The 72,089-nt window shown below is 39.5% G+C and overlaps 3 non-coding genes and 1 pseudogene across 3 annotated transcripts; all 4 read left to right on the top strand.

The window, feature by feature from the left end:
• The first annotated feature begins 33,725 nt into the window (after positions 1-33,725).
• LOC142165383 (U1 spliceosomal RNA) lies at positions 33,726-33,886 on the top strand. Its single transcript, XR_012696171.1, has one exon. It is a non-coding gene; the product is annotated as a U1 spliceosomal RNA (small nuclear RNA).
• Positions 33,887-34,526: 640 nt separating this feature from the next.
• On the top strand, positions 34,527-34,641 carry LOC142164947 (U5 spliceosomal RNA). Its single transcript, XR_012696036.1, has one exon. It is a non-coding gene; the product is annotated as a U5 spliceosomal RNA (small nuclear RNA).
• A 1,020-nt stretch (positions 34,642-35,661) lies between these two features.
• LOC142164994 (U1 spliceosomal RNA) lies at positions 35,662-35,822 on the top strand. Its single transcript, XR_012696054.1, has one exon. It is a non-coding gene; the product is annotated as a U1 spliceosomal RNA (small nuclear RNA).
• Positions 35,823-36,454: 632 nt separating this feature from the next.
• Positions 36,455-36,579, top strand: LOC142164991 (U5 spliceosomal RNA; annotated as a pseudogene).
• The last annotated feature ends 35,510 nt before the right edge of the window (positions 36,580-72,089 follow it).

Raw genomic sequence — 72,089 nt, 5'->3', positions numbered from 1 at the left:
TGACTAAAGTAAAAACTGACCCTATTCTCCAGGTGGGCCCCCTGATTTCAAGAGAACTAGATATTGATAACTAAAAATTGACCCCTCTTTTTTTTCAAATTCAGACCTCCCCCTTCTTCTTTTTTTAAATTATTATCCTAGGAGAAAATTCGTCAGACTAGGTTTTCTATCTTAGGAGAAAGATTCATCAGACTAAGACATTTATCCTAGGAGAAAATTCATCAGACTATGTCTTTTTTTTTTGCTTTTGGTATCTTAGGAGAAAGATTCATCCGACTAAGACGTTTATCCTAGGAGAAAATTCATCAGACTAGGTTTTCTATCTTAGGAGAAAGATTCATCAGACTAAGACATTTATCCTAGGAGAAAATTCATCAGACAAAGTCTTTTTTTCTTTTCTTTTCTTTTTTTGCTTTTGGTATCTTAGGAAAAAGATTCATCCGACTAAGACGTTTATCCTAGGAGAAAATTCATCAGACTAGGTTTTCTATATTAGGAGAAAGATTCATCAGACTAAGACATTTATCCTAGGAGAAAATTCATCAGACTAGGTCTTTTTTTCTTTTCTTTTTTTGCTTTTGGTATCTTAGGAGAAAGATTCATCCGACTAAGACATTTATCCTAGGAGAAAATTCATCATACTAGGTTTTCTATCTTAGGAGAAAGATTCATCGGACTAAGACATTTATCCTAGGAGAAAATTCATCAGACTAGGTCTTTTTTTCTTTTCTTTTTTTGCTTTTGGTATCTTAGGAGAAAGATTCAGACTAAGATTTCTATCTTAGGAGAAAATTCATTAGACTAGGTTTTCTATCATAGGAGAAAGATTCATCAGACTAAGACTTTTATCCTAGGAGAAAGTTCATCAGACTAGGTCTTCTATATTAGGAGAAAAATTCATCAGACTAAGACATCTATCCTAGGAGAAATTTCATCAGACTAGGTTTTACCTTAGGAGAAAATTCATCAGACTAAGATTTCTATTGGGGGGAAAATCCATCAGACTAGCACTTTTTATTCTAGGAGGCAAAATGTGACGACCAAATGACAAGATTGTATGCACATGAGCAAGATAGAAAAAGGCAAATATTTGAGAAACTTCCCTTTGTCGGCTCTTCTCTTCTTTTCATTTTCATTTTTTTTCTTCTTTTTTTTTCTATTTTTCTTTCTTTTTCTCTTTTCTTTTCCCTTCTTTTTTTTTCAACCACATTTCTTGCATTGCTTTGTTCCTGTTTCATACAAAGAAAAATTTGTCAGTTTTGAAAATGGTGGTCGGTTTGTGGCCTTGAGTCTTGAGCAGCTTGGCTTTTGCTCGATCATCTTGAGTCGGTCTCAAGAAACTTTTGTTCTGCACCAACTTTGACTGTTTCACACCCGGTACCATTTGTATTTATGGCTCAAACGACCTTATCCCAACTAGAGATCTTTGCTTAGGTGACCTTTTCTAATATCTTGAATGACTTCCTGCTTTTTTAGCAATTTGTCTGTCAGAGAGAATCACCAGTTATCTTTACTTGTGCCAAGTAGGCTGACAAGAGTTTTTAGGGGGAGCCTTTGCCTGAATCCTCAAGGCATGTTGACAGTAACAACTGAGTGGGCTGGCCAAATTCACTTTGTGCAACTGAAAAACTGGTAGCAGATTTTGAAATCTTTTCTTGCTTGTTTTGACAAGGACTGACTCGGAGTGAAGGATACAATAATGCAAAAAACAAGTATTAACAAGATATGGCCTCTATTAGAAGGACAGAAGGAAGAGTTTTTTTTATATAACTAGCCTTAACGATCATGACATGCATTTTGGATTTAACGGCCGATCTACCAAACTAATCCAATCTTTCCTTTTACCATTCTTATGATCTTTGAAGTCGGGCTTGTTTATGCCAATTCTTCGCATCAGCTTCATGACTCACTTTCGATAAGTAGTGCCCGAGGGGTTCTCACCAACAAGCCTCTCTCATTTATTCATCTCTACTTATCGTCGTCTTACTGTGCCCATGAGGGTTTTTACTAATAAGACTCTCTCATTTTTCTTTTCTTTTTCTTTCTGTTGCTTTCTTGTGTGGGAAACTTGACCGTATTTTATGTCGTGTGACAACTGTTGCTCATTGCGTGCGTCTCTTGCCATTCCTGAAGGCATATTAGGAGGTCTTTATTTGGAAGGTTTTTGGATAGGGTTGAAAAGAAAGGTCGGCATGAAGGCTCAAAATAAACTCAAAATGAGGGGTTGTAGACTTACAACTCTTGGAATCGATTCTTTCAAAAATGAAATAAAATCTTTGCCCCAGTTTCAGATGCTGGGGATTTTTGATTTTTCTATTTTTTCTTTTTCTTCTAAATTCTTATTTGGTCGGACCAAACCGTGAGGCTGCCTACATATCCTTTTTTTAAGGAATCAGGTCGAACGTAGTTCAAACATCTGACCTAGCTAAAAAAAAGTCATCTTTTTTTTTTCTTTTTTTTCTTTTTTTCTGTTTTCAAAACAAGTTGCTCCAGCTTCTATTTTTTGGGAGCATGGACCTTTTCCAGTTCTTTTCTTCTACATCATCTTTTTTTCACTTGAACTTCCTAAGAATTGTCTCAGTTTGTACTCTTGGGACATAGACTCTCTCTCTTTCTCTCTTTTTTTTTTCTTTTTTTTTCTTTTTTTTTTGTATATTTTTTTTGACTCTTGACTCTAAACTCGATTCCAAAAGAGGGTAGTCAAAGAAAATAACACAGGCTCAAAAGAGGTAGCGAAGGATATAAAGTGTTTGGATAGCAGAAAGAGGGCCTCCCAGCCTCGAGAATGCCAAACATAGTATCTTTCGTGATCACAGCATTGACGAACATGTCTGTCCTCTTGGTGTGTCATGGTAACAAGACACTTTCCATCCCTTAATGTCAAAATTTCTAACAAACTTCAATTGATTAAATATTCTCAAGCCCGATCTTCACGATGATTTGAAGGTGAATTTTACTCGACCTTAATTCCAAAGTATTTCAACTCTTTATTCCCTCAAAAATGCCTTTACCTCAGTTGTCCAATTCAAACTTAAATCAATTTTCTAAGATCTGGCCAAAAATTCCGCATGCATGTCATGTCATCAAAACTAGCGGAAAAAGAACTAAGCATGGAATGACACAAAAGGACAAATTGTATTTCATTGAGTAAACAACAAGATAAACAACCTAAAATTCGAGTTACAGCCCTAAATAACCCGGCTAATGAAAATAGAAACAAAACAGAAAGACAAGACTCATACATACAGAATGGAGGGATAGAAGGATTTGACTCAATAAAACAAATAAAATCTGGATCACAACACTGAAATAACCCAGATAATAGAAAAAACATCAAAACAAACTACCAAGATTCCTTCCTAGTGAGGAAGGAATGACTTTTCAATTGCTAAGCTTGACATTTAACCACTAATTTGTTCATCAGGATCAGCAGAGTCTTCTCCAATTTCAAAATTATTAACTTCAGTTAGCAAATTCCTGAGAGGATTCTCATACTCCCTGTCACCACACATCATCCCCATAAAGTGTGCATCATTATGTGCAGGTAAATGATTCTGCGCGATATTCTGGGTGTCACTATCTTGGATCACAATCAGGTTTTCCTGGATCATCCTTTCTATTTCTCTTTTCAAATCCCGACAGCTTTCAACATTGTGCCCCTAGGCATTGGAATGGTATTCACACCTTTTAGAAGGGTCAAAGCTTCTTGCACGTGGGTCCACATGATTTGGAGGAATATGTGCAATCATGTCATAATGCTTTAATTTCTCAAACAAGCTTGCATAGGACTCTCCTATTGGTGTAAAATTATCTTTCAACTTTTGTTCCCCTCTATACCTCTGGCCTGGATGTGGGTTATAGGGTACCTGAAAATTTTGTGGAAGCTGGTGGAGATTTTGTGATGCTCATGCTCTCCTTCTGGGGTGTTTTGGTGGCTGGACAACATACTGAGGTAGAGCGACAGAGTATTGAGGGTTCTGAGGTGGATAATACTACTCAGGGGGGTCATGGAAAACTTGAGGAGGCTACTCATACCTTCGAGATGTTCTCCTGGGACCTCTTCTCGACCCTGATGTCATCATGATTTCTTTAACCTTCTCATTTGTGTCGCTAAGATTATCAGATTCAACCCGGACAGCCTGAGTTGCGGCTTTAAAAACTGCTTGACTTATAATTTTGCCTGTCTTAAGACCATTCTCTACCATTTATCCCATTTTTATTGCTTCCGAGAAGGATTTGCCAACTGCGGACATCATGTTTTGAAAGTAATCTGGCTCTTGCGCTTGAAGGAAGACAGTGATTAGCTCGTGATCATCCATGGGTGGCTTAACTCGAGCTGCTTGCTCTCTCCATTTAATGGCATATTCCCTGAAACTTTCACTTGGTTCCTTCTTCAAGTTTGAAAGGGAAATGCGGTCTGGGGCAATGTCGATGTTGTATTGGAACTAATTGACAAAGGCCTGTGCCATATCATTCCAGATGTACCAGCAAGATGTGTCTTGATCCAAAAACCATTCGGAGGCTACTCCCGTAAGGCTTTCCCCAAAATAAGCCATCAACAATTCTTCATTTCTTCCCACACCTCTCAGTTGATTGCAATACCTTTTTCAGGTGGGCTATGGGATATCCATGTCCATCATACTTTTCAAATTTGGGAGTCTTGAAACCAGGCGGCAAGTGGACATCGGGGAACATACATAGTCTTTGAAGGCAACACTCTTTTGACCTGCCAACCCTTGCATGTTTTTCAACCGTTGTTCTAAGCTTTTCACTCTTTGGGTCATTTCTTCCTGTACCATCTTTCAGGCAGGCTTCTCTATGTTTGCAGGAAGATCAAACGAGTACGAGTGGTACTTAGGAGAGTGGTAATGCTCTTGTTGTGTAGCAAATTGTGACTCATGACGAGGCTATCCTTGACCACTGGCCCATGCTTGACACATTTTGGTCATTTGCTGTTTCAGTATTCTATTTTTCTCAAACACAGTAGACTCTTGTTGAACCCTCTGACCCTGAGTCTCTTGAGCACTTGTAACAGCTTCGATGTCAGTTATCATTTTTCTTGGATCTTGTGTTTCCAGCTTACCACAAACCGACCACCTCAACTTTCTTCACAATTCAAAACAAAACATGTTAGAATGGACTCAGTCGGTCCTTATTATTATCATCTTTTTTTCATTTTTTTCATTTTTTAATGGTGATCGAACCTAATGTGGGTTGCCTACGTATCATGTGGGAACATGAATCAGATCTTGCGTAGTTCAGGAAGATCAGGATATAGTAACTAAACTAACTTTTTCTTGAATTTTGAATTTTTATTTCATTTTTCGAAAGAAAGACTTATAAATAAGAAAGAGAATATTTTTGGATTTTGATTTTTCTTCAGCATTTTTGCAAAGAAAGACTTTTAAAGAAGAAATATTTTTTTCCCTTTTTTTTGAATTTTTCCTTTTTTCGGGAATTTCGAAAAAAAAAACTTCAAGAAGAAAGAAAATATTTTTGGAATTTTATTTTGAATTTATGAAAGAAATGCTTCTAAAAAAGAAATTTTTTTTGAATTTTGAATTTTCTTTTCAATTTTGAAGAAGAATGAAAATATTTTTGGATTTTTGGAAGAAATTAAAAGAAAATATTTTTGTATATTTTTTCTAAAACACTTAGGGTCTAAAAGAAAGGCTTTCTAAAGAATCAAGGAACGAAAAATATTTTTGGATTTTTTTGAAAATTGGGGTCTAAAAAAAAAGACTTTTCTAGAGAGGAAGTAAAGGAAAATATTTTTGAATTTTTTTGAAAATTATGGGCCGGAAACGATGAGGTTTGCCTACGTATCTCACATCCGGTGAGAATCAGACCCGCGTAGTTCGGCCAATTTTGACGGAACAAAAGAAAATATGACTTATTTTGAAATGACTTTTTTTTTTAGAATTTTGGCAGATTTTCAGAATTTTCAAAATACCTACCGCTCACTCTCTTTTTTTTTTTTCATTTTTTTCATTTTCTTTCTCTATTCTAGAAGCAAGTCAGCATGCAAGCCGAAATAGACAGATACGCAAGTAGCACGTAAGATGCATCAGGATGGTCTTTTCATTTCGGGTACACCTGTCCTAGACAGACCCAACCCCTATGTTGAGTCTCTAAAGTCAAAAGCACATGATTCAAACAAATGTTCCTACTAGGGATCCGGCATGAGGCTGAGTTATTCTAGGTTCAAAACCTGGGTATGTGTTATAGACTGTGTACCCGAGCGGACAACTCGGAGCCGAGGAGGGGGCTACGTACCGGGAACCAAAAGGTCATCCGGCTTAGTAACTTGTCCGAGCCTCTTTCTTATTTCAAGGTATGACACTAACAGAATAGGGAGTCACGACCAGCGTGCACATCCCCGAAGATGAGAAGAGAAGGGTTTCGTAGCAATTTATATACAGTTTAGATAATATCAAAGCGGTAAAAAGCAACATTTAGCACATTAGGCTCAAACATGTAATAAAATCAGATAATAGTTAAAACCAAATTTAACAATTCATCTAAGCTCGAATTATTGAACCATGAACCAGAGATTCTGGGTTCGATCCCCAGCAGAGTCGCTAGAGCTGTCACACCTCCTTTTTATTACCACCCATAAGGAGTGTATAAGGGAGTTTTTTCCAACTTAAAGTAACCATCGAAACGAGATTATTTTATTTAAAGATTCAGAGTCGCCACTTGGGATATTTTATGGTGTCCCAAGTCACCGGTTCAAATCCCGAATCGAGGAAATATTGACTCTGTATTACAGTCTGCGAACACAGAAATCCGGGTAAGGAATTTTGCTAACCCGGGAGAAGGTGCTAGGCATTCTCGGATTCCGTGGTTCTAGCACGGTCGCTCAACTGTTATAATTGGTCTATTATCTGATTTTAATACACTTTTAAATCTATGTGCATTTTTTTAACTTAACCGCTTTATTTAATTAATTTTTTAGGAAGATTTCAACGTTATTTAAAACACGTCTTGAACCACGTCACATAAATGCACCCGCGGTTCGCAACATATTTTATCTAACATTGTTGAGATTTGGATTTGGGTCACATAAATGCGCACCCAAATTTAGGATTACGTATCACAACTACGTCACGGGAACCGTACCCGTAGCTATGATAATTTTATTATAATGCGCCTAAGGCAACTAGCGCATCTAAATTACTTTCCTAATCTTTGAGATTGTTGGGGTGCCAAATTTATGAACAAGATATTATTGGAGCAGAGGGCTAGCTAACATGATCTATTACTTGGCCCAAATTTCTTATGGTTCAAGACCCACCTTATGGCCCATGTTTATTCCTTGCCAAGAAAGAAACAACTCCAATTTTTCCATCTATTCAATTAAAAGCATTTATTCAAGGACCAACACTACGTGCATCACAGTCGAAATAAAAACTAATTAAAATAATTTAAATGAAAACTAAGACTTGTTACTCAAACAATGTAGGATCACAAATCAACCAACACGCACACCGAGCTATCATTACACAATAAAAGTGAGAATGAAAATTGAGAAATGGACCTTTTATTGATGAACAAAGCTGAAAATTGCAAATCAATCGGGCTATGTTCATAGCAAACTCGAACAACCACTTCAAAATATGTGTTGGACCTTGGACCGGAAAACCTCGACAGAGGATATAATGCTTATTCCTTCAGTAATTCCATTTGAAAATTTAATTTTTTCTTTTCTGGATGAAATGACTTTACCGCACAACTCCCTAACATGGAGTAGTTTATTGCTTCTCAATTTCATGAATTTTACTTTGTCTTTATCTTATTTAGCTGGAGGAGAGTGACAACATCATCGTCTAATAACAGCTGCCAAATTTAAATCCTAGTATAATCAACAAAAGAAGACAAATACCAACAATTCCACCAAAAGCTTCTCTTCAAAAGTGAAACGTTAACAAGCACATGCCACCACTCCCAACTCTTCTTATCATAAACTGTTGTGTCCGAGAGAATAGCTTTAGTTGAATGCACAAACAATAAGGAATGACCTCATTCCGGACGCAGTTATTTGTTAATGAATGAATTTGGTCGAAGAAAGTCGAAGAAGGGAGGAGAAAGACGAGAATATCTGGAGGATCGACCTTTTCTTTTCTTTAAAAAGATGGTAGTTCTTTTTGCCCAAAAGCTGCCGTTCTCAGGAGTGTAGGGTCTAGGAAATTGAAAATTTAAGAGTAGGGTTTCTATAATTGGATATTTTATATAGAAGTGGGAAGGGATGATGGCCATTGGATTAGAAGGAAATAGATGGCTAGAATTAAATCTTGCACTTAAATCGGCTAATGAGTTGGGAAGAATGGGCTAAGGGTAAATGGATTGGACCATGTCTTTTTGTGTTTCAATTTTGGGCTAAGAAGGCTCCAAAAATTATTATTTAAAATCATAGCTAAATTCCCTTAATATAAGATAACTATACTACATGATGCAAAAATAAATTCTAATTAATTAAACTAAACTATATTAAAACATTAAACTATTACATATTTTTTTGTATTTTTCAAGATTATATAAAGATAAAAAGAAGGTACTATTTTTTGTATTTTTTTTTACTTTATGAAAGGTACATAAAATAAAAATATTTTTTGTAATTTTCATTTTCTTGTAATAAAATAAAGTAAAAGAGTAAAAATGAGTTGAAATAGCTATATTGGGCCTAAATTAAATATTTACGTGCTAAAATATGAAAAATCTTGGGGAGGGTAAAAAATCACATGTCTACACAGTGTATTGTGATGCTTCGAGAGTTGGTATTGGGTGTTTTTTGATGCAGGAGGGTAGATTGATTGTTTATGCTTTTCGTCAGTTGAAGTCCCATGAGAAGAACAACTCTGTTCATGATTTGGAGTTGGCTGCCATTGTTCACGCGTTAAAGATTTGGAGGCAGTATCTCTATGGTGTGTCTTGTGAGGTGTTTAGTGATCATCGTAGCTTCCAGCACAGGATCTTAATTTGAGGTAGCGGAGATGGTTGGAGCTACTAAAGGACTATGATATTACCATCTTGTACCATCCGGGGAAGGCCAATGTAGTGGCCGATGCCTTGAGTAGGAAGGCGGTGAGTATGGGTAGTTTGGCATATATTCCTGTTGGGGAGAGACCTCTTGCAGTTGATATGTAGGTTCCAGATCCAAGTGGTAGTATCAGGTTTCAGGCCTTGGCCAATCGGTTTGTGAGGTTGGATACTTTGGAGCCCAGTTGAGTTTTAGCTTGTGTGGTTTCTCGGTGTTCCTTGTTCGATCGCATCAGAGAGCACTGGTATGATGATCCTCATTTGCTTGTCCTCAAAGATAGAGTTCAGCACGACAATGACAGAGATGTGACTATTGGTGATGACAAAGTATTGAGGATGCAGTGCCGGATATGTGTGCCCAATATGGATGGGCTTCGGGAGTTGATTCTAGAGGAGGCTCATAGCTCGCAATATTCCATCCATCCGGGTGCCGCAAAGATGTATCAGGATTTGAGACAGCACTATTGGTAGAGGAGAATGAAGAAGGATATTGTGGGATTTGTAGCTCGGTGTCTCAATTGTCAGTAGGTGAAATATGAGCATTAGAGATTGGGTGGCTTGCTTCAGTGGTTAGATATTCCGGAGTGGAAGTGGGAGCGGATCACCATGGATTTCATAGTTGGGCTCCCACGGACTTTGAGGAAGTTCGATGTTATTTGGGTGATTGTGGATTGGCTGACCAAGTCCACGCACTTCATTCCTGTGTGTGATACCTATTCTTTGGAGCGGTTAGCTGGGATTTATATCCGAGAGATTGTTCACCTGCATGGGGTTCCAGTTTCCATCATTTCAGATAGGGGTACTCAGTTTACTTTACCGTTTTGGAGAGCCGTGCAGAAAGGGTTGGGTACTCAGGTTGAGTTGAACACAGCTTTTCACCCTCAGACGGACGGGTAATCCGAGCGCACTATTCAGATATTGGAGAACATTTTGCGCGCTTGTGTTATTGATTTTGGTGGGTCATGGGATAAGTTTCTACCGCTCGCGGAGTTTGCATATAACAACAGGAAGGTGCAGGATGCTTTAGACAAGGTGAAGGTGATTTAGGAGCATCTTCGTACAGCGTAGTCGAGACAAAAGAGTTATGCTGACAGGAAGGTTCGTGATCTGTCATACATGGTTGGGGAGAAGGTTCTATTGAAGGTATCACACCTCCTTTTTACCTACACCCGCAAGGGCATAGGGGAGTTTTTCCAATTAAAGGACAATCGAAACGAGATTTATTATTAAAGATTTAGAGTCGCCACTTGGGAGGTTTATGGTGTCCCAAGTCACCGGTTGAATCCCGAATCGAGGAAAAGATTGACTCTATATTAGAGTCCGCGAACCAGAAATTTGAGTAAGGAATTCTGTTAACCCGGGAGAAAGTGTTAGGCATTCTCGAGTTCTGTGGTTCGAACACGGTCACTCAACTGTTATATTTGGCTTAAATTATCTTTTTTTAACAATTATGAACCTATGTGCAAATTTTAACCTTAATCGCTTTTATTCATTTTTAAAGAAAACTGCAACGTCATTAAAACAAGTCTTGAACCACGTCACATAAATGCACCCATGATTTTTGGACATACTTTAATATCGTTGGGATTTGGATTTGGGTCACATAAATGCGCACCCGAGTTTAGGGAGGTAATGTTATTAAAATACGCGCCTAAAGAGAGTAACGCGTTATTATTTTGGGGAAGGCCGTGAAATTCGCTAAACGGCCCGTCCCGAAATCTAAGTATTTTACTATATACAATTATCGAGGGCCCCACAATTTATGTGTTTTGTTTAGCGAGGCTCATCCCGTTTTATTATTTTAAAGTGCAAACCTAGAGAGATCTATAGTTTTCTACTTAATTTGTCTCTAAAATAAAAGAAAGGCCCTAATTAATTTGTTACTGGACTGATGCAAACTAAGTAATATTTTTGCACCAACATCCGACCATTGGGCTCTGATGTGAGCCCAACAGAGGGAATTTAAAACCAGATATACACCATAAAATCGGCCAAAACAGACCTTGGCCCAGGCCTAAATGAGAAAGGGGCCAAAACTGGCCTGGGCCGTGCATCAATTATCCTGAGGCCCAAACGTTTAGGGACTAGCCTGTTAAGCCCTGTCTTTTACACTAAATGAAATTTCAATTTAATTAAGAACACAAATCTGATGAATCTACTACTAAAATTAACTAGCCAGTAAAATAAATTCAATGCAATATTAAACATGAGTTGGAAAGCAACTGATTTCAGATTTCATGACCCACGTAAACTGCCTATGATCACAATTTCAAACATGGTGCATACTAGTTCAAATTTCAAATTCCCTACTATGACTCATTTTTATTAAAATGTTGACTCATGAACTTTGATTAAACACTAACGTGACCACATATGAGAATTGAAACTCGAGAATTAAGGATGTTGGACGAAAATGGATTGCCTAAATTAACCTTACGAATGACATATCTCATATCTACTTTTAACTTTCTGATTTCGAACCCACACACAACCACTCAAACTCAGAATTATAGATTAACTCACATCATCACTACTAAATATAAAGCTCCCATGATCAGAAGAAGTATCACACTACTTTAACAGTCTACAACTTAATTAATCACAACTTGAAAATACCGTTTATACAAATCTAGGAAAACCGGAAATTAACTAAACTAATAGAAACTATTCTGTTAGTCCAACATGGAATTATTACAACGAATACTCAACTAAACTTATATGCATTTCTAAATATTTAACACACACTTAACGGTTCAAATGCACAAACTTATAATTAACAGTCCATCAGTACGGTTATTACAGTATAATGAAAGCAGTAAATCAACAATAGGCCTCCACTTCAACAACAATAGGCCTCCACTTTATTCATTTTCAACTGGATATTTACATACATCGAGTTTCAGGACATGTACCTGGTATGTAGAACAGAAAAATGGGGTAAGCAATCAGCAACAACAAACAACAAAATACAGCAGCAGAAAGCCCAACACAGTAGCTTCAACACCTCAATCCAGAAATTCCAGCAACACGGAGAAAACCAGTAAAAATGGAGAAGAAAAATAGTCCGGAAATCTCTCTTTGTTTTATCTTTATAGATTTGAAATCTCTCTGGTGTTCTTCCGCTCTCAATATTTCAGAAAATTTGGTTCTATCTTTTTTACTCTCTCCAAAATGAATTCTGCCCTTGTATATCCTGTGTGTCCAGAGTGTATATCGAGTGTATACCGCTCTCTCCGCCCCCTTCTTTTTTTCTTCTCCTTTTAAACTTCCAGCCTCTCTCCCTTTCCGACTCCTTTTTTCCTTTACAATTGTATTATTTCAGCCTTTTGAAATGTTCCTCCCATGTTGTCTTTCTTTCCAACTCTTAAAAGTATTGAACAGGGTGTCCTTCGCATTGCTGATCCCCTTTTTATTAACTTAATCCCTAGACTGATCCTACCATGTGCTAGCAACTTCTTAAGTAGGTGAGATACACCTTTTTATTAAACAATTCTTAGGCTATCTTAAAGGCTTCCTAATTAATTTCAAACACAGTTGGGATTTGAATTCTTTCAGACAAATAGATATCCCAAACTTAGTTCAAACCCTCTACACTCCTCTACACACTGTTATGCAGGTCCCAAAGAAAAGAACAGAACGATTAGGCGTCAACGAGAACCAAACCAGATTTTCCTCTTCTTAATTTCTTTTTCTTTTCAATTTTCTTTCTAATTAAAATAAAATACAAGCTTAAATTTAACCTTGGACAAATTATCCTATAAATATTAATTAACTCTAAGTAGTTATTATCACCAATAACTAAATACCAAATTAAAAGAAAATCACACAATCTTGACATTAAACACCAAAATGCGAAGTACATTATTTTGTGATTTTTTTTCATTTTTGTTTTTGTAAAACAAATATTTACTTGGCTAATCCTAATTGCAAAATTAAATCCTAGATGGAAAGGCGACATATTTTTTGTATTTTCATTAGTTTAACAAATAAACGTGCACAGAAAATGCAAACAATAACAAAAACACCACGACAATCAACAAAATTGCAAGCAACGGAAAAATTATTTTATTTGAATTTTTTGGGAGTGATTCTCCTAGGGCAAAAATCACGTGCTCACAGCTGCCCCTCTTTGCTCGAAAACACAAAGAGTTTTTGTGCAAAGATAAAGTGAGCGGATACGAGCGATTTTTGCCTGTTTGAACACTCCGTGGGAAGTATTTTTTGAAAGATTTGACCAAACCTCTGCTTCAAAGATTTCCTACATATCCTTGGCTATAAAGGAATCAGGTCAATGTAGTTCGGGAAGTTTCGATAGCTGGGACTACCCTGAGCTGTGGTTTCACTGTTACTGCTGCTGCTGCTGATACTGCTTACTGACCTCCTTATTACACCATGACAAAAATGAAGAAGCTAGACTAAGCTATAATCTATGCTTTACAATGATTTATTTTCAAACTTGGTCTTGTGACTGTTGTTGCCTTGTTGATTTGTATTTCCCTCAGTTGTTCCTTTGCTGCTGACTTAAATTGTACTCTTGAGATGCTTTCCCTCCCCTTCAGACGGATACCTGATTGCTGAACCTTTAAACGTCTTTCTTTGACTATTGCTGCCTATCCTCTATTCTACAGGCGGACTCCTGATTACTCGAACCTGAATTGCTTGTTCCCTTCATTCTCCATTTGGGTGCCTGGTTGCTGAACCTGAATTGTATTCCCTTGTTCTCCAGGTGGGTGCCTGGCTGCTGAACTTGAATTGTATTCCCTTGTTCTCCAGGTGGACGCCTGATTGCTGAATCTTCCACTACCTTTCCTTGTTCTCCAGGTGGACGCCTGATTGTTTGAACTTGAATTGCTTCTTCCTTTCGATTTTCAGGCGGGTTCCTGATTACTTGAAATTTGAATGGTATTCCCTTGTTCTCCAGGTGGGCTCCTGACTACTGCGCTTGAAAGTATTCCTTGCTCTCCAGGCGGGCTCCTGACTTCAAAATAGACAAACCAAGAATTTGAAAGCTAAAACTTAAATTATACTCCCTTGTTCTCCATGCGGGCTCCTGACTGCTGCGCTTGAATGTGTTCCCATGCTTTCCAGGCGGGCTCCTGATTGCTAAACTTGAATGTATTCCCATGCTCTCCAGGCGGGCTCCTGATTGCTAAACTTGAAATGTATTCCAATGCTCTCCAGGCGGGCTCCTGATTGCTGAACTTGAAATGTATTCCCTGCTCTCCAGGCGGGCTCCTGACTTCATCAAAATAGACAAAAACAAAGAAATTTTTCTGCCCCAGTTTGGTAGCTGGGCACATATGTAAGTGTAAAATGGATCACATTATCAAATATCAATAAGCATTTGAAAACTAAGTTTCGTTATCCCGGGGGTCCTGATAACTCTTGACAATTTTAAATCTAAGCTATATTTTTTAAAGGTGTGACTTCCGCTAAATCTCGTTATTTAATAAAAACTCTCAAAGCTAGGTCCCATTGTTCAGGAGGATCCTGAAAATTCCTAATTGAATCCTATCTAAAACATGCAAACTTTGAAATCAACTTATGTTCCTTTGGGGTACACTTATGCTAGATCTTGTTTTTCATGATTGTTTCGATTTATTTTTTTATTTTTATTTTTTAACTAGGTCCCATTTTCCAGGAGGGTCCTAAGAATTTCCGACTAAATTGGGAAAAGGTGGAAAAAGATGGCGTTTCTACTTGGGGAAAACGTTGAGGAAACAGAAAATCATAATCATTAATCTGGGAAAGAAGAGAAGTCAGAATCTTTGTTCTCATGGGGTAATGTCCAAAGTGTATCTCAAACATACAAACTTCAAAGTTCCACTTATAATCTTCTAGGTTGCATTCATGCCAAATTCCGCTACTCATGATTATTTTGAATTTTAAACTAAGTCCTTTTTTCCATGAGGGTTCTGAGAATTTCCGCGATCAAATCTGCCCAGTACTTACTCTCCCTACGGATGATTTCCCAAAACAAATGCCATTTTTGCCCCTGTTTCAAATCAAAGAAAATTTCGTCAGTTTAAAAACGTGGTGGTTCATCGTGGCATTCTTGCCGGAGGCGATTTTCTCTTTGCCATTCTTTGCTTCGTCCAACTGCCTTGAACTGATCGAAAAGATTGTTTTGACCTTCTGACTGATCCTTAACTGCAAGATCCCTAACTGCTATTCTCCCCTCCTGATCTTTCTGCATGAAGCCGTACATCTCCCATGACATTACTGAACCATTCCACAGTTTTAACTTTTGCTTACACCATAGGTCCCATTTTTCGTCTTTGGCATGTTCTAGCTGCATTTTGCTTTGTGCAATTCCGAAACTGGTAGTAAGCTTTGAAATTCCTTCTTACAAGGCTAAACTTGGAAGAGCGTTAGAGAAGTAAAATTAACAGCAATGAAATGCGAGGATTTTAAGAATAAAGAAAAGAATCCAAATTTGGATGACTGTTGGAGATAGGAAAAAGGGACTTATCTGAGTGGAATCACCGGCACCAATGATCATGGTATGCATTTGGATTAATTAACTCAGTCTATTTAACCAATCTCCTTTCCAATTGTTTTACTTTGTTCTCCAAGATTTCCACAACCCAATTTTACTTTCCGCCAACTTACGGACCTTGTTCGACTTGCAGTGCCCTGAAGGGTTTTCACCGACAAACCTCTCTCATTTGTTTTCTCTAAGCTTTCGTCACCTTATTGTGCCCATGAAGGTTTTCACCAATAAGACGCTCTCATTTTTATTTTCTCTCAGCTTTCGTTGCCTCATGGTGCCCATGAGGGTTTTCACCAATAAGACTCTCTCTCTTTTTTTCTTTTTTTTTATTTGATTTTTCTTACTTGAACTGGAGTGTTGCCCCTGATATGAATTCTCTTTACATTGCTCGACTTGGCATCTCTCGAAGACTGATCGGAAGGTGCTTCTTTGGACCGTAATGTGGGCTTTTGGATGGGGTTAGAAAGAAAGGGTATCAAAGACTCAAAACAATTTTGACACGGGTTTAAAATTACAACTCTTGGAATCACATTTCTTATTACAAGTACAATTTTTGCCCCAGTTTCTTGCTTGAGGATCTTTTGATATTTCATTTTACTATGACCGAGCTGGGAAGCTGCCTACGTATCCTTAACAGGAATCAAGTCAAACGTAGTTCACCCTTGAATTTCCTTGTTGTTATACTTTTTACTTCTTTTTTTTCTTTCTTTTTCTCTCTTTTTCGTTATTGATTCCAAAATAGGGGTATGAAAAAAACAAATAAGGCTCAAAAAGGGGGAACAAAGGGTGAAGTGTTTAGATAGCAGAACAAATTGCCTTCGTCATTCCAATCTTCGAAATAATGCCAAATACAAACAATCAACAGTTATAACAAAGAAATCATACATAATATCTTTTTACTGCATCAGAATTGATAGCCATGTCTATGCATTTTCCTTCGATATCTGTTAAACATAAAGCACCATTGGACAATACTCTGGTCACAACGAATGGCCCTTGCCAATTTGGGGCGAACTTGCCTTTCGCTTCAGCCTGGTGTGGAAGATACGTTTGAGCACCTGCTAGCCCACTTCAAACTTCCGTGGACGTACCTTTTTGTTGTATGCTCTTGCCATTCTCTTTTGATATAACTGGCCATGACACACTGCTGCTAATCTTTTTTCATCAATCAAATTCAACTGCTCCAAACGGGTCTTGACCGACTCATTATCATCAATTTCAGCTTCAACGACAATCCGAAGGGATGGGATTTCAACTTCCGCAGGTATCACTGCTTCAGTTCCATATACCAACAAATAAGGAGTTGCACCTACTAAAGTACGGACAGTAGTACGATAACCCAGCAACACAAATGGTAATTTTTCATGCCATTGCCTGGAACCTTCTACCATTTTCCGAAGTATCTTCTTTATGTTTTTGTTGGCTGCCTCAACTGCTCCATTCGCCTTGGGACGATATGGGGTAGAATTGCGATGTGTAATCTTAAACTGTTGGCATACCTCTTCCATCAATTTACTGTTAAGATTAGCACCATTATCCATGATGATCACCTTTGGGATTTCGAATCGATAGATGATACTTGAGTGAACAAAATCGACCACTGCTTTCTTGGTCACCGATTTGAAAGTTTTGGCCTCAACCCACTTGGTGAAATAATCAATGGCTACCAGAAGGAATCTATGCCCGTTGGATGCTGCTAGCTCAATTGGTCCAATGATATCCATGCCCCAAGCAACGAAAGGCCATGGTGCTGACATCGTGTGCAATTACGATGGTGGAGAATGAATCAAATCTCCGTGTATCTGGCATTGATGACATTTGCGCACAAAACTGATACAATCTCGCTCCATGGTGAGCCAATAATAACCTGCTCGGAGAATTTTCTTTGTCAGCACATACCCAGTCATATGTGGTCCGCAAACTCCTGAATGTACTTCGGACATGACAACCGTAGCTTGTCTAGCATCTATGCATCTTAACAATCCAAGGTCTGGTGTTCTTTTATACAAAACTCCTCCACTTAAGAAGAATCCACTTGCCAACCGTCGAATTGTTCTCTTTTGATCCCCCGTGGCTTGCACTGGATATATCCCTATTCTGATGTACTCCTGGATATCATGGAACCACGGTTCGCCATCAAGTTCTTCTTCAATCATGTTGTAGTAAGCATGCTGATCTCGTACTTGAATATGCAAAGGATCGACATAGGCTTTGTCCGGATGGTGCAGCATTGACGCTAGGGTAGCCAAAGCATCGGCGACCTCATTATGGACTCTAGGAATATGCCTAAACTCTACTGATCGAAACCGTTGACAAAGATCATGCAAACATTGTCGGTATGGTATGAGCTTCAAATCTCGTGTTTCCCATTCTCCTTGAATTTGGTGTACCAGAAGATCCGAGTCTCCCAAGACCAAGACTTCCTGGACATCTATGTCTGCAGCTAGCCTTAAACCCAAAATGCATGCTTCGTACTCAGTCATATTGTTGGTACAATAGAAATGAAGTTGAGCTGTAGCAGGATAGTGATGCCCTGTTTCAGAAATAAGCACGACTCCTATCCCCACTCCTTTCATGTTAGCAGCCCCATCGAAGAAAAGTTTCGAACCTGGTTTTTCGGCATGTTCTAGCTTGTCAATATGCATTACCTCTTTATCAGGAAAATAAGTCCTCAGTGGCTCATACTCTTCATCGACCGGGTTTTTGGCCAAATAATCGGCCAATGCTTGGGCTTTCATTGCAGTCTGAGTCACATAGATTATGTCAAACTCTATGAGCAAAATCTGCCACTTCGCCAGTCTTCCTGTCGGCATAGGCTTTTGAAAGATATACTTCAATGGATCCAAGCATGAAATGACGTAAGTAGTGTAGGATGACAAATAATGTATCAATTTCTGTGCCACCCAAGTTAGGGCGCAACATGTCCTTTCCAGGTAAGTGTACTTAACCTCATAAGCTGTGAACTTCTTGCTAAGATAGTAGATGGCTTGTTCTTTCCTGCCGATGACATCATGCTACCCCAGTACACAGCCAAATGAATTTTCCAGTACAGTCAAGTAAAGAATCAACGGTCTCCCTGGTTCTGGTGGTACCAACACAGGCGGGTTAGACAAGTATCCCTTTATCTCGTCGAATGCTTCTTGGCACTCATCAGTCCACTTGATCGCAACGTCCTTCTTCAATAACTTGAAAATAGGCTCACAAGTTGTCATGAGTTGAGCAATAAACCTGCTGATGTAGTTCAACCTTCCTAACAGACTCATCACTTCAGTCTTGTTCCTCGGAGGTGGCAATTCTTGTATGGCTTTGATCTTCGATGGGTCCAACTCGATGCCTCACCGACTGACTATGAATCCTAACTATTTTCCGGATGGAACACAGAATGCACACTTGGCGGGGTTAAGCTGAGGTTGTACCTGTGAAGCCTCTGGAGGAATTTCCTCAAATCTCCGACGTGGTCGACCTGATGTTTTGATTTTATGATCACATAATCTACATATACCTCAATCTCCTTGTGTATCATATCATGAAACACAGTAGTCATTGCTCTCATATAAGTTCCCCCAACATTCTTCAACCCAAATGGCATTACCCGGTAGCAATAAGTTCCCCATGGCGTGATGAATGGTGTCTTTTCTGCATCTTCTTCGTCCATTAGAATCTGATGATACCCAACATAGCAATCCACAAAAGATCCAATCTCGCGCTTGGCACAATTGTCAATCAGAATGTGGATATTGGGTAGTGGGAAGTTATCCTTCGGACTTGCTTTGTTGAGAATGCGGTAATCGACGCATACTCTGATCTTGCCATCCTTCTTCGGCACAAGCACGACCTTAGCCAACCAAACAGGATACCGATTGACCCGAATAACCTTTGCATCCAACTGCTTGGTAACTTCTTCTTTAATCTTCACACTCATATCAGTTTTGAATTTCCTCAACTTTTGCTTGACGGGAGGGAATGCCGGATCAGTGGGCAATCTGTGGACCACTAAATCAGTGCTTAAACCTGGCATGTCGTCATATGACCACGCAAAAATATCTTTGTATTCGATGAGTGTTTTGATTAACTCCTCCCGGATTTTTGGCTCGAGGTGGACACTTATTTTAGTCTCTCGGACATTGTCTATGTCCCCTAAATTGACGGCTTCTGTGTCATTCAGGTTGGGTTTGGATTTTTCTTCGAAGTGAATTAACTCCTTACTAATCTCTTCGAAAGCTTCATCCTCATCATCGTATTCTAATTCGTAATCACAATCTACTTCTTGAATTAATATTTCGGAATTAGATTTATTTTTAAGACTGGGCTGAGGATTCCTTATGCAACCATGTCATTAGAACCAACGTAAAAAGAACTGTATAGAAAACAAAACAAGAAGGAAAACCGTCAGGAATGATGAAGAAAAGGAAATTGTATTTTATTGAATGATAAAAGATAACAAGGTTTGCACACTCAAATAGACTGAAAAAAGAAATCCGGATTACAACCCTGGAATAATCTGTACAAACTTAAAGAAAAATCAAAGCAAACTACCAAGACTCCTTCCGAGTAGGGAGATGAGTAGCCTTCCAATTATTAAGCTTTGTTGTTGGCCCGAAAAATTGCACTTTCGCATTGTTAGAACCTTCTCCAATTTCCACCATGTTCACACTGTCGAACGACTTCTCAAATCTTTCAATTAACTCCTTGTCCGGATCAATCACAGAACTGGGAATTGCTGTCACTGGGCGACTCCTTGTACCGAACTTGACAAATGATCTGGAAAGACGTGGGACCGGCTTTAGAAGGACCCATGTCCTCTATTTCAATTTCCTGGCTCTTTTTATATCTACGGCTGTGGGCTTGAATCCTAGACCAAATGTTCCCAAGTTTTCGGGGAGAGACACGGGCTGTATGATGCCTTGCAGAGCTGATACCAAACCCTTTCCTGGTACAAAACCATTCTTCAACATTTCGTACGCTACCATGACTGATGCGGCGGTTATCTTCGGATTTGGGATACACTTCCCCTCTCGAACTTTCTCGACTGACATTGCGTCGGAAACTTGGTAGACCCATGGTCCCTTGTCATCTTCCACTTCAATGAATGGCACAATGGTGTTGCTGTGAGCACACAAATTATCTTCGCCGTGCACAACTATTTCCTGTCTGTCCCATTCAAACTTGACCATCTGATGGAGTGTTGATGGTACTACTTTAGCGGTGTGGATCCATAGTCATCCTAATAGCAAATTGTAGGAAACAACTATATCCAGCACTTGAAATTCCATTGTGAATTCTACTGGACCTATAGTTAGCTCCAACATTATGTCCCCGACTGAGTCTTTGCCTCTGCCGTCAAATCCTCGCACACAGATATTGTTCTTATGGATCCTCTCATCTTCTACTTTCAGCTTGCTTAGAGTGGGGAGAGGACAGATGTTCACACTTGAACCATTGTCAACCAATACCCGGGTAACCACGGAATCCTCGCATTTTACTGTCAGGTAAAGGGCTTTGTTGTGCTCAGTACCCTCTATGGGCAATTCATCATCGAAAAAAGTGACTCTGTTTACTTCAAAAATATTGCTGGATATCTTTTCCAGATGGTTCACCGAGATCTTGTCGGGAACATGGGCCTCATTTAGGATTTTCATCAATGATCGGCGATGCTCATCTGAATGGATTAGCAATGAGAGCAATGATATCTAAGCGGGCATTCTCCTCAATTGCTCTACAATAGAATAGTCATGCACTTTCATTTTCCTCAAAAATTCCTCTGCCTCTTCTTTAGTTACAGCTTTCTTCATTGGCGTTGGATCATCTTTAGCTTTCCTTAACTCCTCTGGAGTAAAACACCTTCCTGAGCGAGTCAAACCTTGTGCTTCACAAACTCCTTCTTTGATTTCTTTCCCTTTGTAAATCACGGTCACCCGTTCATAATTTCAAGGAACAGCTTTGTTGTTGATCACTGGAAGCTGAGTTACTGGTTTTATAATAACAAGCTCTGTGCGAGCCCCTTTCACAACCACAACAGGTTTACTTGCAACCCCTGGTACTACCACTTTAGCTTTCTCGGGTTTCACTCTAACAATGCTTGACGACCCTTTCTCGGTTACCACAACTGGCTTATTGTCTACCCTTTCAACTGGACCATTGATTTCTCACTAGTTACCTTTTCCTTTGAGCTGGTTTCACTGGAACGGACCATCATTACCGTCTGCGAGGGCTTCTTGGGATCCCCTCCTTTGTATATCAACTCAATCATATGGGTCTCATGGTGAGCTGGCAGTGGATTCTGATTGATATTTGGTGTTTCTGGGGCCTGAACCTCGATTCGACGAGTATCAATAAGCTCTTGCACAACTGTTTTCAATTTCTAACACTTCTATGTATCATGCCCCGGGGCTCCTGAACAGTACTCACAACTCACCGAGTGGTCAAGATTTCGAGGAGGAGGATTTGGCATTTTAGGCTCAATTGGATTTAGTATGCTCAATTGCCTCAACCTGTGGAAAAGACTGGTATATGATTCCCCTAGTGGAGTGAAAGTCTTTTGCTTCTGTAACCTCTCATTCTTTAAGGCTTGGTTTGGTCGGAAACCCGTTCCGGGGGGATTTCTGTAGGCTCTTGGGGGTGGATATGTGTTTTGTGGAGCTGGGTATGGATTTTGTGGAGCCGGTGCACGCCATTGTGCGTGTGCCAGAGTTTGGATATAGGTTTGTGCATGATGGACGGAAAAATAGGGATCTGGCGGTGGGTAGTAATGTTGTGGAGGGCTATATGGAGTGTGGGGGTAATTTTGGTGGTAGGGTCATGGTTGTCTATAGTAGGGTGACGGGCCTCTAGGTCCGAACCAGGCTCCGGACTCAACAGTCGTGACATCTTCTTTCTTCTTCTTCCCAAGTACACCCCCAGTACCGCTTTGAATGGCCTGAGTGGTTGCCTTGATCGCTGAATAACTCATGATTTTGTTGGACTTAAGCCCTACTCGAACATGCCTCTCATTTTTACAACCTCATTAAAAGACTTGCCAATTGCGGACACCAAATGGCCAAAGTAAGTTGGCTCCAAAGCCTGCAAAAAGTAATCAACCATCTCGCTCTCTTTTATTGGGGGATCTACCCTTGCTGCTTGCTCCCTCCACCGAAAACCATATTCTCTAAAGCTTTAACTATGCTTCTTCTCTAGTTTAGTCAAAGATAGTCGGTCTGGAATGATCTCAAGATTATACTGAAAGTGACAAGCGAATGTTTGTTCCAGATCATCCCATGTGTACCATCTTCCGTGATCTTGGCGGGTGTACCACTCCAATGCTGCTCCGCTCAAACTCTGACTGAAGTAAGCCATTAGTAATTCATCCTTTCCTCCGGCTCCCCTCATCTTATTGCAAAAACCTCTCAAATGAGCCACCGGATCACCGTGTCCGTTGTACAAGTCGAATTTGGGCATTTTGAACCCTGCCGGTAGTTGTACATTTGGGAATAAACACAGGTCTTTGTAAGCCATGCTTACCTGACCTCCTAGCCCTCTCATATCCCTAAAGTATTGTTCTATGCTTTTCATTTTTCTGAACATCTCCTCATGTTCGGAATTTTTGGCTGGTCTCTCAGCTTCTCTTGGGAGATCAGAACGTGGATCATAAGGGTAGGTTTCGAGAGTTTTGAAGGTGGGCTTCGAGGGATAATACTGGTTGTCTTGAGTTTGGAACACAGGTTCACTCGGGGATCTATAGAGTGCAGCTGGTGGAGATGCCACAAAGACAGGGGTGACTGGCGGAGGAGGGTATGGAATTGATTTTGGTGGCGGAGCTTGTGGAATATAAGAAGTAGTGCCATGGTAGTGTTGATAAATGGGAAAACCTGGATCGGTGGCGGGATGATCCTGAGACTGAGCTAATGGTGGGGTAAAAGCCGGGTTGGCTGGGTAAGACGACGGTGATTGCCCTTTGGACCAGGCCTGGTACATTTCGGCCATCTGTTGCTTAAGCTTGAGCATCTCCTCTTTCATTTTATTGACGTCCAACTCCTCTACCTCAACACTAGTGTCGACATCCGGGATAGACATGATTTCTGGTATTGGTCCCTTTGATCTGGTTTGGTAATGATAATGTGCCAATATCCTCTAAAATAAACTAACTGCTTGAATTCTCTGGAAAACAACAAACTTGTTAGTTTTTAGAGTTTAACACATATGCAATTACACGTTGGGATGCAATGCACCTAGGCAATTAACCATTTTCTATCATGCATTTGCTTCAGTTGCGTGCGTCATTCCGGCCTCTCATAATGGTACCCCTTCCTTTAAACTTCCTTTATTCTATCCTCCTTTATTTATTTTTCATTTCCCCCTTTTCTTTTTAGTGGTGGTCGAATCCTATAGAGATTGCCTACGTATCATGTCCCCGCATGAATCAGACCGTGCGTAGTTCTAGCAGATAAATGCACAAGTAAATAATATATTTTTGGGATTTTCAGCTTTTATAAAAATAGATGCTTCGATCACAAAGACTCAATGCTAACAAATTTCAAAAGACTAACAGACTCTGATGCAAAGACAAAATACAGACTCTGAAATTAAGCTATCACACTTTAAAGAAATACAGACTCAAACAGAGAGAAAATATAAACCCAACATGCCTTACAAACTCTGACAGAAAAGGAAATACAGACTCAAACTGAAAATCATGAGTACATCAATGCTCCTGGTGTCCGTAGGACATCATTCGGTCTCGCCACGGGCCTATGTGCAAGATCCCTTTGAAGTCGGTCCAAGTTGTTCATTATTTGTTTAACAAAGGTCATCACCGCTGCAAAGAATGTAGTGCGAGTCATATCCTCACAAATGTGGCACTTCATAACGATGTAGTCAGTGATGTTTCTAATTCTCTCTCTTATGACGCCCTTTTCTTGTAACAAACGCCCAATCTGCTGGGACCTGGCCTCCAAAGTTTGCTTGGCTGCATAGTTTTGTTCCTGAAGTTGTTGCAAGTCTATTTCTAACTGTGCCAATGTCATGTAATAGTGTTCCCTTTCAACCTTGAAGTTTTTTGCCTGCTTGATCATTTTGTTTCTTGTGGCGATGACCTTTTTCTTCAATCCCACGACCTCATCGTCGTACCTTTCTCTCAACTGCTTAACCAGGCATAACCGTTCATCTGCATTTTTAGCCAATTGTTTTTGAGCCCCGGCTAGTTCACTTTCTGCTTTGTTCAAATAGAAACTATAGTTACTCACTTTCTGCCTTAGGTTAGCTACGAGCTTTTCATCTCTGTTACTTCGGACTGGATTTTCTGCTGCTACTTTCAGTTTCTGAATTTGAGCTTGAAGGGCCTCATTTTCTTTGGCTAGCCTTTTCTTTTCACCCTCATCCGCCGCTGCTTGTAAGCCATTCTCGAATTGAAGGTCTTTGACTTGCTTCTCCAGCTTTCCTATCGTGGCCATGTACTCGTTTTCTTTGGCCAACCAAGCCCATGGTTCTTGCGATGCCTCGACGAATTCCTGAATGTGCGGTTTTTGGGCCGGTCTTTCTAATTCGGCCCTGCAGTGTTCTTCTTTCTATACCAGGCAAGGTAGGCCGGTGAGACCTCTCCTTTAGATAGGTTCCGCACTCGGGTGCTTGCCGTCAAATATTGGCACTCATTCCAAATAGAACGAACTGTTTCTTCGTGAAATTGGCCGTCGGAGCTAATCTCAACCGCGTGGATACTGAGATCTTCATCTGGATGCATCACCTGACACCTTCCTAATTGTCTCATCACTCGGTAGGGAGCGTAAGGCTGAATACCTCGAAGACCCATTAGGAGGAAGTAAGGACCCTTGGCGGGTATATACACAATTTCTTCAGCAGGAAGCCAACCTAGCGTCCATTCTATTTGTCTCGTAGTGATGGCGCGAAGGCGGGCTCTCCATTCTCCAAACCCCTCCGGTAACTTTAACCCTGAAACTCTTGTTTGAATTCTTCAATGCAGCTTTTCTCTGCGGATCCATAACTCATATACTGAGGGTGGTGGCACAAGTGCTCGATCATCTACATTTGTAGTAGCAAATTGCATCCCTCGAAGAAGTATGCCCCAGCTTTACAAGTTGTGAGAGCTCGGTATATCTCAGACACTATCATAGGGGCGAGAGTGCTCTTGGCGTTGCTAACCAGGACCTTGACGACTCCAGCCACCCGTAAATCGATATTCCCGTCTTTTCGGGGAAACACCACAAGGCCTAAGAATGCTACCATGAAAGCGAAATGCCTATGCTCGTCCCATTTTGTTCGGTTCCCTTTACTGCAAACCCCACTTTCCGGATCATTGAACCCTCCTACATGCCCGTACTTCTGGTATATAAAACGTAGAGTGGAAAACCCCCCCTTCCAACTCGGAATATGGGATTCCCCTGTTTATCTTTAGCAAATCCATGAATTTGTGAGAGTTAAAGGCCCTTGGAGCGATTGGATACTTATGCCTCAAACCTGCAGTACTTTTCATATAACCTGCTATCTCTTCCAAGGTCGGGCTGAGTTCAAAATCCGAGAAGTGAAATACGTTATGGGCCGGGTCCCAGAACGTAACCAAAGCCTTTATGATGTCTCCTCTAGGTCTGATCTTTAATAACCGGTGAGACCTCCCAAATGTAGATTGACCTTATCTTGCTCTGACTTGCCCAAATCTTCCCACCACATACGCAACTCCAAAGGGATCTTATTCATAACTGCTATCGGCAAACTTGGACTCGTGCTCATTCTGCACATTTATTAGGATGATTAAGCAAAAATCAAGACTCATTTGACTCGAAGACAAAATTGACACACTTTTTCTTTTCCCTTTTTTTCCAAAAAATAAAATCCGGTTTTGCAAATACGGCCTTTCAGCACCTCGAAGACGAAGATTTTAAGGCTGTGTTGGCTAATCGGTGAAAACCTTGAAAAATGACCACAGACAGCTGTTTTTGCAAAAACAGCCTTCCGGCGCCCTTTTAGGGCCATTCGGCAATTTCTGACAAGAATGGAATCACCCTAACTATTTTCAAATAAAAAGTAAAATTTTTGTTCTTTCGGATTATTTTTGCAAAAAGGAAGTTGGACCCGATGGGGGTTGCCTACGTATCTCACACCCTGTGAGAATCAAACTGGCGTAGTTCGGGCAATTTTGATAACACAAAAACCAAATTTTTTTATTTTTTTATAAAAAATTCTCTTTTTTTTCTTCAAAATTTCGGCAGAGTTTTGGCATATATAGGTTTTCAAAACAGATAATTACCTCCCTTAGCCCTCACACTGCTATTTCTTTTCCAAACTCTTTCCTTTTATTCAAAAACCGGTCAACATGCAAATCCGAAGCAAATAAATGCACAAGTAGCAAGTAAGATGCATCAGGATGGTCTTTTCATTTTTTGTACACCTGTCCTAGACAGACCCAACCCCTGTGTTGAGTCTCCAAAGTCAAAATGCACGTGATGCAGAAAAACGTTCCTACTAGGGATCCGGCATAAGGTCTTGTTATACTAGGTTAAAAACCTGGGTTTATTTGTTCTAGACCTGGCTTACCCGAGTGGACAACTCGAGCCGAGGGGGGGCTGCGTACCTGTAACCAAAAGATCATCCGACTTTGCAACTTGTCCAAACCTCATTCTATTTGGAATAAGACTCTAACAGAAAGAAGTCACGACCAGCGTGCACTCCTCAGGAGAGAGAAGAGAGGGGTTTCGTAGCAATTTATATACAATTCAGATAATATCAAAGCGGTAAATGCATCATTTAGCACATTAGGCCCAAACATGTAATAAAATAAGATAACAGATAAAGCCAAATATAACAATTCATCTAATCTCGAATTTTGAACCCTGAACCAAAGATTCTGGGTTCTTGTCCCCAGCAGAGTCGCCAGAGTTGTCACACCTCCTTTTTACCTACACCCGCAAGGGCATAGGAGAGTTTTTCCAATTAAAGAACAATCGAAACGAGATTTATTATTAAAGATTTAGAGTCGCCACTTGGGAGATTTATGGTGTCCCAAGTCACCGGTTGAATCCCGAATCGAGGAAAAGATTGACTCTGTATTACAGTCTGCGAACCAGAAATCTGAGTAAGGAGTTTTGTTAACCCGGGAGAAGGTGTTGGGCATTCCCGAGTTCCGTGGTTCTAGCACGGTCGCTCAACTGTAATATTTGGCTTAAATTATCTGATTTTAACAATTATGAACCTATGTGCAAATTTTAACCTTAACCGTTTTTATTCATTTTTAAAGAAAACTGCAACGTCATTAAAACAAGTCTTGAACCACGTCACATAAATGCACCCGTGGTTTTTGGACATACTTTAACATCGTTGGGATTTGGATTTGGGTCACATAAATGCGCACCCGAGTTTAGGGAGGTAATGATATTAAAATACGCGCCTAAAGAGACTAACGCATTATTATTTTGGGGAAGGCCGTGAAATTCGCTAAACGGTCCGTCCCGAAATCTAAGTATTTTAATATATACAATTATGGAGGGCCCCGCAATTTATGTGTTTTGTTTAGCGAGGCTCATCCCGTTTTATTATTTTAAAGTGCAAACCTAGAGCAATCTATAGTTTTCTACTTAATTTGTCTCTAAAATAAAAGAAAGGCCCTAATTAATTTGTTGCTGGACTGATGCAAACTAAGTAATATTTTTGCACCAACATCCGACCATTGGGCTCCGATGTGAGCCCAACAGAGGGAATTTATAACCAGATATACACCATAAAATCGGCCAAACCAGACCTTGGCCCAGGCCTAAATGAGAAAGGGGCCAAAACTGGCCAGGGCCGTGCATCAATTATCCTGAGGCCCAAACATTTAGGGACTAGCCTGTTAAGCCCTGTCTTTTACACTAAATGGAATTTCAATTTAATTAAGAACACAAATCTGATGAATCTACTACTAAAATTAACTAGCTAGTAAAATAAATTCAATGCAATATTGAACATGAGTTGGAAAGCAACTGATTTCAGATTTCATGACCCACGTAAACTGTCTATGATCACAATTTCAAACATGGTGCATACTAGTTCAAATTTCAAATTTCTTACTATGACTCATTTTTATTAAAATGCTGACTCATGAACTTTGATTAATCACTAACGTGACCACATATGAGAATTGAAACTCGAGAATTAAGGATGCTGGACGAAAATGGATTGCCTAAATTAACCTTACGAATTACATATCTCATATCTACTTTTAACTTTCTGATTTCAAACTCACACACAACCACTCAAACTCAGAATTATAGATTAACTCACATCATCACTACAAAATATAAAGATCCCATGATCAGAAGAAGTATCACACTACTTTAACAGTCTACAACCTAATTAATCACAGCTTGAAAATACCGTTTATACAGATCTAGGAAAATCGGAAATTAACTAAACTAATAGAAACTATTCTGTTAGTCCAGCATGGAATTATTACAACTAAACTAAACTCATATGCATTTCTAAATATCTCGCACACACTTAACGGTTCAAATGCACAAACTTATAATTAACAGTCCATCAGTACGGTTATTACAGTATAATGAAAGCAGTAAATCAACAATAGGCCTCCACTTCAACAACAATAGACCTCCACTTCATTTATTTTCAACTGGATATTTACATACATCGAGTTTCAGGACATGTACCTGGTATGTAGAACAGAAAAATGGGGTAAGCAATCAGCAACAGCAAACAGCAAAATACAGCAGCAAACAGCAAAATATAGTAGCTTCAACACCTCAATCCAGAAATTCCAGCAACACGGAGAAAACCAGTAAAAATGGAGAAGAAAAATAGTCCGGAAATCTCTCTTTGTTTTCTCTTTCTAGCTTTGAATTCTCTCTGGTGTTCTTCCGCTCTCAATATTTCAGAAAATTTGGTTCTATCTTTTTTACTCTCTCCAAAATGAATTTTGTCCCTGTATATCCAGTGTATCCAGAGTATATATTGAGTGTATACCGCTCTCTCCGCCCCTTTCTTTTTTTCTTCTTCTTTTAAACTTCCAGCCTCTCTCCCTTTCCAGCTCCTCTTTTCCTTTATAATTGTATTATTTCAGCCTTTTGAAATGTTCCTCTCATGTTGTCTTTCTTTCCAACTCTTAAAAGTATTGAACAGGGTGTCCTTTGCATTGCTGATCCCCTTTTTATTAACTTAATCCCTAGACCGATCCTACCATGTTCTAGCAACTTCTTAAGTAGGTGAGATACACCTTTTCATTAAACAATTCTTAGGCTATCTTAAAGGCTTCCTAATTAATTTCAAACACAGTTGGGATTTGAATTCTTTCAGACAAATAGATATCCCAAACTTAGTTCAAACCCTCTACACTCCTCTACACACTGTTATGCAGGTCCCAAAGAAAAGAACAGAACGATTAGGCGTCAACGAGAACCAAACAGAGAACCAAACCAGATTTTCCTCTTCTTAATTTCTTTTTCTTTTCAATTTTCTTTCTAATTAAAATAAAATACAAGCTTAAATTTAACCTTGGCCAAATTATCCTATAAATATTAATTAACTCTAAGTAATTATTATCACCAATAACTAAATACCAAATTAAAAGAAAATCACACAATTTTGACATTAAACACCAAAATGCCAAGTACGTTATTTTGTGATTTTTTTTCATTTTTTTTGTAAAACAAATATTTACTTGGCTAATCCTAATTGCAAAATTAAATCCTAGATGCAAAGGCGACATATTTTTTGTATTTTCATTAGTTTAACAAATAAACGTGCACAGAAAATGCAAACAATAACAGAAAACACCACGACAATCCACAAAATTGCAAATAACGGAAAAATTATTTTATTTGAATTTTTTGGGAGTGATTCTCATAGGGCAAAAATCATGTGCTCACAAAAGGATTTACCCATGAAGGGTGTTATGAGATTTGGGAAGAAGGGTAAATTGAATCCTTGGTTCATTGGGCCTTTTGAGGTGCTTCGGAGGATTGGGGAGGTGGCTTATGAGCTTGCTTTGCCACCCAGCTTGTCCAGTGTGCATATGGTATTTCATGTTTCTATGCTTCTGAAGTATATTAGCGATCTGTCTCATGTTTTGGATTTTAGCACGGTTCAGTTAGACGGTGATTTGACTTATGATGTGGATCCAGTGGCTATTTTGGAGCGTCAGGTTTGAAAGTTGAGATCAAAGGATATAGCTTCAGTGAAAGTGCAGTGGAGAGGTCGGCCCGTGAAGGAGGCTACCTGGAAGACTGAGCGGGAGATGCTGAGCAGATATCCTCACCTATTTGAGGCTTCAGGTATGTTTCTTGACTCATTCGAGGACGAACGTTTGTTTAAGAGGGGGAGAATGTAACGATCCGGCCGGTCATTTCATGAGTTACCGCTCCGTTTTCCCCATTTCTGCTTTCTTATGTGTTGTTCAGCTACATTTCATCGTATCATGTTGGTTGGTTCGCGCTTGGAGTATTTTTGGAGTGTTATGAGACACATAGTCTCTTAAGTTGGTCATTTAGTTGGAAAGTTAACCGGAAGTTGACTTGAGAGTAAACGATCTCGAAATTTGGCTTTTATGGTTCGGATAGCTTCGACAGGTGATTTGGGACTTAGGAACATGTTCGGAATGTTATTTGGAGGTCCGTGGTAGATTTAGGCTTGAATTGGCGAAATTGGAATTTTGGCGCTTTCTAGTTGGTAGTGAAAATCCTGATATTGGGGTCAGAATGAAATTGCGGAAATTTGAGTAGGCATGCTGTGTCATTTGTGACATGTGTGCAGATTTTCAAGTCATTCGGACGAGATTTGGTAGGATTTTTGGTCGTTTGCGGAATTCGGTAGTTTTGGAAACCTTAGGCTTGAATCCGAGGGAGTTTTGATGATTCGATATTGTTTTGAGTGTTTCGAAGGCTGGTATAAGTGTGAATAGTGATATGTGACTTGTTCGTATTTTTGGTTGAGGTCCCGGGGACCTCGGGATGAATTCAGAAGATTTTTCGGAAAGTTTGGTTTTGAAAGTGAGCAGCTTCAGCTGCTGCCCCGATCATAACCGCACCTGCGGATTGAGAACCGTAGGTGTGAGATCCCAAAAGTGCTAGAGAAGCCGCAGATGAAGGTGGAGAAAAACTTATGCTTTCCTAAAGATGAAGGTGGCGTTGGTATTAAAAGTCTTAAATATATCTCTAATACATTAACTATCAAGAGATGGTGGAGGTTTAGAACAAAATCTTCACTATGGGCTGATTTTCTCAGAGCTAAATATTGTCCAAGAAGTTATCCTATTAAAAAGAAGTGGATCTCGGGTAACTCACAGGCTTTGAAACATTTGTTATTGGCTAGTGACAAAGCTGAAGGCAATATCAATTGGCTTATTAACTCTGGAGACTGAAACTTTTTGTGAGACAATTAGACAATGACATGTCCTTTGGCTTATAGCAATGCTAATATAGTTACCACAATTGGTAATAAGACCAATGTTCATGGGTTTATTAGCAATGGTGGCTGGGATATGAATAAGCTACGCAACACTCTTACAAATCAAATGGTGGAAGTTATTAGCAACATCAACATGGTCAACCAACTGAAACAGATGATGATGTATGGAATGATACTGAAGATGACCAATACTTTACTAAATCTGCCTAGCATATTGTCCGAAATTAGAGTCCTACAAATATATTTTTCAGTAAACTTTGGCATAATTCTATCCCCTTTAAATTCTCCTTTCTAACCTGAAGATTGTGTTTAGGTAAACTCCATTTTGATGAAGTGCTTGCAAGATTTGGCAACCAAATAACCTCTAGATGTTGTTGCTGTCAAATGTCTAACAATGACTCTATTCAACATACCTTTGTGGAGGGAGAAATAACTATGCATATTTGGAAATACATTGGTGCTCCTTTAGGAATCACTCACCATCAGTGGCCGATCAAGAGAGTTCTTAAAGAAAGGTGGGACATTAATCCAAAAAATATTATCCACAAGCTTCTGTTACAAATTGCTCCAGCGGTCATCTGCTGGGAACTTTGGAAAAGCTGGACGTCATGTAAATAAGGGGAGCATAAACAATTCTACAAAAGTAGGATGAAATTTCAAATTATATGGCACATTCAAGCAACTCTTCAATTTACCTATCCCAGCTATAATATAATAGGTACATGGCCTAACATTTGTAATATGATTGAAAGACTTCAACATACAGTGAATATAAAGAAAGTCACCTAGAATAAGCCTATGGTGGGGATGATCAAACTCAATACAGATGGAAGCTTTATCAGAGAAAATGGAAATGCTGACATCGGAGGTGTTGTCAGGGACAGTGATGGAGAATTTCTGATGGCTTTTTCTTTCCTTGTGCACTGTAGCAGTAATAATCTAGCTAAAGCAATGGCGGCCAACATTCCCATTAAATGGTGCACTCAACATGGTTTAAGCATGATTCATATTGAATTGGATTCCATGGTTATTGCCACCATGCTTCTCAACAGGGGAACCAACAACCTTAAATTAAAGAACATTATCATGGATACTACGCATGCTCTCAGAGAAGCTACTGTACAGATTTCTCATTGCTTTAGAGAAGCAAATCAAGTGGCCGACTTCCTCGCTAAGTTAACATCTTCTAGTGAAACTTCCACCTTCTATCACTCTCTCCAACAGATGCTAAAAGAGGCTAAGGGACTATTTCAACTGGATAGATGGCAACTTCCTCCCATGAGAAGAAGATATGATAAACGTAATTTTTTGGTAAGTTGATTGTATAGCTCGTATTGTTGAAAGGAACTTAGGCTATTTCCTTTCTTTCATTGGTTGCAGAGGTAAGATCCATGTCCCCTCTATTTTGTACTATTTTATTTATATATAGACATGATAGGGGTATTGCCTAACCCCCACACCAAAGGCTACTATAATACAATCTTACAAAAAGTTTTCTTTTAAAGTTAACTTCTACCTATAAATAAAACCAGATTAATCTCCATCTAAAGTCATTCTGCCCGTTTTCATATTTTGGTGTGTTATGTTAAATTGAAGGGGAGAAAGGAAAGCAAGGGGTTTATATGTTTGCACATAAAATTTTTATATGGATAAGCATCTTATTTATACTTGAAATGAACAACATTCAGTGGCAATATATTGTTTTGGAGAGAATATAAGAAGGATAGATTAAGCAAAAGAAGTTTCTCATCGGCTGGCAAAGAGAAAAACAAAGAGTTGGAGGGGTATAGAAGCATGTCAAGGAGCAACTTGTAACATACTTACCTTGACGGGGTCAATGGACGATCAATAAGACCCATGGCCTAGGTTGGTGATTTCCATTGCACTTTGGAGGGGTGCCCGCCTAAGGTCGACCCAAGTGGCTGAGTCTACGTCATAATTTATTTTAGTGGGTGCCAGCGTTCGCGCAGCCCCTACCCAATTCTTCACCTAAAATTTTTTGCTCAATATGTTTTATACATTGTCTAATGGGGAAGAATTCTCACAATGAATTTTTTTCTACCGAAAGAAAGCCATCTTAATCATAAAAAATGCAATTCAACAACCTGCAGCTTCTCTGTTTTCTGCAGTTCAAACACTAGAAAGACAAAACCTTCATTGTAGGTTCAAGACCAACACATTCTATGCAACATTTTATCATAATCAGGTTATGAGCATCTATTTCTTCCCAATCAGCAAGAAATTGAAACAAATCCAAGCTTAAATACTATGCAAATGAATCAAACGTGAAGGAGAGACAGAATAGCAAAGCAGATTCTATTTGAGATGTAGACTTTCAACCATATCATAAACAATAAAAAACCCAGTGTAATCACAAAGAACCTGAAATGAATAAAAGCTTAAAGTAACTATGCCAATGAATCAAACGACAGAGCAGAACGATCCGCAAAGTCGCTTATATTTAAATGTATACCTTAAACCACAGAGTAAGTGAAGGAAACAACGAAAAGACTAAAGTGGAATAAGAGATGCAACTCCCACATCAAAAAATAAAGAGTAAGCCCAAACTTCTTGTTAGGTATAAAAATTTAGCATAAGTGAAGTGAAAAACTCATGCAGCCACGCAGTGAGCACAAAGCGAACTATTCTTTCGCCTTTTACTAAAGAATACCGTGTGGACGCTGCATTTAGTGGCATACGCTTATTTTTGGAGGGGTTCTCAATTGAGTTCCCCCTACAATTCCAGTTATAATCTTTAATGTTTAATAGGGATATAAGTGGGAATTAACTGGCAAACTTTCTGGGTTAAATAATAAGTTAATCTTTTTGAATGAAAATGATATTTATTACTGTAGTTGCGAGTAACTTTCACTTCTCTATCTTATATAAACAGATACTCACCATCTGAAACTATTTAGGGAGTTCTTCCCTTGTATATATATGAAATAAGTTTGTATATAAAAATAAAAGCCGAGTAAGTATCAGATTATCTAGTGGAATGCACATTATATTCCGTAATCGTTGATTATATCACTATGTTCTTCGTTAAGAGACTTTGCAGTAATCATATGTTTTTTTTATAATCTTAGGTTGTATGTATAGAACACCCTTAATCCAGCACAGTAACAGTCATTTAACTTTGTCATTGAAGATGGATCACTTGATTTGTTCATATTATTACTAGGGAGAAAATTTCCTCAGCTGAGAGTATGACATGTTACGAAAAATGAAACCTATAAGGGGAACTGAAAAGAGAAAAGATAGTTAATTCTTAAGATGGCTAGAGTTTTAATCTTTTCTTGTATTTGTTTAACAGTAGGAAAGTATACAGAAGTAACAAGAGTTAAAATAGCCTTTCGTGTGCAATATTAAGTATTATAATAGTACAAATAGTGCAATTGTATTATAATAGTACAATCTTACAAAAAGTTCTTTTAAAGTTAACTTCTACCTATAAACAAAACCAGATTAATCTCCATCTAAAGTCATTCTGCCCGTCTTCATATCTTGGTGTGTTACATTAAATTGAAGGGGAGAAAGGAAAGCAAGGGGTTTATATGTTTGTACATAAAATTATTATATGGATAAGCATCTTAATTGTACTTGAAATAAACAACATTCAGTATCAATAAATCATTACAGAGAAAATATTAGAGGAAAGCTTAAGTAATAAGATGTCCCTCATCGGCTGGCTGAAGGAAAAACAAAGAGTTGGAGGGGTATAGAACTATGGCAAGGAGCTTCATGGAAACATACTTACCTGGACGGGGTCAATGGGCGATCAATAAGACCTATGACCTAGGTTGGTGACCTCCATTGCACTTTGGAGGGGTGCCTGCCTAAGGTCGACCCAAGTGGTCGAATCTACGTCATAATTTGTGGTAGTGGGGGCCTGCGTTCGCGCGGCCCCTACCCAATTCTTCACCTAAAATTTTCTGGTCAATGGGTTTTAAATTGTCTAATGGCCCGGAATTCCCACAATTGAGTTTTATTTTTCTACTCGAAAGAAAGCCATCTTAATGTAACTATAAAGGATGCAATTCAAACAACCCGCAGCTGTTCTGTTTTCTGCAATTCAATCACTAGAAGACAAAAACCATCATTGGAATTTCAAGATATTTAGTCGAACGCATTCTATGCAACTTTTCATGATATGAGCTTCTATTTATTCCTAGCAATAAACGGAAACAAATCGAAGCTTAAATAGGCAAATGAATCAAACGATGGAGACATAATAGCAAAGCTGTTTCCATTTGAAATGTAGACTTTCAACCATATCATGCAACAACAGAAAACCCAGTGTTATCACCAAGAACCTGAAATGAATAAAGCAACTATGCGAATGAATCAAACGATAGAGCAGAACGATCCGGAAAGTCGCTTATATTTAAAATGTATATTTTAAACCACAGAGTAAGTGAAGGAAACAGTGAAGAGACTAAAGTGGAATAAGAGAGGTGACTCCCACATCGTAAAATAAAGAGTAAGCCCAATCTTCTTGTTAGGTATAAAAAATTAGCATAAGTGGAAGTGCAAAACTCACACAGCCACGCAGTGAGCACAAAGCGAACTATTCTATCGCCTTTTACTAAAGAATACTGTGTGCGCTGCATAGGGGTTCTCAATTTGAGTGCCCCCAATAATTCAAGTATAATATTTAAGAGTTGTTTCCTACTTACGCTAGTAAAATATGAGGTTTTGTGTAAAGGGAAATTTAGAATTTAAGTTCCATTGGTGGTTTTTAGTGTTGAATTTATATTTGTTAGGACCGAAATAATCAGGTGTCATGCGGAATATAGCAAAACAAACCTTGAGCGACGATAAATCATACAACAAAGGAGAAATATACCAACATTTAACGTGGTTCGGTTAACTGACCTACGTCCACCGCGGAGATGAGCAATCCACTATATAAAAAAAGAGTACAAAATATCGAGAGAACAACCTCACGAAGAGGCAAACACAAGTGATACACTAACACTTGTCCCATAAAGTTCTCCCCCTAAACACGACTCTTTACCCTATATGGCTACATTGTGGATGCTACTGAATGAGAAGGAAAGATCCTCAATTTATAGAAGTCCAAACTTTTTCCTACAAGAAAAAAGACTAGCCAAGTATAGGAGAATTATAATTTCTTTCTACAAAAAGGAAAACCCAATTAAGGTAATTATATTGCCCTTTCCTTCAACAAATAGGAAAACCAAATATGGTAAGAAAATTATGGCAAACACCTAACAATTCTCCCCCTTGGCCGAAATTTTCTGACAAAATAAACTTGATCCACCTTCTTCACATAGCCTTCAACAGGTTGTATCTCCAAATCTCCACCACAAAGTTTGTCTCAACGTGTGTAGCACACCGGTCAAATTTCTCAGATAAAAATCACGATTATCGTCAAATATGTTGAGGCTAAAACTGAACCCGCCAAGATGAACCTATCTTGAACCTCGCTCTGATACCACTTGTTAGGACCGAAATAATCAGGTGTCATGCGGAATCTAGCAAAGCAAACCTTGAGCGACGATAAATCATACAACAAAGGAGAAATATACCAAAAGTGACACAAACATTTAACGTGGTTCGGTCAACTGACCTACGTCCACCGCGGAGATGAGCAATCCACTATATGAAAAAGAGTACAAAATATCGAGAGACACTAGAGAAGGAAAGAAAGCTGAAAATAACGAGAACAATGTTGCTGCTATTGTTCGAGATGACCTTTTTGCTTATGATGAAAACGTCATCAATTTGGTATCCCATGAGACAAGCTGGATAGTAGATTCTGGAGCTACCTCACATGTCACACCAAGAAAAGATTTTTTCTCATCTTATACTTATGTTGATTCTGGAGTGTTAAAGATGGGTAATGCAGTGAAGTTAAGGTGTTTGGTGTTGGCACAGTTTGTTTGAAAACTAATAATGGTTCAATGTTAGTTCTTCAAGATGTCAAGCATGCTCCAGACTTCCCTTTCAATTTGATCTCCGCAGGAATATTAGACGATAAAGGTTACCATAATGCCCTCTTTAATGGCCAATGGAAGCTCACCAAGTGCTCGTTAGTAGTAGCTCGAGGAGTAAAGTCTGGTCAATTATATGTGACACAAGGCTCTATTCTTAATGACTCCATAAATCTGGTGGAAAGTGATACTTTATCATAATTGTGGCACCGAAGACTGAGTCATATGAGCGAGAGGGGGATTACGTGTTTGGCTAAGAAAAGTTTGCTTTCTGGAGTGAAACAAGCAAAGCTGAAAAGGTGTATTCATTGTTTAGCTGGCAAACAGAAAAGGGTTTCCTTTCATAGCCATCCTACCTCAAGAAAGCCCGATTTATTGGAGCTAGTACACTCTGATTTGTGTGGTCCCTTTAAAGTAAAGTCAAAAGGTGGTGCACTTTACTTTGTGACCTTCATTGATGATCATTCTCGTAAGCTCTGGGTGTATCCTTTGAAATCTAAAGATCAAACACTTAGCGTGTTTAAGGAATTTCAGGCCTTAGCTGAGAGACAGACGGGGAAGAAATTAAAATGTATTCGTACTGACAATGGTGATGAATATTGTGGTCCATTTGATAACTATTGCAAGGAAAAAGGAATTCGTCATCAGAAAACTCTGCCCAAGACACCTCAATTGAATGGTTTGGCAGAGAGGATGGATATAACTCTAGTTGAGAGAGTTAGATGCTTACTTTCAGAGGCTAAACTTCCAAATACATTTTGGGTGGAAACACTTAACACTGTTGCCTATGTTATCAATTTGTCTCCTGCAGTTGCTTTGGATGGTGATGTCCCAGACAAAGTTTGGTTTGCCAAAAATATTTCTTATAATCATCTGAGAGTTTTTGGGTGTAAAGCTTGTGTGCATGTTCCTAAAGATGAGAGATCGAAACTGGATGTCAAAACTAAGCAGTGCATCTTTATTGGTTATGGTCAAGATGAGTTTGGGTATCATTTTTATGATCCAGTTGACAATAAAATTATTAGAAGTCGTGATGCAATATTCTTTGAAGACCAAACTATTGAAGATATTGACAAAGCCGAGAAGATAGATTCTCAGAGTAATGAGAGCTTAGTTGATATTGATCCAGTTTCAATTGCTAAGGCACCTATTGCACATGAAGGAACACAAGACAATGATGGAGATAGTGATCAAGATCAAAATGATCATCATGGTGTAGATGTTATGGATTCTCCAGTTGATGAAGTTGTGGTTGATCAGCAACCAATTCTTACACAGGTAACTACTTCAAATGCTCCTGAAACCTCTCTTAGAAGATCTACAAGGGAGAAGCAAAAATCCATGCGCTATCCTCCTGAAGAGTATGTACTTTTGACTGACATGGGAGAACCTGAGAATTATGATGAAGCCATGCAAGATACTAACAAAGATCAGTGGATCGAAGCGATCGAAGATGAGATGAAGTCACTCCATGAGAATGACACATATGAGTTAGTGAAATTGCCGAAAGGTAAGAGAGCTTTATCTAACAATATTATGGGTTCATATTTATTATTTGTTAGTATAATATTTAATGATTTTGTATAGGATTTTATTTTCCACTATTATTTCAGTTAAAAGTGGTACAACCATTGGTTTATTTCGTATTGTCTTTGTGAGGATTTCATGTTTTTTGACCAAATCAGTGAAACAATTTAATTATTTTTTCTCATGTAGGATGAGACTCCACTAAGAACAAACTTGTTTCTCCAAGAGTTGTATCTTAATACATATACTTTTCCATATACAAAAAATCTATTGATGAAAAAAGTCTCAAGATCTTGTTCCCTCTCATTTGCAAATATTTGTTGTAATTACAATCTCAAAGGTTTATCTTCTTTTTTTCAGTTAAAACTTCAACTTGTTAACAACTTACAAAGAACCAGATTAATCTCAATCAACTTCCAACCCTCCCTTTTCTCATATTCCAGTTACATGTTCTGTTGTGCTGTAAAACTGAAGAAAAGAAAGGAAAGAATGGGGAAAACGTAGCAAAAATTGAAAGACCTGGCCTTTTTTTTTCTTTCTTTATATATTAAGTAGGAAATTTCAATTTTCTACCAGTCAAAGACAAATCATGCCACACCCCTTTTCTACACCCCCACAGAATATGTGTTTTTATGGATTGTGGGTTTAAGAGTTTTTCCGATTAAAGTGACAAAACTTGAGTAGGAATTATTTTATTGTTTAGAGTCGCCACTTGGAGTTGATTTTTTGGGTGTTCCAAGTCACCTTTTGTTTGAATCCCTGGTCAAAGGAAGGTTCGACTTTATTATTATTGGTCTGCGAAAATAAAGTTCGGGTAAAGAATTCCGTTGACCGGGGAGAATGTGTAAGGCATTCCCCGAGTCCCGTGGTTCTAGCACGGTCGCTTTATTGACTTAAACTTGGCTTGAATTAATTTTGGACAAATTGATATTTATATGCTTTTTATATTTTTACCTTGCCGCTTTTATATCTAGATTATTAGGAAAATTAAAGAAAATTTTGAATAATAAGATGTCATAACCACACTACGTAAGCGAATGCGTGATCGAGACGAAATTTATTAATTTTATCATAATGGCGCTACGCAAGCGAATCTGCAGTTATGACAAGGTGTGACGACCCGACCGATCGTCTCAAGAATTTACGCTCTGATCCCCTATTAACTACTTTTCCCGAGTTTATTTCAGCTATTTTGATTTGACGGGATATTCGGTTTTGAATTTCGCAGAGTTTTGGGACACTTAGTCCCTAAATAAGAGCTTAAGTGTTGGAAAGTTGACAGTAGTTGGAACAGTGTGAAGACGGCCTCGGAATGGAAATTTGATGGTTCCATTAGCTATGTTGGGTGATTTCGGGCTTATGGGCGTGTTCGGATTGTGTTTTGGAGGTCCGTAGCTAATTTAGGTCATAACCGCACCTGCGAGTGCACAAGCGGTGGATCAATCACAGAAGCGGAAATGGGGAAGTTTAGTAGGGACCGCAGAAGCGGTAAGATTCCGCAGGAGCGGTACCACATCTGAGGATGGGGAGTGGCAGATGTAGAAGATGGGTTTTAAGTGAGAAGTCGCAGATGCACCAGTATTTCGCAGAAGCGGGACCGCAAAAGAAGGGCCGCAAAAGCTTGACCGCAGATGCGGTAACAACTAGGTAGAAATATGAAATTTCGAGGGTTTAGTTTCAAAAGTTGGAAAGTCGATTTGGAGCTCGGGAGAGGGAGATTTTGGGAGGAAATTGAAGAGAAGATCAATGTATAATAATTCTTTAACCCTTTCTAGTTATATTCCATCAATCTATAGTTAGTTTCATCGTTTAATTTCGGATTGGAGATGAAGATTGGGGAGAAGTTGGAAGAAAGTTCTTAGACATAGAATTCGACTTTTGATTGGGAATTTGACATTAGATTTGGATAATTTTGGTATGCATGAACTCGTGAGAGTATGAGGATTCTGAAAATATAAATTTTATCCGATTCTGAGACGTGGGCCCGAGGGGCGTTTTGGTCATTTTTCCTAATTTCGCTATTAGCTTAGAATTTAATTGTAGAATTAGTTACTTGAAGTGTTATTTACATTATGCAATTGAATTGAATAGATTTGTGCCATTTGGAGTCGAGTACTCGTGGCAACAACGTGGTCTCAGGTTGATTATTGAGCCGCTTCGAGGTAAGTAGCCTGTCTAACCTTGTGTGGGGACCTTCCCCTTAGGATTTGGTATATTTGATGTTTGAAATGCCTTGTACGTGAGGTGACGAGTGCGTACTTGATCTAATTGTTGAAAATTCGGTTTTCTTTAAGTAATTTCAATTGTGTTCCTTTTCCTGTTTCATTTTACTTGAAATTTAAACTTGCTGTTAACTTAGAAAAACATGTCTAATTGACTTAACTGTTTATTTGCTTAAACTGTCTTAATTGAATTATGTGAAGCATGTTAGATTAGAAGTACCTGGTTACTTGATATGAAATTGAGTTTAATTGAGTATTCTTGTATTGCTACTGTGTGTTTTACTTTGGGACTCTGGGATGGCATCCTGGGAGATCCCCTGTACATATTTATGATTTGAACTGAGGTGCGGGATACCGAGAGATCCCTGGCATGTATATTGAGGATACCAAAAAATCCTCGGGATACCAAGAGATCCCTAGCATATATTGAGGATACCGAGAGATCCTCGGGATACTAAGAGATCCCTGGCATATATTGAGGGTACAAAGAGATCCTCAGGATATTGAGAGATCCCCGGTTATTTCCTTGTGATTTTTTTGCCTATATTTCAGTTATTGAATTCCTTGTTTTGCTGTATTAAATTCTTAGTGTTAGTTTTTGACTGTACTGCTTATCTTATACTGTCACATCTTATATTTTTATTTTGTCTCAGTAGGGCCCCGACCTTCCTTGTCACTACCCGTCCAAGGTTAGGCTTGACACTTACTGAGTACCGTTGTGGTGTACTCATGCCCTTTCTGCGCATGTTTTTCATGTGCAGATAGATGCCTTGACTCAGACTTACTATCTTTGAGGCGAGGCGACCCTTGGAAGACTTCGAGGTATATCTGCCGCGTCCGCATACCGAGGAGTCTCTCTCTATTCTCTCTTGTAGTTACAACCCTTCTGTATTTACTTGTTCTAGACTATTCTAGAGTTAGAGCACTATGTAATATCCTTAGCTTCTGATTCGTGGGTTTCCGAGTTTTGGGAGAGATATATATTGGATTTGATAGTTATATTTTGTATGCCTAGCGGCACTTTTAAAACGCTGTTTTATTACATTATTTCTGTTTTAAATTGTATTCTTCTTCAAATTGGTTCATCTTCCGCGATTTAGGCTTACCTAGTCGTAGAGACTAGGTGCCGTCACGATGGTTCACGGAGGGCGAACCGGGGTCGTGACAAGTTGGTATTAGAGCTCTAGGTTGATAGGAGTCATGGATCACAAGCTGGTTTATTAGAGTCTCGCTGATCGGTACAGAGACGTTTGCACTTATCTACGAGAGGCTATGTAACCATTAGGAAAATTCCATTTCATTTGATTTCCTTGTCGTGTGAGATTTTGATATCACAATTCTAAACTTCTATCTTCTATTCTCTCACATATGGTAAGGACACGCGATACCCAAGATGATTAGGCACCCACACCCCTACTGCAACCGTCAGAGGTAGGGGACGAGGTAGAGGCCGAGAACGCGCACGTGGTGCAGCTAGAACACCTGCGCAAGCTGCCGCCGAGGTACCACCAGCAGTTCCAACCGGAGTCCAGACACCTGATATGCCTACTACTACCACTACTCCATCTCTTCAGGAGACTCTGGCACAGTTCATGAGCATGTACACCACTTTGGCTCAAGCAAGGTTGCTTCCCCTTCCTACAGCTACGTCTCAGGCCGGGGGAGGAGCACAGACTCCTGCCGCCCACACCCCTGAGAAGAGAGTGCATGTTGAGCAGGTCCCTGAGATTATTCCTGTACAGCCTGCAGTCCGAGATCAGCCCGAGGACAGGGCAACAACTTCCGAGGATGAGCAGTTGAGGCTTTTGAGGTTCAAGAAGTACAAGCCTCCTTTATTCAGTGGTCTAGCATCGGATGATGCTCTGTGATTTCTAGATGAGTGTTACTGCATTCTCCGTACCATGGATATATCAGGATCGAGCAGGGTTTCCTTCACTACTTTCCAGCTTCGAGGGGCCGCCTATGAGTGGTGGCGCACCTATGAGTTAGATAGACCGGATGAGCTTGCTTCACTGACTTGGACTCAGTTTTCAGATCTGTTCCTGAGAGAGTATGTTCCTCAGAGCCTTAGGGATGCATGGCACACAAAGTTTGAGCATTTGCGCCAGGGTGCCATGACTGTCTCAGAGTATGCTGTCTGTTACACTAGTTTGGTTAGACATGCCCCAGCCTTGGTTTCTACTGTTCAGGAGTGGGTTCGCTGATTTATTAAGGGCCTTATTCCCAGCATCAGGTCTAGCATGACTCGTGAGTTAGAGATGGATATTTCTTATCAGCAAGTGGTGAGCATTGCTAGGAGGATTGAGGGTATGCATGCTATAGAGAGAGAGGAGTGGGAGGCCAAGAGGTTTCGAGAGTCGGGCCATTTCTCTGGTGCCTGTGCCCCAGCAGCGGGTCGTCATGGTAGGGGTTATATGAGTTGCCCTGTCCATTCAGCTCTTCCAGCAGCCAGCAGTATTCCAGCTCCTCCTAGACCTCAGTAGCCTTATTATGTACCTCCGGTATCTAGTGTGCCTCCTGCACGGGGTGCTTTCAGAGGTCAGTCCAGTAGACCTGGCCCAAGCCAGTCACAGCCACCACGTCCTCCCAGAGCTTTCTTTGAGTGTGGTGACACACGCCATGTGGTGAGGGATTACCCTAGACTTGGGAGGAGTGCACCTCCATAGACTTATCAACCACAGCGTGCCCCGCAGAGTTCTCAGGCTATGGTTACAGCTCCAGTTGCTACCCCACCTGCTCAGCCAGCCAGAGGTAGAGGTCGAGGAGGTAGAGATCTCCCTAGAGGGGGAGGCCAGGCCAGATACTATGCCCTTCCTGCTCGTACCGAGGCTGTTGCCTTTGATTCTGTCATCACAGGTATTATATTGGTCTGTCACAGAGATGCATCGGTTCTATTCGATCCAGGCTCCACTTACTCTTATGTGTCTTCTTATTTTGCTCCGCATTTGGGTGTATCTCAGGATTCCTTGAGTTCCCCTATTTATGTTTCTACTCCCGTGGGAGATTCTCTTGTTGTGGACCGCATTTATCGGTCGTGTTTGGTTTCTCTTAGTGGTTTCGAGACCAGAGCCAATTTATTGTTGCTAAGCATGGTAGATTTTGATAATGTCTTGGGTATGGACTGGTTGTCGCCCCATTATGCTATTCTTGACTGTCACGTCAAAACCATGACATTGGCTATGCCAGGTGTACCGCATATTGAGTGGAGGGGTACTTTAGATCACACTCTTAGTAGAGTTATTTCTTTTCTTAAATCTCCGCATATGGTTAATAAGGGATGTGACACGTATTTAGCCCATGTGAGAGATGTTAGTATTGATACCCCTTCGGTTGAATCAGTTCCAGTAGTACGGGATTTTCCCAATGTGTTTCCAGCTGATCTTCCAAGTATGCCGCCTGATAGAGATATTGATTTTGGAATTTATCTATTGCCGGGCACTCAGCCTATTTCTATTTCTCCATATCGTATGACTCCTCCCGAGTTGAAAGAGTTGAAGGATCAATTAGAGGAATTGCTTGATAAGGGTTTTATTCGGCCTAGTGTATCACCTTAGGGGTGCTCTTGTCTGGTTTGTGAAGAAAAAGGATGGTTCTATGCGTATGTGTATTGATTATTGCCAGTTGAACAAAGTTATAGTTAAGAATCGTTATCCTTTGCCTCATATTAATGATTTTTTGACCAGCTTTAGGGTGCATGAGTGTTTTCTAAGATTGACTTGCGCTCAGGTTACCATCAGTTGAAGATTCGGGAGCCAGATATCCCGAAGACTACTTTTAGGACTCGGTATGGTCATGACGAGTTCCTTATTATGTCATTTGGGCTGACCAATGTCCCAACAGCCTTTATGCATTTGATGCACAGTGTGTTCTGGCTGTATTTTGACTCATTCGTCATTGTGTTTATTGATGATATTTTTGTGTATTCCTGGAGTCGGGAAGATCATGAACAACACCTAAGGACTGTGCTTTAGATTCTGAGAGAGAAGAAGTTATATACTAAGTTCTTGAAATGTGAGTTTTGTTTGGATTCAGTGGCATTCCTAGGTCACGTGGTGACGAGTGAGGGTATTCAGGTGGATCTAAAGAAAATAGAGACCGTGCAGAGTTGGACCACTATCCTCAGCTATAGAGATCCGCAGTTTCCTTGGCTTGGCGGGTTACTACCGCCGTTTTGTTAAGGGTTTTTTATTGATTGCAGCCTCTATGACCAGACTGACCTAGAAGGGTGCTCCGTTCTAGTGGATGGAGGAGTGTGAGGCGAGATTTCAGAAGCTCAAGACAGCTTTGACTACAACCCCAATTTTGATACTACCTACAGATTCGGGGTCTTATACGGTCTATTGTGATACCTCGAGGATTGGCCTTGGGGCGGTGTTGATGCAGGGCGGTAGGGTGATTGTCTACGTATCCAGATAGTTAAAGGTACATGAGAAGAATTACCCTGTCCACAACCTTGAGTTACCTGCCATTGTTCACGCCCTTAAGATCTGGCGCCATTACTTATACGGGGTTCCTTGTGAGATTTGTAGTGACCATCGGAGCTTGCAGCACTATTCAAGCAAAAGGATCTAAATTTGTGCCAGAGGAGGTGGTTAAAGTTGCTGAAGGACTATGATATCACTATTTTGTATCACCCGGGCAAGGCCAATGTGGTGGCCGATGCTTTGAGTTGCCGGGTAGAGGGTTTGGGGAGTTTAGCTTATTTACCAGCATCGGAGAGACCTATGATGATGGATGTTCAGGCCTTAGCCAGCCAGTTTGTGAGATTGGATCTTTCGGAGCCCAGTTGGGTTCTAGCTTGCGTGGTTTCTCGGTCTTTCTTATTTGATCGTATCAGGGAGCATCAGTATGATGACCCTCATTTGCTTGTTCATAAATACAAGGTTCATCACAATGATGCCAGAGATGTGACTATTGGCGATGACGGTGTATTAAGGATGCATGGTCGGATTTGTGTACCCAATATTGATGGGCTTCGTGAGTTGATTCTAGATGAGGCCCATAGCTTGCAGTATTCCATTCATCTGGGTGCCGCGAAGATGTATCAGGATTTGAGGCAACACTACTGGTAGAGGCGGATGAAGAAGGACATAGTTGGATTTGTAGCTCGGTGCCTCAACTGTCAGCAGGTGAAGTATGAGCACCAAAGACCGGGTGGATTGCTTCAGCAGATAGAAATTTTGGAGTGGAAGTGAGAGCGGATCACCATGGACTTTGTAGTTGGGCTCCCATGGACTTTGAGAAAGTTCGACGCTATTTGGGTGATTGTGGATCGGCTGACCAAGTCTGCTCACTTTATTCCTGTGTGTACTACTTATTCTTCGGAGTGGTTGGCGGAGATTTACATCCGGGAGATTGTACGTCTGCATGGTATTCTAGTGTCCATCATTTCAGATAGGGTACTCAGTTCACATCACAGTTCTGGAGAACCGTTTAGCATGATTTGGGTACTCGGGTAGAGTTGAGTACAATATTTCACCCTCAGATGGACGGACAGTCCGAGCACACTATTTAGATTCTTGAGGATATGCTCCGTGCGTGTGTGATCGAGTTTAGAGGGTCTTGGGATCAGTTCTTACCATTGGCGGAGTTTGCTTACAACAACAGCTATTAGTCGAGCATTCAGATGGCACCGTATGAGGCTTTATATGGTAGACATTGTAGATCCCTGGTGGGTTAGTTTGAGTTGGGTAGGCCAGATTATTGGGCACAGACGTGGTTCAGGATGCTTTGGAGAAGGTCAAGGTGATTCAGGATAGACTCCGTACACCCCAGTCCAGACAGAAGAGTTACGCGGACCGGAAGGTTCATGATGTTTCCTATATGGTTGGAGAGCGGGTTTTGCTTCGGGTTTCGCCTATGAAGGGCATTATGAGATTTGGGAAGAAGGGAAAGTTGAGCCTGAGGTTTATTGGGCCTTTTGAGATATTGAGGCGCGTTGGGGAGGTTGTTTATGAGCTTGCCTTACCTCCCAGCTTGGCAGGAGTTCATCCGGTATTTCTTGTCTCGATGCTCTGGAGGTATCACGACGATCCGTCGCATGTGTTGGATTTTAGTTCGGTCCAGTTGGATAAGGATATATCTTATGTTGAAGAGCTAGTGGCAATATTGGACACACAGGTTAGAAAGCTGAGGTAAAAGAACATTGCATCGGTAAAGGTTTAGTAGCGGGGTCAGCCAGTTGAGGAGGCGACCTGGGAGACCGAGCAGGATATGCGTAGCTGTTACCCTCATCTTTTCACTACTTCAAGTATGTCTTTATGCTCATTCGAGGACGAACGAATGTTTAAGTGTAGGAGGATGTGACGACCCGGCCGGTCGTCTTAAGAATTTACACTCTGATCCCCTATTAACTACTTTCCCCGAGTTTATTTCTGCTATTTTGATTTGTCGGGATGGTCGGTTTTGAATTTTAAAGATTTTTTGGACACTTAGTCCCTAAATAAGAGCTTAAGTGTTGGAAAGTTGACCGTAGTCAGAACAGTGTGAAGACGGCCTCGGAATGGAAATCGGATGGTTCCGTTAGCTCCGTTGGGTGATTTCGGGCTTAGGGGCATGTTTAGATTGTGTTTTGGAGGTCCATACCTAATTTAGGCTTGAAATGCCGAAAGGTCGAATTTTGAAGTTTTTCGGTTCGATAGTGAGATTTTGATCCGAGGGTCGGAATGGAATTCCGGAAGTTGAAGTAGCTCTGTAGTAATGAATGTGACGTGTGTGCAAAATTTCATGTCATTCGGACGAGGTTTGATAGGTTTTTTGATCGAAAGCGTATTTTTAGAGTTTTTGGGATTCTTAGGCTTGAATTCGATGAAAAATAGATGTTTTGATGTTGTTTTGAGCGTTCCAAAGGTTGGAACAAGTTTGAATGAAGTTATGGGAATGTTGGTAGGTTTGGTTGAGGTCCCGGAGGCCTCAGGATGATTTCGGATGGTTGACGGAAAGATTTTTGGAATTTGGAGTTTGCAGCTTCAGCTGTTTTTCTGTCATAATCGCACCTGCGAGTGTGGGACCGCAGGTGCGGAGCCGCAGAAGCGGCGGATCAATCACAGAAACGGAAATGGGGAAGGTTAGCAGGGACCGCAGAAGCGGTAGGATTTCCGCATGAGCGGTACCGCATCCGCGGATGGGGAGTCGCAGATACGGAAGATGGGTTTTAAGTGAGAAGTCGCAGATGCGACTAGTGTTGCGCAAAAGCGGGACCGCATATGCGGTAACAGCTGGGTAGAAATATGAAATTTCGAGGGTTTAGTTTCAAAAGTTGGAAATTCGATTTAGAACTCGGGAGAGGGCGATTTTGGGAGGAAATTGAAGAGGAGATACATGGGTAACAATTCTTTAACCCTTTATAGTTAGTTTCATCATTTAATTTCGAATTGGAGATGAAGATTGGGGAAAAGTTGGAAGAAAGTTCTTAGACCTAGAATTCGAATTTTGATTGGGAATTTGACCTTAGATTTGGATAACTTTGGTATGCATGAATTCGTGAGAGTATGAGGATTCTAAAAATATAAATTTTACCCGATTCCGAGATGTGGGCCTGAGGGCGTTTTGGTCATTTTTCCTAATTTCACGTATTAGCTTAGAATTTAATTGTAGAATCAGTTACTTGAAGTGTTATTTACATTATGCAATTGAATTAAATAGATTTGGGTCATTTGGAGTCGATTACTCGTGGTAAGAACGTGGTCTCGGGTTGATTATTGAGCTGCTTCGAGGTAAGTGGTTTGTCTAACTTTGTGTGGGGGACGAATTTGGTATTTTTAATGTTTGAAATGCCTTGTACGTGAGGTGACAAGTGCGTACTTGAGCTAATTGTTGAAAATTCGGTTTTCTTTAAGTAATTTCAATTGTGTTCCTTTTCCTGTTTCAGTTTACTTGAAATTTAAACCTGCTGTTAACTTAGAAAAAGCATGTCTAATTGACTTAACTGTTTATTTGCTTAAACTGTCTTAATTGAATTATGTGAAGCATGTTAGATTAGAAGTACCTATTTACTTGATACGAAATTGAGCTTAATTGAGTATTCTTGTGTTGCTGCTGTGTGTTTTACTTTGGGACTACGGGACGGCATCCCGGGAGATCCCATGTACATATTTATGATTTGAACTGAGGTGCGGGATACCGAGAGATCCCTGACACGTATATTGAGGATACTAAGAGATCCCTAGCATATATTTAGGATATCGAGATATCTTCGGGATACCAAGAGATCCATGGCATATATTGAGGGTACTAAGAGATCCTCGGGATACTGAGAGATCCCCGATTATTTCCTTGTGATTGTTTTTGCCTCTGTTTCAGTTATTGAATTCCTTGTTTTCCTTTATTAAATTTTTAGTGTTAGTTTTCGACTGTACTGCTTATCTTATACTGTCATATCTTATATTTTTATTTTATTTCAGTAGGGCCCTAACCTTCCTCGTCACTACTCGACCGAGGTTAGGCTTGGCACTTACTAAGTACCGATGTGGTGTACTTATACCCTTTCTGTGCATGTTTTCATGTGCAGACCCAGGTACCTTGACTCAGACCAACCATCCTTGAGGCGAGGCGACCCTTCAGAGACTTCTAGGTATATCTGCCACGTCGGTAGACCGAGGAGTCTCTCTCTATTCTCTCTTGTAGTTACAACCCTTCTGTATTTACTTGTTTTAGACTATTCTGGAGTTAGATCACTATGTAATATCCTTAGCTTCTGATTCATGGGTTTCCAAGTTTTGGGAGAGATATATATTGAATTTGAGAGTTATATTTTGTATGCCTAGCGGCATTTTTAAAACGCTATTTTATTACATTATTTTTGTTTTAAATTGTATTCTTCCACAAATTGGTTCATCTTCCGCGATTTAGGCTTACCCAGTTGTAGAGACTAGGTGCCGTCATGATGGTTCACGGAGGGTGAACCGGGGTCATAACACAAGGATTATTAGTATATTATTACTTTTGAAAAAAAAAGTTACTAAACTTAAAGAAATTACTAAAATATTAAGTACCGCGCTACACAAGCGAATTCGCAATTTTAGCAAAAGAATTAATTAAATTAAAAATTAATGTGGTTTGAGATTATTGAATTAATTTATTGAATATTTAAACATCACACTACACAGGAGATTCCGTGAATAAAAAGAATAAAGCGTGCTTACTAATTGCCTAGCGCTTAAATTAATTAAATTATTAAGTTAAATAAATAATTTCTTTTTTGGGTTATATATTATATATGGAAAAAAATATGGAAAATTAGTGATGGCCAACTCACTTATATTGAAAACGTTGGCCATTTTTGGTTGTCATGAGTATTAAGCTCATTTTATGTAGCCACTTGGGCTGCTGTCCCCTTTTGAAATTAAGTGGCCATTGAGCTAATATTTGGTTATTGTAGAGAATGGACAAATTTATGCCGAATTCTTTTCTATCTCTCAAGGCCCAATCTTCCTTTGTTAAGCTTAAATGGAACCAACATAATATATTTCCATACTTAAACTTAACATTTATCATGCTAATTAAATAAAATGACCTAAATATACAACTACGATATTAACTTAAAGTAGCATGGTAAGTAAAATAAAATGACCTAAACATATAACTAAGATATTAACTTTAAAGTGAAGATGTCAACCTGGGCATAAAATTATTCAAGCCCCAAAATCAGAACATAGAAGACCAAAACTCCTACGTCAATTATTTAGCTAATCAAGCAAGACAACGCGTCAAACTACTCATCATTTTAGAGCTGAAATGCTAAAACAGAGAAATGTATTCAATAAGGACATGACTTGAATCTTACTGAGCCATTAAACTAATTAAGATGGTAAACTAATTTTCATTAATCCATTTGGTTGAAGGTGTAAACGAGAAACTAAAATATAGTGTTCCATTTGAGCCTGCCACAAGAATAAATTCGAAAAAAATATCAAGATGGTATAAAATGGACCTTAAACAAACTCTATTTTTTTTAACGTGTAACGAACTGAAACTTTCAACATCCATTTATGTGCTTGACATTTAAACACAAGACTAACGAGAGCAGAAAACTTTAAGGTACAAAGAAGTAAAGAAAACTCAAATAACTTTAACTCAAATCATCTCATTTTCATTCATTATCGTGTCAAGAATTACATCGTTGGTTGAAGGAGTTACCTGGATTGCAGAATTTTAGATGCAGCAGGAAGGTATAGAAAAACGGCAACTAAACCCAGCCAAAAACAACAAGCAACAACAACAAAAACTAGGAAAAGACACCCGAAATGAACCAGAAAATCAAACCCAGAAATTTTAGGCACTTTCAAAGAAACTAAAGACCAGAAACTAAGTTTACTACTTTTATTTTGGAAGATTTTTCTCTTAGTTTCAGCTTACTGTAATGTATTCAGCTGATGGTTTTTTTTTCCTCTCAAAGTTGAGTTTTTAGTGTGTAAAATACTCAACAGCTATGTGATAGATTGTCTCTATTTTAGTGTGAAGAATGACCTCTTTAAGTAAGAAAAATAAGTCCTTTTGGACAGATTTTGGTTCACCAAAAATCTGTCCAAAAGGACTAACTTTTGTGTGCCAAAACAGTTCACTTTTCACCAAATTCTGACATAAATCAGAGCGGTTGCATTTCCAGTATGCCTAAACAGTAAAATACCCAACAACCATGCACTTTAAACTCAAGTATTCAGCTTTTATCTCTACATGACTAAAATTCAGCTTATACACTCAAATTCCAACCAAATATGAACTAGCAAAGTAGAAACAAGACTCAAAATATAATCGAACTAAGTATTCAGACAAACTAGATTAGAATGAATTCGATTTGTGCAAACTAACATAGAACAACAACTGAATTTCACAAGCTAATGCTCGAAACAGAAATTAAACGAACATCGCTAAACTATCACGATTAATAACAACTAAATATACGACTAATTAACATAGAGACCAAAAACAAGAGACTTAACTATCACGATTAAAAACCAAAGTTTTTCATGAAATTAACATAGAGACTTAACAACTCAACCGACTAGGTCGAAGAACTGAAAAATAAGACTTAACAACTCTATACAAAATAGTCGACCGACTAGGTCGAAGAAACAAAAATCAGAACTAACAGATAACAACAAACTACTCGACTGGCTAGGTCACAAAAGGAAAGTTCAAACTTAACAAATCCACACAAAATAGTCGACCGGCTAGGTCGAAGAACTGAAATTCAGATTTATAAAGTAACATGTAATTAAAAGCTAATACTCATTGCACATAAATAACATAAACATTAATGAAAATTAAACCTTTAAAACTAATACTAATTGCAAAAGCGAAAAATCAGAAAAGATAAAAAAAGAAGTAAGGTTTATACCAATCGAGCGCATTTGACACTGTTCGAACCATGAGAAGATGTTGGAGATACCAAATGGTGGTTTTCCAACCTCGAAACGGACGTTTCGTTTTAGCACACGCTGGACCTATTGGATTTTAGCGTCGTGCTAAAAAGAAACGATCGTCTGAGTCAGAAAAAGGCTAAAAAAACAGACCCTTTGCGGGCAGGTGATCCCTAGCGAGCTTGCCGGAAAATAGTGGTCGGCATTTGGAACCGAAACTGACATAAACCAATAGCTCTCCAAGAGATCTATCCAAATGTGTGTGTATTATGGATTGAAGATGGCTAGAAGCTGACCAATTTCAAAAGAAATAGGGGCTAGGGTTTCCGTCAAAGCTAGATTAAAGGAAATTGGTGAGGATTTTGGAGATTTAGGATTTGGATAGGAGTAGAGTGTGAGAAGAAGAGAATGGTGCAAGTCTTTAGATGAACGGACCACCATTGGAGGTAGTGGTGGGGGGCGGCCGAACGATGGTAGGTGGCAGAGGAGAATTTTTTGGTGTCTTGACTAGTGGATTCGAGTAAATGGGGAGAAGAGGACGAGTTTGATGTAAGGTTTGTGGGATTTGGACGACGGGCGACGGCGGCGCGCGGTGGGGCAGAGGCGGCGGCGCAACTAGGGTTTATGTTTGTTAATTTTTGGTGGAGATTTGGGGAATTTGGGTCATGGATTTGGAATGAGGGGAGTGAGAGGAAGAGATGATGAGATTTTGGGGTGGATTGGAGGTAGTCCGTCGACGGTAGCGATTTTCGGCCGGCGGAGCCACCATGGAGAAGGTGGCAGCAGGCAGAGGGATTTAGAGAGAGAGAGGAGAGAGTGAAGAGAGGTCTCTAGGGTTTGGGTAAATGGCCAAAAATCTGATTTTTTGGCTCTTTTATTTGGAAAGGGAGATGAAATGTGGTTCATTAGATTGGATGGATTGAATGGATGAGATTTGTTATCAACTTCATTAAGTGAAATGACGTAGTTTCTATATGAAACTACGTTGTTTTGATCTAGATCTTGGAAGGCCAACATTTGGACTGGGTTGGCTAATTTGGGCCGCCAATTTGCCTCAAATATGGCTCAATTTGGATGAAACATGAAGAAACCCAATCCCTTGAACCTCATAATAATTAATTAAACTAAAGTCCTAATTCAAAATTACAAATACACAAATAATAATCCTACAAAAATTTTAAAATAATAAAAAATAAAAATATAATGAAGAAGAAAAAGAATAAGCAAAAATTAGGCATTTACAATTGCCCCTCTTTGCTCGAGAACATGAAGAGTTTTCTTGCAAAGAAAAGTGAATGCCATGACTAATTTTTGCTCGCACATCACTAAAATAAAAGTATTTTTTTTGAAAAAAAATGACTGAACCATGCTTCTGAGGTTGCCTATATATCCTTGGCTATAAAGGAATCATGTCAGTGTAGTTCTCAAAAATTTGGTAGCTGGGACTACCAGACACTAGAGATAAGACTGTTGCTACTGTTGCTGCTGCTGTTGCTTGCTGCTTACATCAAAAGGAAAAGAGAAAGAACTATCTATGTCAAAAGAGGATAACACTACATATGTCTGCAGACTAAGAGTACAAAATTCCTATCTATGTGTCTTCTGGAGTCAAATCTTGATTCTTGACCTGCTCGCTTGTGTTGACCTTAGTTTGGATCTTGATTCTCTTTAAAGAGAAGATTATGACTCAATCTCGATTGCTTTCTTTCTGGATCAGAATTTGAAAAGATGAATCTTGAGAAGCTGGGTTGCTGACACATTATCAAAACTAACTCTGACTATCTTGCGATCGGAGGATTTATTTCTTCTGATGAGAACTGAAATTGCAAGCTTTAAATCTTTACAATATGTGCTTTATGGTAGGATCCTGCAAAGCCATCAAAGATTTACAAAACGAACAAAATTTTTCTGCCCCAGTCTAGCACTAGAAAAATTTGTAAGTTATTAGAAAAATCTGTAAATTATCTAATTTATTGAAAGGCAGACAGAAACAATAGTATAAACTAGCTAAAAGAGATAAAATTTGGTAATGAATGATTATGTAACCAGGGATCGGTACCCTGTACTACTGAAAGGAAATGTAACCAGGGGCTGGTACCCTATCTTACTGGAAGGAAATAGAATCAGGCGTTAGCACCATGTATTATTGATAAAGTGTTGAATCACTCTAGGTGAAAAAGGTTCTACCTGAGTTAAACTGTATTAAACAACCTGAGCGAAGATTACTTCTAACCAAAATTATGAGTTGGATTCCTCCAGGCGAAACAGTTCTACGTGAGTTAGGCTACATAAAACACCCTGAGTGAAGAGTACTTCTACCTGGAACTATAAGCAAGATCCCCCTAGGCAAAATAGTTCTACATGAGTTAAGCTGCATAAAACAACCAGAGCGAAGAGTACTTTTACCTGGAAATATGAGCTGGATCCCCAAGGCGAAAGGATTCTACCTGAGTTAAGCTACATAAAATACCCTGAGCGAAGATTACTTCTACCCTAAAATATGAGCTGGATCCCCCTAGGCGAAACGATTCTACCTGAGTTAAATTGCGTGAAACAACCTGAGCAAAGAGTACTTCTACCCAGAAATATGAGCTGGATCCCCCTAGGCGAAAGGATTCTACCTGAGTTAAGCTGCGTAAAATACCCTAAGCAAAGAGTACGTCTACCCGGAATATGAGTTGGATCCCCCTAGGCGAAAGGATTTTGCCTGAGTTAAGTTGCGTAAAACACCTTGAGCGAAGAGTACTTCTACCCGGAAATATGAGCTGGATCCCCTAGGCGAAAGAATTCTACCTGAGTTAAGCTGCGCCCTGAGCGAAGAGTACTTCTACCCGGAAATATGAGCGGGATTCCCCTTGGCGAAAGGATTCTACCCAAGTTAAGCTGCATAAAATACCCTGAGCGAAAAGTATTTCTACCCCGAATATGAGATGGATCCCCCTAGGCGAAAGGATTCTACCTGAGTTAAGATACATAAAACACCCTGAGTGAAGAGTAATTCTACCCGAAAATATGAGCTGGATCCCCCTAGGCGAAAGGATTCTACCTGAGTTAAGTTGCGTAAAACACCCTGAGCAAAGAGTACTTCTACCCGAAAATATGAGCTGGATCCCCCTAGGCGAAAGGATTCTACCTGAGTTAAGCTGCGTAAAAACCCTGAGCGAAGAGTACTTCTACCCGGAAATATGAGCTGGATCCCTCTAGGCGAAAGAATTCTACCTGAGTTAAGCTGCGTAAAAGACCCTGAGCGAAGAGTACTTCTACCTGGAATATGAGCTGGATCCCCCTAGGCGAAAGGATTCTACCTGAGTTAAGCTGTGTAAAACATCCTGAGCAAAGAGTACTTCTACCGGAACTATGAGCTGGATCCCCCTAGGCGAAAGGATTCTACCTGAGTTAAGCTACGAAAATGGGAGGTGTGAACAATAGTGATGCATGCTGAAAATAAAAGAAAATGGAGAATTTAAGGAGCTTACGTTTGGTGACATTCGTTCTTTTAGAATCACCATTTTGCACTGCTTTGTTCCTTCTTCAAACAAAGAAAAATTTGTGAGTTTTCAAAGTGGTGGTTGGTTGGTGGCCTTGATGCCCTGAGTAGTTTGATTCACGACCACTGCTGTTGAAGAATCGATTTGTCAGCATGGTACTGAGATGCTCGGCTGCTCTGTATCATTTTTTGGAGACCTTGGCTTTCCAATGTTCCCCCTAATTGTTTCATACCTAGATGTCCATGGTACCGCCACCCTTGTCTCCAAGACAATTTTTCTTTAAAATCAAACTCAGCTGTCTTGCACCCGGTATCAGTTTTTGTTCGTAGTGCTTATCAACTTTTCTCATGAAGCAGGTCTTGCTTAGGTGACCTTTTCAATTTCTTTGAGACACTTTGTTCGCCTTATAAAATGAGATCATAGATGGATTCGTGCCTTCGTCAATGCCATATATGCACCAAATTGTACTTAATATTACGGGGAAACCTTAGCCAGTTTTGCAGCAATTTCTTTGCTTCGCTTTTGATGCAGGATTAGACCAAAAGGGACTCAAAGAAAAATTATGGGTAAAAACAGAATAATACTTGAAAGTGAAAAAGAACTTTGCTTAAACAAAAGGTGTCCCTTTCAGGAAAAGGAATAGGGAGACTTATTTGGAGGTATGTACCGACTTCAATGAATCATGACATGCATTTGGACTGGACACCTGATCCGTCCGAGCTGTCTAATTCTCAAAATCCATGCAAATGTTCATCTTGAAATTGTCTTGGTTGTGCTCATGTCGTAGAATCGCAGACTCTCATTCGGCTAGTAGTGCCCTTTGCAGGTTTTTGCTAACAATCCTCTCTCATTTCTTTACTAATCGTCGCCTTATGGTGCCCATCTGGGTTTTTACCAATAAGACTCTCTCATTTCTCTGCTCACTGTCGCCTTATAGTGCCCGTACGGGTTTTCACTAATAAGACTCTCAAATTTCTTTTTTTTCTTTTTTTTTCTTTTTTTTTTGACTGACTAAGATACTGCATGAGGAAGGTTGCCCAACGCCCTTGGCATGGGGACTTCAAACATTCTCAAAAAACATCGATCAAAAGTTCTTGAAAGGTAAAAAGGCGAAATGAACCTTGAAACGAATTACAACTTTTAGAACCGTTTTTACAGAAAAACCATGAAATAAAACAAACTTCTGCCCCAGTTTTGGAGTATTGGGAATATGGATTTTTGTTTTGATGGGACCGAACGCAGGGTAAGGCTGCCTACGTATCTTTTCGGAATCAGGTCGGACGTAGTTCAATGACTCAGAGATTTGTTGTTTGGCATTTTTTTACAAGTACGCAGGTTCCAATAAGTGAGAAACAAGGAAGACGAATACGGCTCAAAAGGATTAACAGAAGAGTGACACCTATTTGGAATAGCTAGCAAATGATAGTATTCATCACTTCGATCTGAGAAAATCAATGCGTGAAAATTCTACAGTAGGTATATATTAGACATAATATATTTTGACTGCATCTGCGTTAATAGTCATGTATGGTACCGTCCTTCTTCATCTACCAAGTGTCGCACCCCCTTTTTTCCCTACGCGTAGGGGAGTCGGGGTTTCGACATTCCATGAGTAGACATGTGATTTTTGACCCTCCCCAAGATTTTTTATATTTTAGCATGAAAATATTTAATTTAGTCCTAATATAGCTATTTCAGCTATTTTTTAACTTCTTTACTTTATTTTCGTCATAAAAATGGAAAATTACGAAAAAATATATTTTTAGCTTACGTATCTTTCATAAATTTAAATATAAATATACAAAAATAGTACTTATTTTTATCTTTATATAATTTTGAAAATAAAAAATATATAATAGTTTCATGTTAGCTTTTGGCATGGGATAGTATTTTTATCTTACTTTAAAATGAGTCAATTAAGGTGTTGGATCATAATTTTAAGAGTTTTAGAACCCAATTCTTGGCCCAATTTGGATTAGTCCATTAAGACTAGGGACCTTTCTAGACTCTTCTTTGGAATAAAAAAACAAATAAGGAAGACCCTAAGGACTTAACACAAAAGACCTAGGGACTAATGGGCAAAATACACAAAGATACACCTAAACTTAGACTCTACCTATAAATGAGTGCTTAAAAAATAATAAAGAAAAAGGGAAAGGAGGCTGAACGAAAAAGCTGAAAAGCTGCGCAAGGAACGACCCCTCCCCCCCTCGGATCGTCTTCTCCGACCCCCTCTCGCCTGTTCATTTTTCTTCAGCGTTTTGAACAGAAAACGACCCCGACTCCATCTTCTCCAAACGACCCCCTCCGAGTCTTCTTCTTTAGTAGCATAAGCCCAAAACAATAGCTCCTCGCCGGAAAACCAGAAACCCACTGCCCTAGCCAGGAGTTTTGTGCGTTGCCACTGCTTTGCCATATTTTTCAGTGAGTTCCGAGTTCGTTGAGGTCCCTCTGAAGATCGTCTTCTTCGCAGCCCCTGAAACCAACAACACCCAACAACGAAAAAAGGCAAACAACGCTGACCACGGTTGCTTGAAACTCGTCGGAAAAACGAGCCCCAGCAGCTCGTCGGATTTATGAGCTCCACACGCAGCCTTTGAAACCAACAACACACAACAACCAACTCCTCCATAGCTACCAAGATACATCACTAGCTCAAATGAGAAAACAACCACAACACACGTACACGCTGAAAACAGTGAGGAGTTCAAAAGCTCGTTTAACACTTTTCCGGCGAGTCTCGAGTTTTTCTGGTCGAGTTTCGATGACTATTCTTCTGGTTCCTTGTCGAGGTTGAATCCCTCTTGGAGTTCGTTTGAGTTTGTCGATTGACTTTCAAGTTTGTCGTTCCATTTGGTGTAACGTTCCTATTGAGATCGAGTCCTGCTGCAGCACATTCGTAGGTCATCGGCTCTGTTCATTAGGTCCGTTCAGTTCCGTTCGAGATTCCAGCGAGGTTCTGGCATTGCAACGTTTTCATTTCGAGTTCGTGTCTGATTGTCCGAGCTTCGAAACAGTATTGTAAAGCTGAGTTTCCAACATTACGTTCGCTTTTCAGCCACTGTTTTGACGTTCAAGCTTCTTTGCATTCCAGATTCTCATTTAGTTCGAGTTGCCGACGAGGTTCCGCTGCGTTCTCTGCTCAAGCTCAGGTTGCCGGTCGAATTTCTGGTTTTTTGTGAGAATTACTGGTTGAATTTTAATGAAAACGTTGTCACGTTAACCACGTTACAGGTGAGAATTTTATCATTCAAATTTGATGCCTTTTATTACGTTAATTGGTGACTTTCTGCACGCCTGTGTATATCTTAGTTTCTTGGTTGACTTTGAAACTTGGAATTTCAATTTGATCATTTCTATGATAATTAATGGTATCAGTAATGCATTTAGGTCATAAAGACTTGGTATTGTAAAATTTGTTTCCTTTATCAATATAATCTGAGCAAATTCAGTTAGTTCCCATTGCGCTAGTTGCTTTAGGCGCGATTAATAATGATTATCATGGCTACGGGTGCAGTTTTTCGTGACGTAGTTGTGATTTGTAATTGCTAAAATTCGGGTGCACATTTATGTGACCCAAATCCAAATCTCAACGATGTTAAAATATGTCAAAAACACGGGTGCATTTATGTGACGTGGTTCGAGATGTGTTTTAATAACGTTGCAATTTTCTTTAAAAAATAAATAAAAGCGGTTAAAAGTTAAAATTGCACATAGGTTAAAACATGTATTAAAAGCAGATAATGGGTCAATTATAACAGTTGAGAGACCGTATTAGAACTACGGAATCCGGGAATACCTAACACCTTATCCCGGGTTAACAGAATTCATTACCCGGATTTTTGGTTCGCGGACTGCAATACAGAGTCAATCTTTTCCTCGATTCGGGATTTGAACCGGTGACTTGGGACACCATAAAATTATCTCAAGCGGCGACTCTGATTTTCAATTAAAAAATAATCCCGTTTCGATTGTCACTTTAAGTTGGAAAAAACTTCCTTATACATATATCTCTTCCGGGGGTGTAGGTAAAAAAGGAGGTGTGACAGCTCTGGCGACTCTGCTTGGGACCGAACCCAGAATCTCTGGTTCAGGGTTCAAGAATTCGAGCTTAGATGAATTGTTATATTTGACTTTATTTATTATCTGATTTTATTACATGTTTGGGCCTAATGTGCCAAATGTTGCTTTTATCGCTTTGATATTATCTGAACTGTATATAAACTGCTACGAAACCCCTCTCTTCTCTCTTCCGAGGAGTGCACGCTGGTCGTGACTTCTTTCTGTTAGTGTCATATCCCAAATAGAACAAGGTTCGGACAAGTTGCAAAGCCGGATGATCTTTTGGTTACTGGTACGCAGCCCCCCCTGGCTCGAGTTGTCCGCTCGGGTAAGCCAGGTCTAGAACAATAAACTCAGGTTTTAAACCTAGTATAATAAAGCCTCATGCCGGATCCCTAGTAGGAACGCTTGTTTGCATGATGTGCATTTTGACTTTGGGGACTCAACATAGGGGTTGAGTCCGTCTAGGACAGGTATACCCCAAAAAATAAAAGACCATCCTGATGCATCTTATGTGCTACATGTTGCATTTATTCAAGGGTAAAAGGGTCATTTGGCGGACCAATGATAGCTGAGGGTAAATGAAGAAATGAAAAAAAAAACAATGAAAAAAGAAAGAAGAAAGAAAAAACAAAAAAGAGAGGGTGAAGTGTGAAGATAAAGCGAGTGAGGCCTAATTATGTTTTCTGTTACATCTTGTTAAGAGAAAAAAAAAAGAGCTTGGAAAATTCAAAAGATTTTTTGTACTTTTTCATCATTTTTTCAAAAATCAATAATTAAAAAAGGGGGAAAAAAGAGTTTACATGTTTCATCATTCTTCAAAAAAAAAAAGAGAAAGAAAAAAAACATATTTTTCTCTAAATTAGTTGTTATTTTTATTTCTCTCACGTATCCTATCTGCCCGAACTACGCGAACCTGATTCTCGTCCCTCGGGGCGGGAAACGTAGGCAACCCACATAGGGTCCGGTCTTCCTAGTAAATCTTAGGTTCTTGGCTTTGCGGGGCCTTAGCCAAATTTTGCACTTCTAACAACCTTTTGGCCAAATAAGTCATTTTGCAAAAATAGCCTCAATCATGTCTTGCATGTGTCCAGTAGGGAATGTTATTGTCTTACATAGTGTTGGTATCAGTTTTCTCATACAGGTGTGGATTTACTTACTGGAGTTTGGGCATGACAGATACTGCAGGATCACTGCATTCAGAAGTTGCTTGAGAAGTCATTTTATATTTTTGAGTCAATTGTTCATGATTTACTTTCTAGTCATGTATAGTAGTATTCGATCTTTTAGGCGATGTTAGAGTTTGTAATAGTCTAGCTAAGTTTGCCTAGTCTTTTGTTATTGTATTCCTTATTTGGTATTTGAAAATGTGTTACAAGTCAAAAAAAAAAAAAGAAGAAATTTTGCGTTTTTATATTTTCGTTATAAGTTTTCTTTAGAATACTAATTCTATAAATGAATAAAATTTCCTTTGAGGTTGTTTTTCCTTTAGGCAATTAATATCAAAATAAAAATTATTTTTATATTCCCTTTAGTATACTAAGACTAAAAAAATTCAAAAAAAGGAGAAGAGAATTTTCTTTTAGTACCTTTTTAAAAGTTTTCTTTAAAGTATTGATTCCAAAATCCAAAAAGATTTCTTGCGAGGTGTTTCTTTGGGAAATTAATGAAAGATGAAAAAACAAATTCTTTTTATTTTCATTAGAACTTTAGGATATTGTACATAGAAAAAAAATCATACTTTATCTTTTGTTTATCATTAGAATTTTTCCTTTAGGCAATCAAAATTGAAATCCAAAAACATTATGTTTTATCTTTTTCATTGCTTGCTTCGAAATCTTGCGTCAGGATATCAAATGAAGATTCCAAATGTTTTTCTGTGGTTTATTCCTTAGATTTCTTTCATAAAAAAAAGAATCATTTTTTTTCTTTTAGGATTTTTCCTTGATAATTTCTCATAGAGTATTTGTTTTAAAAAGAGAGAAAGGAAAGAAAAAGAAGAAGAAAATGAAAAAAAAAACGTTAGTTTATGTGCTTTACTCTCGATCTTCCCGAACTACGCAAAGATCTGATTCATGCATTGTCATGATACGTAGGCAACCTACATATGGTTCGATCGAATTATTTTTTTTATTTATTATTATTAAAAGAAAAGAAAAAAAAAAGGAGAGAAAAAAGATGGTGAAATTATGGGATATGAGAATTGAGAAGGAAGAAAAAGAGCGACAATCAGAAAGGAAAAAGGGAAAGAAAATGAGCGAGCTAAGAAGTGCGAGGAAAGAAAATAAAAAGAGAAGATTCAAATGGACAGATTGGGATGATGCCAAATGACCTTATGACCCTCGAAGTCATTCTAGAACCATTAATTGTTGCTAGGTGCATTCCACACAATGTGATATTTTTGTTGTTAAATGCTCTAATGCTAACGGGATGAACCCATTTTGTTCCTTTTGATATCTTCATAGCAGAAGGTGGTTGGTTTGTGGTTCTCAAAGTAGTAACTCCTCTCCACAACATAAAGTCAAAAGGTAATGGCAGACAACAACAAAATTGAGTTAGTTGATACAGGCGCCCAAAAACAATTGGTTGAACAGAACAATGGGTTGGCTGAAGAGGTAAAGATGTTGAGACAACACATGGCGGACATGTATCATGCTTGGATGACTGGGAAGGCACCACCCTCGCCACCACCTAGCTTCTTAGATGCCTCCCTTACCCAAGCTCCGAACACAATGCCAGATGATCCTCCATACTCTCCAGATCTACCCGCTTATCACAGCTTTCCCAACCGTCGTAGTAGCTCCATCACTCATCCTCCAATTGCCTTTCCCCAAAATCGCCCTCCTATCACATCCACTATCCCCGACAATGAATACTCACTCAAAGCTCATGATGCCCAATATAACCCCTTAAAGGTTGCCCACAAGGTTCTCTACTCATACAAACAGGGCCCGCAGGACGAGCCTCATGTTGAAAATGAAAGGTTCATAAGAAGAGAAGGGAAAGATGGGATACCCAGGAGGCTGAAAGGCATAGAACAATCTTTGAAGAACAAGCAAGAAAGAGGAGACCATGGAAGCATGGCTCACAAAGAACTGCCTGTGCCCCCTGACGTTCGTCTGCCGGCGGGGTTTCGAGTGCCAAAGTTTAACTTGTACGATGGGCGTGGGGATCTGGTAGCCCATTTGAGGGTCTTTTGTAGTAAAAGGAGAAGTGTTGGTGAGAAAGATGATTTGTTAATGGCGTATTTTGGTGAGAGCTTGACTGGGGCAGCTTTGGAATGGAATAATCGTCAATATGTTGGTAAGTGGCCTACATTGGGTGACATGGCTCAAGATTTTGTTCGATACTTTCAATACAAATCAGGCGTTATACCAGACCGCTCTTCCCTATCTAGAATGGAAAAGAAGCCGGAGGAAACTTTAGGGAGTTTGGGCTCAGATGGAGGGAGCAAGCTGCTCAAGTCAGTACCCCGATTGGTGAAAAAGAAATGGTTGAGCTTTTCCTACAAGCCCAGGGCCCCACCTACTTCAGTCATTTGATCCCGGCCTTGGGTAAGACTTTCAATGATATGTTAAAAATGGGGGAGATGGTAGAAGAGGGAATCAAGTCAGGCAAAATCATGAGTTATTCGGCATTGAAAGATACTACAGAAGGCATTTAGAACATCCTAGTAAGTTTGGGTGGAAGAAAGAGAAATAGAAAAGATGATCCAATCGGCCTTCCTGCTTAACACTTCCAGCCTCGACATCGTCCCCGTGGATATCCTTGTGTACCAGATGACACTCCCCAATGCTACTTCTCTCCACAGAACTCCCAAAGTCGTACATCACTTTCCCTGTACCCAGCTCCACAAAATGCCTATCCACCCTCACGAGCCTACCGAAACCCTCCTGGATCAGGTTTCCGGCCTAATCAAGCATTTAAGAATGAGAGGTTGCGGAAGAAGAAAACCTTTACTCCATTGGGAGAGTCATATGCCAGTCTGTTCCAGGGGCTAAGGAAATTGGACATGTTGAAGACGATCCAAATAAAAATACTAAACCCTCTTCCAAAGAAGTTTGATTTTTCTCAAAGGTGCGCATATTGCTCAGATGCCCCGGGCACGACATAGAGAAGTGTTAGAATCTGAAGAACCCGATTCAGAAGCTTATTGATGCAGGTGACATTATCGTGCAAAATCCAGATGCAACAGACACTAGCCAAAGTCCGTCACCTGTGCATAATGAGACACATATGGTGGGTATGATTTATTTTGAAAAGGAATGTGAGAATTATTCTGGGCTCGGAGGTCCACGTGCTACGAAGCTTTCAGTGCTATAAGAGGTTGATCCTAAGAACGAGCAGGCAAAGGGAACCCAAAGGCAATCTGTTAAGAATGATGTGATGGAGACTTGTGAAGGTCCTAGTATTGTTGATGCAGAAGTCAGTGGCTAAGATGTTGAGTTTGATGATTGGAAAGACGCTCTATTCTTGGTCAGCCAGGGAGGAGTTTTGGTGGTTTATTTTGTTGTCATTTCTGCTGTCTGGGTTATTTCAGGGTTGTAATCCGGATATTGTCTTGTGACTCAAACCCTTCTATCCTTTTATTTTGCCTAGTCTATTTAGTCATAGTAGTCCGTTTAGTGTTGTCTAGGTTTGTAACCCCAATATAGTTAGTTTGTTTTGTTGTCCAAACCCTTTCACTATCTGTCTAATGCAATTTTCTGTTTTTTGTGATTTCTAGTCATTTTCGTTTAGTTCTCTTTTCTTTTTATAGTTCTTTTCCTGTTGACTCTAGTGACATGATATGCACGCATAACTCTCAGCATGGTTTTAAAAGTCAGTTTAATCATGAAGCAATGAAACAATGTTGAAGATGTAGGGACAATGGAGGGAAATAAGTGAAGGCATTTTGAGATCACTTCAAGCCCAAATTGTGTGAAACTGGGGCAGATAGAACATAAAAATACACTATTGAAATGCATCATGCTGCATCGGCTGAAGATAACGGCAAGTTTCCCCCAAATTTGTAGGGGGACGTTCATGGTAATGAGAGTGAGAGTGTTGTCCAATGGTGCTTTGTATGTAATAGATGTAGAAGGTGAATGTGTGGATATGGTCATCAAGTCTGGCGCAATCAAAAGATGTTACGAATGTTTTTCTTGGTTTGTTTAATTGTGTTGTTTGTACTTGGCATGTTTTGAAGATTGGAATGACGAAGACATTTTGTTCTGCTATCTAAACACCTTATCCTTCGTTACCCCTTTGACCCTTGTTTATTTTCTTTCATACCCCTCTTTCGGAATCAGTAGCAAAGATCAGAAACACAAGCGTAAATGATAAGTAAAGGAAAGGGAGAAAAGAAAAGAACGAAAAGGGAGAGAAGAAAAATGAAAATAAAAAAAAAAAGAAAAAAAGAAAATAAAAAAAAAGAAAAGAATGAAAAGAGAAAAAAAAGAAGAAAAACAACAAAAAGAGAAAAAGAAAGAAAAAAAAGGAAAGAAAGAGAAAATCACAACAACAAAGTAATTCCTATGTCATGAACTACGTTCGACCTGATTCCTTTTAAGGATACGTAGGCAGCCTCACGGTTCGGTCTCATCAAAATAAAAATCCAAAAGTCCCCAAGTAAGAAATTGGGGCAGAAGTTGTGGTTGTTGTAAGAAATCTGATTTCGAAAGTTGTAATTTTGAACCCATGTGAATTGTTTTGAGCCAGTGATATCCTTTCTTTTTAACCCTATCCAAAAGCCCACATTATGGTCCAAAGAAAGACCTTCCGATCAGTTTTCGAGAGATGCCAAGTCAAGCAAGGAGTGGTAATTCATATCAGGGGCACACTCTGGTCCAAGCAGAAAAATAATGAAAATGAGAGAGTCTTATTGGTAAAAACCCTCACGGGCACCGTAAGGCGATAAGAGCTGAGAGAAACCAAAAATGAGAGAGTCTTATTGGTTAAAACCCTCGCGGGCACCGTAAGGCGACGGTAAGTTGAGAGAAAGAACAAAATGAGAGAGGTTTGATGGTGAAAACCCTTCGGGCACTACAAGTCGAATAAGGATTGTGAATCAGATTGGATGATCGGGGCATTGAAGCCCAGTTTCACGGTTTAGAGGTATAACATGAGTTGAACATCAGACTTGCTCAACAGAATAGGCTACACGTGCATGTCATGGCCATTAGAGTTGGTATCCACATCTGATAGGTTTCTACTTTGTAGTTTTCTTGTTAGGAATCACCTATTTCCTTTGTCCTTTACTCTGTTCCTTTTGTCTTGTTTACTTTCTCTTCCTGAGTCTGTTTGGTTAGAACAAGTGAGAAATGACTTCAAAATTTGCCACCAGCTTTTCAATTTCACAAAACGGGATCTGGCCAGCACATCAAAGTGGCATAAGTTAGGAAAGAACAACAAGCGCATTGAGCTAGTAATAATCAACATACTTTGGGATATTTGTGAAATACAAAGGTTTGGTACATATCAATTTATGAACAATGCAACAGATGGAGGGTGTAGGGTGAACGGATCAAAGGTATTTTCTGTGGTAAGATTAAAAAAGAAAGTGGTTAACTAGTAACAAGCAAGGTCTTCCAAGTAGAAATCAAAGTTATCGTGGCAAGTGAAGGAGCAATAGACCTCAAGGCCAATGCCAGTGGGTTAAGTCAGGAAAGAACAACATGCACATTGAGTGGACGGTAATTGACGTGCTTTGGAATTCATGTCAACACAAGAGCACGATGCAACAGATGGAGGGTGTTAGGTGGGTGGATCAAAGGTATTTTCGGTGAAACACAAAGGTTGGTAAATGTCAGTTCATGAGCAATGCAATAGCTAAAGGGAATTGGGTCTGAACGGAGAAGGGGTATTTTCTGTGATAAGGATGACAGAGAAAGTGGTTAGTCCATAAGCAAGCAAGGTCCTCGAGTAGAAATCAGTTATCATGGGAAGTGAAGGAGCAATCGCCCTCAAAGTCAAGGCCACAAACCAACCACCACATTTTAAACTGACAATATTTTTCTTTGATTGAAACAAGGGCAGAAAATTTTGTTTGTTTCGGAGAAACCCTTCGCAAGGAAAAGCAAGCATCAGACAGGTTTGACCGTAAACTTTCAGGACCCTCCTGGAAAATAGGACCTAGCATAAAGTTTAGAAATAGCGTAATCTAGTAGAAATGTATCCCAAAGGAATATAAGCAGGTTTAGAATTTTGCATGTTCGAGATAAGATTCAATTAGGAGTTTCCAGGACCCTCCTGAATAATGGGACTTAGCTTTAAGATTTCGATTAGATAACAACATTTAGCGCAAATTCTGCTGTAAGATAGTATAATTCAGCCATAAAAGTTGTCACTCTTAAGATAAAATTTGACCTTTGAGTTTCAGGACCCTCCTGGATAATGGGGAGTAGTTTAAAGACCCTCTTAGATAACAAGATTTAGCAGAAGTCATACCTTTAGAAGATATAACCTAGATTTAAAATTGTCTTTTAGTTAAGAGTTGTTAGGACCCCCTTGATAATAGGACTTAGCTTTCAAATTCTTAGTAATATGATTCAATTTAACACTCACATCTGTGCCCAGCCACCAAACTGGGCCAGAAAATTTTCTTTGTTTTGTCTATTTTGTTGAAGTCAGGAGCCCGCCTGGAGAGTAGGGAATACATTTCAAGTAAGCAATCAGGAGCCCGCCTGGAGAGCAGAGAATACATTTCAAGTCAGCAGTCAGGAGCTCGCCTAGAGAGCAGGGAATACATTTCAAGTCAGCAGTCAGGAGCCCGCCTGAATAGCAGGGAATACATTTCAAATCAGCAGTCGGGAGCCCGCCTGGAGAGCAGGGAATACATTTCAAATCAGCAGTCAAGAGCCCACCTGGAGAGCAGGAAATACATTTCAAGTCAGCAATCAGGAGCCCACCTAGAGAACAAGGGAGTACAATTTAAGTTTTAGCTTTCAAGTTCTTTTTGATATTTGGCAATGTGGTTCGTTTTACACTTACATATGTGTCCAGATACCCAAACTGGGGCAGAAAAAATTTCTTTGTTTTGTCTATTTTGTTGAAGTCAGGCGCCCACCTGGAGAGAAAGGGAATACAATTCAAGTTCATGCAATCAGGCGCCCACCTAGAGAGCAAGGGAATACGTTCAAGTTCAGCAGTCAGGAGCCCACCTGGAGAGCATGGGAATACAGTTCAACTTCAGCAGTCAGGCGTCCACTTGGAGAAAAGGATAGCATGTCAAAGTACAATTCGAGTTCAACAATCAGGTATCTACCTGGAGAAAGGGAAAGCTTCTCAAATTACAATTCAAGTCAGCAACAAAAGGAGCTCACGACAAAAATGCGAGTCAACAGTCCGAGGTGATCAACATAAGTTAGTCACAATAAAGAAAAAAGAGAGAAATGCAAGAAGTGAATCCAAATGCAGAAGTTGATGGAAGATGTGAACTGCTTAAGACATGGTGGAAGTCACAAGCACTACATGTCCGGTCTTGATCCAAAAAGTTGTAAAAGAATGAGCTAGCACCTACAATTAACAAGTGCCAAGGTTTAAATCTAAAAGTCTGCATGAAGAACCATTCAAGACTCAAAATCAAGCTTCAGAAGACTTATTGATAGGAATCTTGTAACTCATGGTTGTCAGGTTTAGTTAGTCTTTTTCATTTGATTTTTTTGATGTAATAACAGGAACCGCGGACCGGAACCTCAGCAAAACGGCACCTCGACCGGATCTCCACCTCGGCATACTCCATCATCTCACTCACCTCTGAACTACATGTGGCCTGATTCCTTTATAGCCAAGGATATGTAGGCAACTCAGACACCAGGGCTCGGTCACATTCCCCCTTTATCTTAGCTTTAGTCTCTCCTAAATAAGGGTCAGGTCAAAAACCTGTCTAGTCATTCTTTGTCCGAAAATGCTTCGTGTTTCCAGTCAAAGAGGGGCAACTGTAGACATGTGATTTTGACCCTCCCCAAGATTTTTTATATTTTAGCATGTCAATATTTAATTTATGCATAATATAGCTATTTCAACTATTTTTAACTCATTTACTTTATTTTCGTCATAAAAATGGAAAATTACGAAAAAATATATTTTTAGCTTACGTATCTTTTATAAATTTAAATAAACATATACAAAAATAGTACTTATTTTTATCTTTATATAGTTTTGAAAATAAAAAGTATATAATAGTTTCATGTTAGCCTTTGGCATGGGGTAGTATTTTTATCTTACTTTAAAATGAGTCAATTAAGGTGTTGGATCATAATTTTAAGAGTTTTAGAACCCAATTCTTGGCCCAATTCGGATTAGTCCATTAAGCCTAGGGACCCTTCTAGACTCTTCTTTGGAATAAAAAAACAAATAAAGAAGACCCTAAGGACTTAACACAAAAGACCTAGGGACTAATGGGCAAAATACGCAAAGATACACCTAAACCTAGACTCTACCTATAAATGTGTGCTTAGAAAAATAAAGAAAAAGGGAAAGGAGGCTGAACGAAAAAGCTGAAAAGTTGCGCAAGGGACGACCCCTCCCCCCCCTTCGGATCGTCTTCTCCGACACCCCCCCCCCTCGCCTGTTCATTTTTCTTCAGCGTTTTGAATAGAAAATGACCCCGATTACATCTTCTCCAAATGACCCCCCCCCCTTTGAGTCTTCTTCTTCAGTAGCATAAGCCCAAAACAATAGCTCCTCGCAGGAAAACCAGAAACCCACTGCCCTAGCCAGGAGTTTTGTGCGTTGCCACTACTTTGCCATATTTTCCGGCGAGTTCCGAGTTCGTCAAGGTCCCTCTGAAGATTGTCCTCTTTGCATCCCCTGAAACCAACAACACCCAACAACGAATAAAGGCAAACAACGATGACCACAATTGCTTGAAACTTGTCGGAAAAATGAGCCCCCGCAGCTCGTTGGATTTACGAGCTCCAGATGCAGCCTTTGAAACCAACAACACACAAAAACCAACTCCTCCATAGCTGCCAAGCTCCATCACCAGCTAAAACGAGAAAACAACCACGACACACGTACACACTGAAAACAGTGAGGAGTTCAAAAACTCGTTTAACACTTTTCCGGCGAGTCTCGAGTTTTTCTGGTCGAGTTTTGATGACTATTCTGCTGGTTCCTTGTCGAGGTTGAATCCTTCTTGGAGTTCGTTTGAGTTTGTCGACTGACTTTCAAGTTTGTCGTTCCATTTGGTGTAACGTTCCTGTTGAGATCAAGTCCTGTTGCAGCATATTCGTAGGTCGCCGGCTCTGTTCATTAGGTCCGTTCAGTTCCGTTCGAGATTCCGGCTAGGTTCTGGCATTCCAACGTTTTCTGTTCAAGTTCATATCTGATTGTCCGAGCTTCGAAACAGTATTGTAAAGCTGAGTTTCCAACGTTACGTTCGCTTTTCAGCCTCTGTTTTGGCGTTCAAGCTTCTTTGCATTCCAGATTTCCATTTAGTTCAAGTTGTCAACGAGGTTCCGCTGCATTCTCTGCTCAAGCTCAGGTTGTCGGTCGAATTTCTGGTTTTTTGTGAGAATTACTGGTTGAATTTTAATGAAAACGCTGTCACGTTAACCACGTTACAGGTGAGAATTTTATCATTCGAATTTGATGCCTTTTGTTACGTTAATTGGTGACTTTATGCATGCTTGTGTATATCTTAGTTTGTTGGTTGACTTTGAAACTTGGAATTTCAATTTGATCATTTCTATGATAATTAATGGTAACAATAATGCATTTGGATCATAAAGACTTGGTATTGTAAAATTTGTTTCCTTTATCAATATAATCTAAGCAAATTCAGTTAGTTCCCACTGCATTAGTTGCTTTAGGCGCGATTAATAATGATTATCATGGCTACGGGCGCGGTGACGTAGTTGTGATTTGTAATTGCTAAAATTCGAGTGCACATTTATGTGACCCAAATCCAAATCTCAATGATGTTAAAATATGTCAAGCACCATGGGTACATTTATGTGACGTGGTTCGAGACGTGTTTTAATAACGTTGCAATTTTCTTTAAAAATAAATAAAAACCGTTAAAAAGTTAAAATCACACATAGGTTAAAACATGTATTAAAATCAGATAATGGGTCAATTATAACAGTTGAGCGACCGTGCTAGAACCACGTAATCCGTAAATGCCTAACACCTTCTTCCTGGTTAACAGAATTCCTTACCCGGATTTGTCGTTCGCGGACTGCAATACAGAGTCAATCTTTTCCTCGATTTGGGATTTGAACCGGTGACTTGGGACACCATAAAATTATCTCAAGTGGCGACTCTGATTTTTAATAAAAAAATAATCCCGTTTCGATTGTCACTTTAAGTTGGAAAAAACTCCCTTATATATATACCCCTTCCGGGGGTGTAGGTAAAAAACAGGAGGTGTGGCACCATCGGGTGTAATGACTTATTTCCTTTTGGAAATTGGGTATTTGAAGAGTCGCCACCTAACGGATTATGGTGCGTTAGGGTACCTAGAGCGATTAACTCATGTAACTAGTTTGAATTACCAGAGATTAGGGTAAGGGCTTAAAGTAACCTCAAGAGAAAGGTGTTAGGCACCCCTCTTGGTACACAACTGTGGGTCCCGC

Source organism: Nicotiana tabacum, chromosome 1 (assembly GCF_000715075.1).
Source record: "Nicotiana tabacum cultivar K326 chromosome 1, ASM71507v2, whole genome shotgun sequence".
In the NCBI taxonomy this organism is placed as follows: Eukaryota; Viridiplantae; Streptophyta; class Magnoliopsida; order Solanales; family Solanaceae; genus Nicotiana; species Nicotiana tabacum.
The sequence above is the reverse complement of the archived record's forward strand: the minus strand, read 5'-3'. Positions and strand labels throughout refer to the sequence as shown.